This window comes from Peromyscus californicus, unplaced genomic scaffold (assembly GCF_007827085.1).
Source record: "Peromyscus californicus insignis strain IS unplaced genomic scaffold, ASM782708v3 Scaffold_3__1_contigs__length_106647218, whole genome shotgun sequence".
Taxonomy (NCBI): domain Eukaryota; kingdom Metazoa; phylum Chordata; class Mammalia; order Rodentia; family Cricetidae; genus Peromyscus; species Peromyscus californicus.
The window spans coordinates 99,874,775-99,935,722 of NW_026294551.1; the positions used below are offsets into that span (position 1 = coordinate 99,874,775).

At 48.9% G+C, this 60,948-nt stretch overlaps 2 protein-coding genes across 3 annotated transcripts in view; one reads left to right on the forward strand and one right to left on the reverse strand.

The window, feature by feature from the left end:
* The window catches only part of Tmem114 (transmembrane protein 114), a 14,918-nt gene extending 7,703 nt beyond the window's left edge, over nucleotides 1-7,215 (reverse strand). The window contains exons 1-2 of the mRNA XM_052757204.1: nucleotides 6,665-7,215; nucleotides 6,298-6,378 (exon numbers count right to left, since the gene is read on the reverse strand). Coding sequence (XP_052613164.1) covers nucleotides 6,298-6,378; nucleotides 6,665-6,881 — 298 coding nt within the window. The 5' untranslated portion in view covers nucleotides 6,882-7,215. The remainder of the gene's footprint in view (nucleotides 1-6,297; nucleotides 6,379-6,664) is intronic.
* A 34,244-nt stretch (nucleotides 7,216-41,459) lies between these two features.
* Nucleotides 41,460-60,346, forward strand: Mettl22 (methyltransferase 22, Kin17 lysine). Of its 2 annotated transcripts, XM_052759413.1 has the most exons (11): nucleotides 41,460-41,571; nucleotides 43,434-43,568; nucleotides 46,462-46,824; nucleotides 51,038-51,078; nucleotides 51,166-51,310; nucleotides 53,331-53,402; nucleotides 53,864-53,917; nucleotides 54,906-54,986; nucleotides 56,441-56,543; nucleotides 58,459-58,627; nucleotides 60,237-60,346. In XM_052759413.1, exons 2-11 carry the CDS (start codon nucleotides 43,463-43,465, stop codon nucleotides 60,270-60,272), a joined length of 1,170 nt encoding a protein of 389 aa, XP_052615373.1. In that variant the 5' UTR covers nucleotides 41,460-41,571; nucleotides 43,434-43,462; the 3' UTR covers nucleotides 60,273-60,346. The 2 variants fall into 2 exon arrangements, with proteins under 2 accessions (XP_052615373.1, XP_052615375.1); XM_052759415.1 differs by lacking the exon at nucleotides 60,237-60,346 and having other exon boundaries at nucleotides 56,441-56,542; nucleotides 58,457-58,606.
* Nucleotides 60,347-60,948: the final 602 nt, after the last annotated feature.

The window sequence follows — 60,948 nt, forward strand, 5'->3', positions numbered from 1 at the left end:
ACCAACGGCGCCAGCTCCCAGGTCCTCCGGTCTTCTTGTACACACATTGCACTGAAATGTGACTCAGCACAGCATCATTCCAAGAGAGTAGAAGTAAACTGCCAGGGTTCAAGTCTCAGATTGGCCAGCTGCTGTGCAAACTTACGTAACTCGCCTACCCTCTCTGTGCCATACGCTTCCTCCCCTACAAAGCTGGGTGTGATAACATGTATGATATTGGCCCCTCGTGGGCTGTGGTGGAGATTTAAAAAGTTGATAATTGTGAAGACATTAGAGCAGTGTTTGGCCCACAGCGTCTGTCTCATGGTCTTCAATGCCAGACAGACAGACAAACACTAGGAAGGAAGTAAATGTACGCTAAATACATCAGGAGGTCAGGCAGGGAGATGGCCCAGGGGTGAAATGCCTGCTACACAAGTGTGAGGACCCCAAGTTCAAAACCCAGCGTCCACGCCAAGGCGGGGGTGGCAGCGCCCATTTGTAACCCTACAGGTTGGGCAAGGGGGGCAATCTGGTCATGGGAACTCACTGCTAGATGTCTGGCTGAAACAGGAAGCTCCAGGTTCAGCGAGGGACCCTGTCTCAAAAAACAGGGTGTAAAATGATACAGAAAGACACAACATTAACCTCTGACCTACACATGTATATGCCTGGCATGTACACCTCACACACAACACACACACACACACACACACACACACACACACACACACATGCACATACAAAAATCTTCTTTTTAGAAACTTTATTATGTGTGCATTTGTGTGTAGATGTGTGCATGTATGTTGGAGAGATGATGTGTGTCGTTTCATGCATGTAGAGCTCAGAGGACAACTTTATGGAGTCAATTCTCTCTTATCATGTTTTCATGGGTTCCGAGGACAAAACCCAGATCCTCAGACTTGCACGGCACATCTTCACCCACTGAGCCATCTTGCCATCCCTCAGAAATCTCTACAAATAAATAAGTTTCCAAGTGGGAAGCTGGAGGCTCAGGGATGTAATAAAGATGTAAGCATTCATTGAACTCCTACTGTATACAGATCCTGTCCCTGGATCTTTGCACATGGAATCTCATTTCTTCCCAGAAGGGCCCACTTACGGTCACAGGTGACTGCTAAGAATTTACACAGGTGGGTAAGTTGCAGTCACGAAACCCTATTCCCTGTCCGTTGTCTTTAAGGGGCTGATGCCATTTCTGCCCCTTTAATAAGAGTGTCTGTAAGGGCCAGAGTGGTAGCACATGCCATTAATCCCTGTGCCCAGGAGGCAGAGGCAGAATTCGAGGCAAGCCTAGTCAACAGACTGAGTTCCAGCACAGCCTGGGAGAGGGGAAAAAAATAAAGAAAAGAAAAGGAATAGTTACATGGTCCAACCTGGTCAATCAGCACATGGTGTCTTTTAGCTTCAGTCAGTTGGCGCAACACAAAGGCCTATGATCGGATCTGGTCCAATGGGATAGCCCCTCCCTTCTGGACTGCAAGATTCAGCCCAAACACACCCCCATCCAAAGCAAAGCTCACAGAGGGAGGAAAAGGGATGGAGCCCAGGGGTCCCAACACATTAGACCTTCTCAAAACATGGGCCAGCCATTCCTCCTCCTCTTTAAGTTGGCATAATTGGTATTTTTGGCATTTGCCACCAAAAGATTCCTGACTGACACCCCTAGCCCACTGGCTGTCCACCATAGCTCTTGAAGAATGCTAAGTGATAACTTCCTGCTGTGGGATGTTCTGTATGGCAAATGTGTTGCTGATTGGTTGGTAAATAAAGCACTGATTGGCCATTGGCTAGGCAGGAAGTGTAGGCAAGACAAGGAGAAGAATAAAGCTGGGAAGTGGAAGGCTGAGTCAGAGAGACACTGCCAGCCGCCATGATGAGAAACAGCATGTGAAGATGCCGGTAAGCCACGAACCACGTGGCAAAGTATAGATTAATGGAAATGGATTAAATTAAGCTGTAAGAACAGTTAGTAAGAAGCCTGCCACGGCCATACAGTTTGTAACCAATATAAGTCTCTGTGTTTACTTAGTCGGGTCTGAGCTGCTGTGGGACTGGTGGGTGACAGAAATTTGTCCTGACTGTGGGCCAGGCAGGAAAACTCTAGCTACAACTTCCCTGCCACAAAGAGCACTTTAATCTGGAAGCCAAATAAATACTCAAGCCAGGGTATCAAGATGGCTGCTGAGGGACGCACCCCCTGGATGCTGAACTGGTTGGTTTTCATCTAAGAAGAGAGTCTTAATGAGGAATTATCTAGACCTGGTTGGCTTGTGGGCATGTCTGGGGTGGGGGGGGGGGGGGGGAATGTTGTCTTAATTGTTGGCTGAGGTGGGAAGACCCACCCTAAATGTGGAAGGCATTATTTCATACACTGGGCCCCTGACTATATAGAACAGAGGTTCTCAACGTTCTTAACACTGCAGCCTTTTAATACAGTTCCTCGTGTTGTGGTGACCCTCAACCACAAAATTATTTTCGTTGCTGCTTCATAACTGTAATTTTGCTACTTTTATGAATCACAATGTAAATATCTGTGTTTTCCAATGGTCTTAGGCGACCCCTGTCATTCCACCCCCTCAAAGAGTCTCAACCCTCAGATTGAGAAATGCTTATATAAAAGTAGAGACCACTAGCTGAGTACTAGCAAGCAAGCAAAAATCCATCCACCCCTTTTGCTCTTGAGTGTGGACACAATGCTCTAAGTCCCTGCCTTGACTTTCTCACAACCAGGACTGTAAACTGGAATTGTGAGCCAAACAAACTCTCTCTCCCCTAAGTTGCTCTTTGTCGGGGTGTTTGCTACAGCAACAGAAATGGAGCTAGAACAGATGGCTTCCTCTGTCCCTGGCTGGAAGAGGTAAGGAGTGGGGCCATCTGCTCACCCCTCCCCAGATGGCCCAGTGGAGTCAGGAGGCCGTGGTGATGGGGCATGTCTGATCACTCTGCCTGCCGGGCTCAGAACACACTGAAGTGGTCTCTCGGCAGACTTGAGTTTTCTGTCCACCACGCGCACCGGGATCAGCTTAGGAGGCGACTCAGAACAGCTCTGTTGTCAGCCTGTCTCTCTGGCCAATACAAAGGATCTCCAAATGACTGGAACATCTTTACATCATAAAGAGCTTGGACTAAACACAAAATTCATTTATAGGAGAAAACCAGTTCTGAGAAAAAGCTCTCTCTGGAGGTGACTTGCAATGAGTGTGGAGTCCAAAGGGGCAACTTGCCCTCATTCCTGATAATACAGTGGGAATCACAGCAGCTCCGGCGCCTGGCTGTATATGCACCAAGCACCCGCCACCCTGGGCTTATTAAAGGCACCTCTCAAATTCCGTCCTCACCATGAGATTAAAAGGCCATCAAGATGGCTGGGGGGGGGGGGGGTGGTAAAGTGCTCGCCATGCAAGCCTGCTGGCCTGCGTGCAATCCCCAGAACCCACATAAAGGCAGAAAGAGAGAACCAGTTCATGAAGTTGTTCTCTGATCTACACACAGACAATAATAATAAACAATTTAAAAGCACTCTGTGTAAGAAGGAGGTTAAACAAAAAAAGATTAGAAAGAAAATGGTTGGTGCCATCAGCACGAGGGAGCTGATCCCAGACAGGGGGAGGAAATGCCCAAGGTCACACTTACAGCTGGTAGTGGAGCTGTGGTTACATTGACATCAGAGGTTGAGGGCCAAGGAAGCTGCTGAGTGAGACTTCCGCCTGTTTCTCAGAGTCAGGGAACAAGTCGGGCTGTTACAGTAACAAGTTCAAAGGAATGCCAGCCCAGTGTCAACCCCACCTCTAGCTGTTGGATTCACCCAGAAGCAGGACAAGGTGACTGAACGACAGCATCCAGTTTGGCGAGGAGTCTAAAGATAGAGAGCCTGGAAGGGGCTGTGGTGGGGAAAGTGAATGACTGCTGAGAGCTTGCCATGAGCCTGTCAAGCCCTTCTTTGAGACAGCATGTTGCCCTACACTCACACAACAGCTACAGAGCAAATGAGGTCCTAAGCGATGTTCATTTTGCTCATGCAATGTCTTGGTTTATCATGATTGTTACTATTTTCTCCCTCCGAGCTGGGGATAGAACCCAGGACCTTGCACGTGCTAGGCAAGTCACTGAGCTATACCTCCAGACCTCTTTAAACTATTAATTTAGTTTAAGTCACCCAGGCTGACACTGAACTCGCACTGGAGCCCAGCGGTCTCCCGTCTTCCTGCCTCGGCCTCCTGGTGGTTCATGTATTTTTGTTCTCGTTTTATGGATCCTGACAGTGCCCTTAATGGTTTGGACAACACAGAATTCTAGGTGATTCTTGAAGCAGTACTCAGACAGCAGCCAAAGTACTGCTCAATGCCGCTGGAGTGCCTGACAGTACAGATCACCTAACCCTCCTCAGCCCCAACACAGGGGTGGCCTCAGGAAGCTAGCTGCTGGCAGTGGGAACGTACACAGAGGTGGCTGGAGCCGACTGACGGGCAGCTGACAAGAGCCAGGGAAGGCTTGGGGAATTTTGTGAGCCAGGTGATATTGTGCTGGCAATTTAAAACTGGTCACAGTGGAAATATTTACACCACAGAAATGGGCTAATACCATGAATCAAGGGCTTTTAAATTGATTTCCATGAGTTATTTGTTAAATATTTCCCAGCATGCTATGGACTTGGGAGAAACAATTCTGATCCATTCATCTATTAGTACATCCGTCCATCCACTCATCCATCCATTCACTCATTCCTTCACCCATCTAGTTGTTCACTAATTCACTCACTCACTCATTCATCGGTCTAGTCATTCACTCATCTAGTCATTCATTCAACCTTCCATCCATTCATTCACAGGCCCAGCCACTCATTCATATATATTGAATATATAACATGTAATTTTGACCCATAATGTAGTTTACATTCACTCTGTAGACTTTTGCTTCGTGGTCTGCAGTGTTCCAGGTTCTGTGCTAAGTACTGACAATTCAACAGTGGGAAGGAGAGCTATAACCCCTTGCCTTTGTGGACTTTACAGACTAATGAGAGAGTCAGATTCTACACCCAAAAGAGCATAATGACCTTTACAATGAGAAGGAAATTAGCCAAGCTAAGCTGGTAGGTGGAGGCAGAGAGACACAGGAAGAAGAAACAGCATGTGCAGAGTCCCATGGCAGGAGGAAGCCTGGGGCACAGAGGGAAGTGCTGGGGAAGAAATGAAAGGAGAGGGAGCTATTGTTACTTCCTAAGCCTCGGGCTGTGTGCCCAAGGCCCCCCACATCCAAGGCCTATGGATTTCCACCCTCAGATCTTCCTCAGATCCCCTCTATGGGACCCTTCCTCGACTCAGTTTCCAAGTGAAAGCCAAAAATGGAGGTGATGTTCAGGCCTGGTGCTACAGGCCTATAATCCCAGCTACTCAGGCTGAGGGCAGGAGAATTGCAAGTCCAAAGCCCGACAGAGCTACAGAGTGTGCTCAAGGTCAGGCTAGAAAACAGTGGGACTGTTTAAACAAAACTAAAAAGAAGGAAAGAGGGCTAGGGATAGAGTTGGGTGGTAGAGCATTTGCCGAGTGTGAGCACGGCCCTGGATTTAGTGCCCAGTACTGAAGTGGGTGGAGAGAAGATGGAAGTACCAACTTCATGGGGTGGATGTGAGAAGCAACTAAAGACAACGATGAGAAGCTCTTGGTTTGGTGTCTGCACAACTCTAAGTTCCAAAGAATGAAATTGCTCCTTTGTTTCCTGCCTTCCACAAGTGCCCTTCAGCCCTTTCCTCTCTTCTCTACAGAGGGTTAGGCCCTGTGGGAGGTGCTGGGAAAACCTGACGCCAGCAAGGCACAGCAATGACCCTTCAGACTGTTCTCCACCTCCTAAGCACCTGCCTTGAAGCACCCCACACCCTCTCTACTGACAAGCTGGCCCTCGGTCTATGAGACAAGACCTCTCATTCGGCCTTCAGCATCCAAAGATGTTCAGACACCAGTGTGGGCTCCCCTACCGTCTTTCGTGATGATTGCCACTCAAATGCAATTGCTCGGATAGTGAGGGCCTCTCTCCGCAGCGAGTCTATAAGGGCCTAGAGGGCATTGCTTAGATTTGAGTTCGTTCTCAGTCACCAAGTTGCTTGGTGCACAGGACTGTCGATTAGTTGGAAGAACTCTACACACATTCTAGGTAGAGCAAGAGTGGCCCCGCCCCGCTGACGTAGCCCCAGTCTTGTCTCAGGCCTGGTGGTCAAAGGCCACCTCCACCCACCACCATCACAACCACTGCAGTTCAGGAACCCAAGTTCCTCCATCCATCCACTATCCCCAGACTTACTGAGAAGCTGTCGGCTTGAGTCGCTGACCGTCACATTTTCCTGCCAGAAGGGGTTCATCAGCGGCGTGCAGGAGCTCTGGACTGATGGAAGGGAGGAGTTCACTGGCAGGACCCTGGCATTTTTCCCCACAAAGCCTCCCTAGATGTCTCCCACCCAAGAAAGCAAACGGAGCGTTGTGCACTTGTGAGCCGCATTGTGCACTTGTGAGCCTAGCTGGGCCCTGCCGGGAGCACTTGTGCAGGCCATCCTCTCTGTCCACCCTCCCCGCATCCCTAAGTGAGAGAGGAGTGTGAGCCAAGCAACAGGTCCCAGGCTTGCAGGTACAGCACCATGGTGCGAACGCAGACACCTGGGGAGGACCCTTACCCCGGCAAGTGCGCCAGAGACCGGAGTGGGAGCTCAGAGGCTCTAGCTGGCTGTGGTTGGCGGGTCCCCGGTCCTGCGCCCCCGAGCTGTTCCTCTCCAGCCTCTCGGTGTCGATGATGTACCAGAAGTCGGTGCCGATGGCGACCGCCAGCAGCACGAAACTGATGGCCCCACTCAGTGCCGCCGCGCCCGCCAGAGCGCCCAGGCGCACCCGCATCTCCCAGCGTAGGGCCCCTGGGCGCAGGCTCCTGCCCACGCTCCCCGTCTGTTCGCTGCACCCCAGATTCTCCAGCGTGGATCTGGAGCGCGGCTCAAACTCTGGCTCCACCACCCTCACCTGAGCGATCACACTCGCACGTGCTCCAGCTCGGACCCACGATCTCAGGGCTCCCTGTCCTCTCTGACCTCCTCCCTGGTGCCTTCCGACCCTCCCGGAGCACCGGTCCCAGCCCGGCACCGTCGCTGCCTCCTCACTCAGCTCCACCCTGTGCCCGGTGCACAGTCCCAGCGCCTTCCTCCTTCTAGCTCGGCACTTTTCTCCCCAGACCCCACTACTGCCCCCACTTCCTAGCCTCACTCTCCATGAACTCCCCAGCAGCTCCCCGCCACTTTCGGCCTCAGCCCTCCTTGCTCTCCCCACACCTCTGCTTTGACCCCCCCGCTGCAGCCTGGGTCTACCTTCACTTCCCACAGCTCTGGTTCAGGGCCAGTGCCCTAAAACCTCAGGAAGACTGGCTCCCAAGGCAAGCAGGCTGGACTGAGGGAGGGGCCGAGGGGGCGGTGCTGGAGAGAGGGCGGACTTCAGACACTGGAGTCAGAGGGGGGGCGACAGTCTCTAGTCTGAGGGTACAGATTCTCCCGCAAAGCCTCCTCCTGAAACGATTTTGATTTCAAAATCCACCTTCAAGTAATTTTTATGGACTGGCTACAAAGGAAAAAGTCGGATTTGGGTTTTTTTTGTAAAAAAAAAAAAAAAAAAAAATTCTTTGAAGTAGGGAAGGCCAGGTTCTGTGAATCTATTTTCTTTGTCACCAAAGTCTTCATCATCACAGCCACCACCTCCCTCACCCCTGCTACCACCACCTCCCTCACCCCCACCCCACCACCTCCCTCACCCCCACCCCACCACCTCCCTCACCCCCACCCCACTATCTCCACCTCCCTCACCCCCACCCCACCACCTCCCTCACCCCCACCCCACCACCTCCCTCACCCCCACCCCACCACCTCCCTCACCCCCACCCCACCACCTCCACCTCCCTCACCCCCACCCCACCACCTCCCTCACCCCCACCCCACCACCTCCCTCACCCCCACCCCACTACCTCCCTCACCCCCACCCCATCACCTCCCTCACCCCCACCCCACCACCTCCCTCACCCCCACCCCATCACCTCCCTCACCCCCACCCCACCACCTCCCTCACCCCCACCCCACCACCTCCCTCACCCCCACCCCATCACCTCCCTCACCCCCACCCCACCACCTCCCTCACCCCCACCCCACCACCTCCCTCACCATCTCTACCATTGCTCTCACCCCATAATCATTATCTCTACCATCTCCACCCTCACCCCCCACCACCACCAACAACAACCATCCCCACCCTTCCCCTCCACCACCACCAACAACCATCCCCACCCTCACCCCACCATCACCAACAACCATCCCCACCCTCACCCCACCATCCCAATAACCATCCCCACCCTCACCCCACCATCACCAACAACCATCCCCACCCTCACCCCACCATCCCAATAACCATCCCCACCCTCACCCCACCATCCCCAACAACCATCCCCACCCTCACCCCACCATCCCAATAACCATCCCCACCCTCACCCCACCATCCCAATAACCATCCCCACCCTCACCCCACCATCACCAACAGCCATCCCCACCCTCACCCCACCATCACCAACAGCCATCCCCACCCTCACCCCACCATCACCAACAGCCATCCCCACCCTCAACCCCCACCACCATCACCAACAACAAGCATCCCCACCCTCACCCCACCATCACCAACAACCATCCCCACCCTCAACCCCCACCACCATCACCAACAACAACCATCCCCACCCTCAACCCCCACCACCATCACCAACAACAGCCATCCCCACCCTCACCCCACCATCACCAACAGCCATCCCCATCCTCACCCCACCATCACCAACAACCATCCCCACCCTCAACCCCCACCACCATCACCAACAACAAGCATCCCCACCCTCACCCCACCATCACCAACAACCATCCCCACCCTCAACCCCCACCACCATCACCAACAACAACCATCCCCACCCTCAACCCCCACCACCATCACCAACAACAAGCATCCCCACCCTAACCTTACCCCACCATACCAACAACAACCATCCTCACACCCCACCATCACCAACAACAAGCCTCATCATCACTGTTACCCGGCAGCAGCACAAACCTCATTACCATTCTCTTTACCATCATCAGCATTCTTATCAACCCTACCATGTTCTTAACCAGCATAAAACCTTCCATTCCTTCAAGAAAGACCTGCAACACCAGTGTGTCTGAAACAAGGGCGCAGGCTGAGAAGGAAGGAGGCATAAGCAGCCCAAACACAACCTAGACTTCCCAGTCCTTCTCATGCAAGACACCCAGAGAAATTGTTCATGTGTGTGCGGCATATGGGAGTGAAGGAAGCAGATTCTAAGAGCCAGACATAGCCTGCCTTGGGGGCTGCAGCTATCAGCCGCCCTCGTGGCTGCCTTCATGGCTGAGGGTTAAAACCCTTGACCCTGCTGCCATACATTCTTAAAGAACTGTCTTGCTAACATCCAAAAGTGAACAGGCTATGGTCAAGTCCAAGATCATTAAAGTGTGCTTAGAACATCCCGAGGGATGGTGGTGGGGGTGAGTAACCATAGGGAGGTCTCAGTTAGTCTCTGAGGAAGTGACATTGATCCTGAGACATGGAAGAGACACCAGCCTATCATGCCTATAGAAGTGTGTCAGTTTGAGTACATTCCAGAGACGCTGAAAGAATTGGTGAAAGAGGCACAGAAGAGTGAGATGGGGGTGGAGGGCAATGGTGTACAGCTCTGCAGGCTCATGAGGGGGACTTGGGGTTTCAGAGCCCCCAGGATTGAAAGTTTAATCTCTGGACAGTTTAAAGCAAGAAACTGAAATGTTCTAACTTACATGGTGGGGGGGCCTAAACCCTCAGTCTCTGTGCTATTAGTATATAGTGCTGAATGGCAAGAAGCAGGAACAGCTGAGGAGGTGAGGGAGTGGGGGAGGTGGATCAGCAGGTGAGAGCCCCGCTGAACAAGCATGAGGATCTGAGTTCAAAACCCTGGAATGCACAAAAAAATCAGACGCAGTCACATGCACTTGTAACCCCAGCTTAGGGTGGGAAGGGCAAAGATGGAAGGATCGCCAGGATTTGCTGATTGCCAGGGCTTGCCGATCTCCAGGGCTTGCTGATCTCCAGGGCTTGCCGATCGCCAGGGCTTGCTGATCGCCAGGGCTTGCTGATCTCCAGGGCTTGCCGATCGCCAGGGCTCGCCCATCTCCAGGGCTTGCCCATCTCCAGGGCTTGCCCATCTCCAAGGCTTGCTGATCACCAGCCTAGCTCCAAATTCAGAGAGAACCCAGCCTGAAAACAACAAAGCAGTGTACACCCCCCAGTCTCCATGGCATGTATGAGATTGTGCACACACACATACATGTACACATACAACACAAAAACAAAATTTAGGAGGGGTTGGGAAGACATACTAGAAGAAGCGAGGGATCCTGTAACTTGGGCTAGGCTAGTAACATGGTGAACAAGGAAGTGTACGTAGTGTTTCACATTGAAAGGTTAGAACTGATCAAGACAGCGTTAATGTGGAGAATTATGCTGTCATTGTTTTTCTCATTCCCAAAGCCTTCATCCTTCTCACCCTCATCTTCACCCTCAGCAGCATCAGCGTGCTGAAGCCATAATTAAACCTTCAATGTCACTTGCTCTTGGTTGGCTTTGTAAAAGTCACTGACTGTGGAAGTCACACAGCTGGACACTGTATTTCTAGTCTCCCACTGACTTTGCTAAAGGACACCTCTGACTAAGGCCACCTGATGAGTCCAACACTGCTCCTCAACATACGTATCTCTCCGGTCCTCTGAGGCACGTGGCTTTTCTCCGCATTCCCTGGTCCTCCGGGGGGAAACCTCTTTCTGTCTTTTCCCATCCCCTGAATCAAAGACACCTTTTGTACTCCAAGCTATCACAGCAGAATGAACTGTCCTTGGGAGGACATCAGTCATAAGACCTTTTAATCGGTTGCTTTTCTTCAGATTTACAGAACCCAGAACACAACTTGTAGATAGCAGCATCCCACAAACCAGAAAAATAGGCCCCTCCCCTGAAATTTGTAACCACCCTGCAATTTATGATCAGACCATTGCCTGCCTATCTGACACATCTCCCCACAACTCCCTACATGAGCCTCATGCCCGCCAGCAACCCCTAGGGAAGTGGTCTTAGTTGCACAGATCTTTATTCTTGGGACAGCAGCTTGTCCTTGTGAACTTGGATACATAGTTGCAAGCTAATGGAGCTATCAATTGCAGAATGGCATCTTCTTATTCTGCAAACTATTTTTCCCCCTCTCTGTCACCACTGATGTGTGTGTGTGTTTGTGTGTGTATGTGTGTGTGTGTGTGTGTGTGTGTGTGTGTGTGTGTGCAGATATGCTCACCTATGGATGTCCGTGTGAAGCCAGAGGTCCTCATTTGTTGAGACAGGGTCTCTCAATGAATCTGAACATCACCATTTAAGCTAGACTGTCTGGCCAGTGAGTCCCAGAGACCCACCTGTCTCTGCTCCCCATCCAGCCCTGGGGTTGCAGGTGTGTTCCACCATGCCCAGGGTTTGCATGGGTGTAAAAGGGATTCAAAATAGGTCCTTACACAATAGCACTTTACACACTAAGCCATATTCCCACCCCCAGCTTTGTTTGCTTCTAAACTCTGCCACACATCATTTTCATTAGAAACATCACCAGGCAGGAGATCAGGAGTTCAAGGATAGCTTCCAACATAAAGGGAGTTCAAGGCTGGCCTGGGTTATATGAAACCCTATCTCAACACACCAATTACTCACAAAATAATATATTTGAGATATACTTTTAAAATATGTTGTGTTGGCGGGCGGTGGTGGCGCACACCTTTGATCCCTGCATTCAGGAGGCAAAGCCAGGCAGATCTCTGAGTTTGAGGCCAGCCTGGTCTACAGAGCAAGATCCAGGGCAGATCCTACCAATACTACACCAATACTACATAGAGAAACCCTGTCTCGAAAAAACCAAACCAAAAAGAAAAGTGTTGTGTTGTTTATCTGGAGTTTAAATTTAATTAGTTATTCTGCATTTTACATGATGAACCCAGCTGGCTCCAGTAAGAAAACCAAGACACATATACCAGAGGCAACAACATGGACAGTCACGGGTCAAGCCACTAGATACCCGCCCTGTCTAGCATGGGCATGTCCCCTGGTGAGTGTCCACGCTCCTCACCTGTAGGAAACACTCTTAGAGGTTTCTCTGCAAAGATAATTTTGTAGGCTTTGAAAAATCCCTTTTCCCCTGAGGATTTTAACATAATCTAGCTGAACTGTGCCCAGTCACTCTGAAAGGAACAGTCAGTGATGTTCTTAATAACGCTGAGGTGTGTGTTGGAGTGGGTCATATCAAATGCTGTATAGCATCATGACTCAGCTAGTCAGCTGCAGAGCTCTGATCAAACATGCTGACTCCTGACAAATACCAGAGCCAAGAAGGTGAACGGGTACCAGGCACCCTGCTGGTCAGGGACGGAGCGCTAGAGAGCAGCGCCCAGCATGGATTCCAGAAGCTGGTCTGTGTCTTAAATCAGCATCCAACTGGCTGTGTGAGCGCTGAGAACTTGCTTCCCTGAGCCCTGGTTTCCTCACCAACCCCAGGAGGACAACGAAGAGAGGAAATGAACTGCTGTGGGTGAAGGTCCTGTGTGGCGCTTTCTATCAGTGCCATCACAGTATGTGGGGTGCACCACTAACAATGGACCCGGGAGATGTTTTAAAAGGAAGGGGAGGATGTCAGGACAGACACTGTGATGGCTAACTGTGATTATCAACTTGTCTAGATCTGGAATCGGCTAAGAAACACTTGTGAATAGGTCTGTGAGGGCACTTAGGGGATGGTTAGCTAGGGGAATGGAGTGGGGTAGCCCTGCCCAGCTATGAGAGCAGATGTAAAAAGGAAAAGAGATCTGAGCAAAAAACAGTGCCCGTGCCTGCCTGGCTGGGCTTCCTCTGGTGAGTTTGCTGCTGCTGCTGCTGCCTCTGCTGCTGCTGCTGCTGCTGCTGCCACCGCCGCCATTACCATCATTCACTGACATCAGAACCCAGCTTCAAGGTATCTCCCAGTCCCTCAGTGCTAGATTGGGATTGTTGAGACATGCAGTTTTGTGGACTGAGCTGTTACTGGATTCTCAGTCTCTCTGGTGTAGAAGATGGGATTGTTAATCTACCCAGCCCATACCAAGTAAGATAATTTAATAAGTCCCCTCATGTGATATACATTCCTTCTGCCAGGTCTTCCTGCTAGAGAATCCTACGTCTGTCACAGGGAAGTTTGTCTTTCAGCATGAAACCTGGAGCATCACCAAAAAATCATATATGTTGAGTCAACAGGACTCACGCCTGGGTGTTCTCCTTCTTGCTTACCAGTACGTGAACTTGAGTAGATCACTTTTCTGGTAGCCTCAGTTTACCTATCTGTAAAGTTCTGGTTGGCAGCATCCCTCCAATCAGAGGGCCCTCTTCCTGGTGTCCAGCCTTTGTATGAGGTCACCTGACCCTGTGACCTCATCCGAACTCATTAGAGTCGAAAGTGTTGTTGCCATGGTTGTGTTCTGGGGTTCTGGAGCCTGTGAATTTGGGGAGAACACTAGTCAAGCAAGCACACATGCCAGACCTGATCTGCAGGGACTCCGGCCAGCTGTAGCTCTCTGGATCTAAGGAGCTGCTGAGGCAGAAATGGTCATGGCTTGTGGCTTAGTTACCCTCCCCTGCTCCCGTGAGTCTGCAGCTTGCTAACCCCCTCATCCAGAATAAGAAGGTTCCTTTGAGTTTCCTCCATCTGGAAAGTCTGCCTGTTCGTAAGGAGATGAACATGGGCGTGCCCCTCTAATGACAACTAAACCCCTGGACATGATAGACAAGGTCTCCCTGCCCAGTGCTCTCTCCTAGCATGGCCTTGGAGTGCCTTTCGCTCGGCGGGGGTGGGGGGGGTACCAGAGCCCATGGGCAACTCCAAATCCTGGCTCATTCCTCCAGCATCACACACACAATCTTTGAGTTTCCTGGACTTATGAAAGTCTTTCTCATCTATGGGCCTTTAAACCATTGACTCCTTAGACTGCAGTGTTCTTGAAATATCTGGCTCCACTACCACCTGGTGGAGCCAAACATTCCAGAGGTGGAATGATGTGGGGTCAGGGGAGCTGGCAACAAGCCAGCAAGTGAGACGATCCCTGTTCATCTTACAGCCAAGCATGGTAGTGTGTGCCCATAATCCCAGGGTTAAAGAGGAAGAAGCAAGAGGATCAGGAGGTCAAGGTAATCCTCAGCTATATAGCAAGTTGGAGACCACATAACGCTCTGCCTTAAATAAAATTTTTTTTAAAAAATGGAGATACAGTGTAGCTGGTCAAGTGCTTGCCTCGCAAGTGTGAAGGCTTGAATTCAATCCCCAGAACTGATAAGGGAAAAACAAAACAAAACAAAAAGTGGAGGTGTGTGATTGTAATCCCAGGCCTGGGGAGGCAGAGACAAGTGGATCCTGGGGCTCCATGGCCTACTCTGCCTGCTCCAGGCCAATGAGAGACCCTGTCAAAAGAAAAGATAGACTGTGCCTGAGAAAAGACATCCAAGGAAGTCCTCCAGTCACCATACATAAGTGCACATCTGTGCACATACACCCACCCACACTTGCATGTGCACACACACCTGATAGACATACACACACATACACACAGCTGCACACACACACACACCTGCACACATACCCACACATACAAATGCCCACACACACACACACACACACACACACACACACACACACACACACACCTACAAACACACAAAACACAAAGGCCCCTTGCCTTGGGTTTGCAAGTATAAGGCTCTTACAGGCATTTAGGGAACAGGGCAGACCAGATAGGCACATGCCAGGGAAGTTATTCATTCTTCATTCTGGTGGCCTGTTCTTCTGACATGGCTCCTATAAATATAAAGAAAAGTAACTAAGATCAATCTGGTGGTGCAGGCCTGTCATCCCAACTGTGCTGGAGGCTGAGCCAAGATCATAAGTTCAAGGCCAGCCTGGGCAACTTAGCAAGAGCCTATCTCAAATTTTTTTTTTTCTTAAGTAGAGGAAGTTGGGGAGTAAACATTAACCTAGCTTGTGTGGAACCTCAGGTCAACTACTAATGCTAGCAAAAAATAAAAAATAAAGAGGAAGGAAAGAAGATGAAAGTCATTAATTAGAAAACGTGTGACTCCTGAATTTTTAGTTGTTTTTTTTTTTCCAAGAACAAATGATTCTGCCCTTAATTCTTAGGAAACTGAGGCATCTTTCCCCGGAGGACAGATGATGGGAAGCACTTGCTCTTCCCTGGAGGATGGAGGAGCTGATGAAAAGAACTTGCCCTGGAGAACTGGGAAAGAGGATGTTCTGTGGAACACGGAGCAGGGAAGGGTTTGCTTTTTAGTTGTTTGGCTAACTAGTTGGTTGGATCAAAAGTTCAAGGTCATCGTCAGCTACAGAGAGCTTGAGGGGGGCCCGCCTGGTGTTCATGAGACCCTGCCTCAAAAAACATAATCAGTTAATCAATCAATCAGAAGAGGAGGCTTTTGTTTAGCTAGAATGTTAATGTAATTTCAGGAAGTACGGTGGGCATTTTGCAACCGTTAGAACAAACCATCATTCGATTGGCAAAACAGACACCACCACTGAAGAGCTGCCCCATCCTTGAACTGCCCACCCCCAAAATTCCATTAGAGCATTTAAAAAAGCCTCTTATCTTAGGGGTGTCTGGTACTTACAGCTGGATGCACCATGAATTGATCAGACAGGGATGACATTGATCTTATCCAGCTCATAACATTGGCTTTTAGGCATGTCCACAACACACTGTAGATGTTTGATAAAGATTTGTTGACTTAGGAAATGAATAAATGAACTCTCTGCCCCCCCCCCCAAAAAAGGCCTCTTACTGCAAGTATAGTGCCTACTTTGTGTGGTAAAACCCATCAGAAGCCAACTGAGGCTTCTAAGAGTTATAGCCAGGATGTCTACATGGTTATTAAGATTGCCACACTCTGTGTGCCTGAGGTCATGATGTGCTGCTGGCCAGTTGGACTCTGAAGTTCTGAACCACACATAGTTATTTCAACTTGAGCCTTCCCTGTCCATTAGGGACTCCCGAGAAGACACTGTCCATGAACCGTATGATGTAATCACCCTGGAATAAAAAGGGATCGTGGACCTACATCCCATTTTCCCATCACATGCCTGTTGTAATGCCAGGAGACAAGGCTGGAGCTACTTTCTCTCCATTTCAGAGGCTTTCCCAAATTGAATGGTCCAGAGAAAGATGCTGGCAGGTGACACAGACAGATGGGAGGAGCTCAGACTAGAGCCAGAACCAGTTGCCTCTTTGAGCCTTTGTTTACTCATCTGTAAGAAGAGCTTTAAAAAAGTCCTCTTCTAGAAATTCATGCCAGCAGCATATCTGTGTGTGTGTGTGTGTGTATGCACGCACGTGTGCACACGTGCATGCTAGTGTTCATGAGTACAGGGTAAATGTAGGTGTACATGTGTCGCAGCACATGTGAGGAGGGCACAGGACAACCTCAAACGTCAATCCACCTTGCACCTTGTTTGAGGAACTCTGGTGCTTTTGTTTGTGTGTCATGTAGCTTATCTATTGAGCATTACCTCCCCCACCACCACCCCCGCCCTGCTCCACAACAGCTAGTCAATGTGCTGGAGCATTACAGTGTGGCAGGCACCTCCAGGGAATCTCCCTTATGAGTCGTCACATCAATCTTATGAAAAAAAAAGTCCACTAACACAAGTCCATTACAGGTGAGAACACTAGGGCTCAGAGAGATTTACAAGTGGATGGACATCACACAGCGCTCAAGTAAAGGAGGCAGGATGCAGACAAGAGGCTGTCTAAACCTAGAGGCACACCTGGAATGTTGAGCTGGCTCCATGCCTTTGTATTCCAGTAGCAGGAAGTCAGACTAATACGTAAGGGCTGATCAGTCAACACAGAGTAACATGCTCTCACCGGCAAGTAGTTTAACATGGGAGATAATTAGGGAAGCGTTTGGGAATACTGGAGAACCTCCCTCACTTCAGATGTCACCCCCCGTCACATATTAGCTGAATGACACTAGAAAACTGTTCCACTCCGACCACCATGCTGCTTCTGTAAAGGGATACAATGTTTGGGGTTGTAAAGTACAAGCAACTCAAAGCCCGTTACCTGAGTGATGCATAAAGAAACTGGTCTGCCTGAGCAATGGAGCATTCTACACCTGGGAAAGCAAACAAAATGCTGACATGTGCATGGTACAGCATGGGTGACTTAAAACACCATCGTTCCAAGTGCAAGAAGACAATGTCAAAAGACATCATAGGCCCAGAGAGATGACTCGGTGGTTAACAGCACTTGCTGCTCTTGCAGAGGGCCCAGAATTAGTGCCCAGCACCCACACCATGGCTCACAACTATCTGTAACTCCAGTTCCAGAGTATCTGATGCCTTCTTCTGCCCTCCTCAGGTACCAGGCATGCACATGGTGCATGGACATACATGCAGGCAAATCACCCATGCACGTAAAATTAAAATAAGTGAATCATGTTTTTTAAAATGACCCAGAAGAGGCCAGCTAATTAACAGCTGCCTGGGGACACAGAGAAGGTGAAGAATGATGGTAAGTGAACTTGAAGGTGATCTGGAAGTAGTACAAGTGTTTTTTAAATAGATTACAGTGAGAAGGATGACAAGTCATTGAGTCATTTGAATACATGCACACTCCGGAGCCAGTGTCTGCCTTACCTGGGCCTGAATGAGGCGGAGGAAGGAGGGGGTGCTCAGGAATAACCGTAATGCTGACAATCGGGAGACAATAGTGGTTGAAGTGACAAAGATGGAGATGACTGTCACACTCGCCGTACAGTGAAAATGCCAGTGGCAGATGTTGGCTCTGTGGCTGGAGTTCTTGCTTAGCGTGCACAAAGCCTGGCTTCCATCCCCAAAATCACAGGTGAGACACACCTGTGATCCCAAAACTCAGGATGTGGAGGCAGGAGGATCAGGAGTTCAAGGTCACCCACAGCCATAGAATTGGGGGACAATTTGAACTACAGGAGACCCTACTGAAAGAAATAACAAATGAGAGGGGGGAGAGGGAGAGGGAGGGAAGGGAAGAGAAGACAGAGAAGGAGAGGGGATGGGAGGGGGCCCAAAAGAAGATGCCTGCTGTATCTCAGATACCCACTGCAGTCAGCACAGCAGTCCAGGAAGCAGCTGTGGCCGTTGTTAGGTCTGTAGCATCCATACTCACCACTGGCCTCAGGAGGCTGGCTGCCTGTCCCTGGGACCTGCTGTCGTCCTTGGCCTTGGATTTCCAGCAAGTCAGGAGCCTCATGGAGCCTCAGTTCCTCTGTCAGTATGAAGGTGCTCCTGAACTCAGGGTCGCAAGACCATGATCTAGAAAGAGTAGCAAAGAGGTGACTGAGTTCCACGTGGCCCATGGGAGCAGATGGTCAATGATTATCCAGTTATGAGCCTGGAGTGTGACCTAACAAGTTCACACAGCTACTGAAATATGAGCTGACATTCAACCCCAGGGCTGGTTCAGAGTTCAAAGCCATCGCAGGTGCCCAGGTATTAACATGAGCAATTAGGTCTGACATTGGCTCCTACCCCAGAACCTTGGACAGCAGCAGTCGGCACCATCCCCTCCTGGAAGTATTTACAATTCCAGAGGAGTCCTACGTCTCTACACACAGCTAATGCCAGAGGGCCACATCAGTACCCAGCACTGCCTCCCGCCAGCTCCCCAAGGCCCTCTTAGGCTAGGCCAAAGGAGCCCATGCCAGAAATTCACTGATCAAGATTCTGCACACCACAGGGATGGCAGGTGGAGGACTGGAATCAGAACCCAGGCGGGTTCGTTGCCTTGACGCAGCCAGCCCCCAGGGACACTGCATGCCTTCCCCAGCCAGGCTCTGCAAGGACAGATGACAAGAAATGAATTTGGCCCTTCTTCCTATGGGAGAGCTATAAGAAGTTGGGGGAGGGGCAGAGAAAGTTAACCCAGCATCTCCGCCTCTCTGCCTCCATCTCACCCTCCTCAGCATCTCCTTTCTGACCTCTGGCTCACTTTATGTCAAGCATTATATCCTCTCTGACCTCAGGTCCAGCCTTATCCAGCATCTCCTTTTGAACTGCAGTTCATCCTCACTCTGAAATTTCCTTTCTGACATCTGGTCCATCCTTACATCACTCTGACTCACTCGCCTCACTCTAATGTTCCTAGGACCACATTCAGCCCCTGATAGCATCCAATAAATCTCTCCATCTCAAAGGCCTTCATTCAGCTTTCCTTCCAAAGTCCTCTTTACCTTATCAGATAATGCTCTCACAGTTTTTAGAGGTTGAGCTATGGATATCTTTTATGTGTCATGGTTCTGTCCTCCATGAACCTTAACTGTATATGGACTTACAGTGACTCACGTGTCAGAGATGAAGGACACTCTGGACAGTACTAAGGTTGTGGATATGATGTGTCTTGATGGGTTCCTGTGTTGAAGTTTGGTCCAATGTGAATGTTCAAATGGTGAACTTTTAGGTTGGAAGACTCAGGTCCCCAAGGGTGTGCCCTTCAAAGAACTGGGTACCTTTGATGGTTTGTTTTTGTGTTGATGTGAATAGAACCCAGGACCTCACAAAACTAGGCAAGTGTTTCAGCATCGAATCGAAAACCTGGCATTCTGAGAAGGGTTTTCATACCAGGAGCACGCCCAAGAATGCTCCCCACTCTAGATTCCTGTTGGAAATGGGGCTGCTTTCTCCCATGTGTTCCTGCCACCACCACCCACCATGACACAGTGCAGCCAAGGGCCCTCTCCAGAACCCACCGCCTGCGGGCTCCATACCCTTGAGCCTCCAGACCGGCTAACTCAATAAACAGCCTTACTCGCTAAAGTTAGGCAGCCTCCAGTGAAATGAGTGACTGAGGCAAAGTCATTAAAACAACAGAGACTTCCCAGGCATAGCAGCATGGACCCGTCAATCACAACTACTTGGGAGGCAGGGGCAAGAACACGGAAAGTTCAAGGGAACTTGGGCTGCACAGTCAGATCCAAACTCAAAAGCAGAGCAGGGATTCTAACGGTGTTCATCTGATTTTCAACCATATGGTCTGATCTCCATGTATGGATGGCTGTCCTTTGTTGTCAGCGTGACTGGATCAGGAGTCAACTAAAAGGTATACCTCTGGACACACTTGGGAGGGGTTTTCTTAGTTAGGATGATTGAAATGGGAAGAGCCACCCGAATATGAGTGGGACCTTCCACTAGCAGCCCATATATGAGGAGACCAAAGAAAAAACATTCGGCTTTTTGCCTGTCTGCCTTCAAATCATGCTGTAAAGTTCATCTACTTCTGCTGATCTCCAGGAATTTCCCAGGCCTTCAGTACCAGACTAGCACTGCTGAGGCATACAGCCTCATAGACTGAGCAATTACTGGGTTCTTGGCCTCTCCAATGTGCAGATGGTATTGTTGGACTACTCAGTTAATATTGTTTAAGTCAATCAAATAAACACCCTTGGGAAAATACATTCATTCTGTGGGTTCTGTCCCTTTACTAAAATCCTAACACTGTGCTAACACAAGTCCAGAGGAATCAAAAAGCAGGTCATTGAAAGAAGGCTTTAAGGAAAGACAAATTGTGCGTGACAGATCAGGCATGCTGGGGCTGGGCTGCAGGATACCAGGCTTCTCTTTGTACCACTTCCCTCCAGAGGTATATCTGTGAATGCAAGGCCAGAGAAGAAACTTAAGCAGCCAGTCGGTGTCCTCAGGGCACCCCAGGCCACATGCAGCCACACGCCATCAAGGCTCCAAGAACTAGGCCACTTATCTCCAGCTCAGTCATGTGAACGTCTGAGGCCCCTGTGAGCCCTGGTCTCCCCACTGGACACCACTGCTGATCGCTGGTGCCAATGAGCTAGCCTCTGCCCAGTCCACCTCCGGGCTTCTCCCAGACCCTGGAATTGCTGTTGTTTTGTTTTTTGTTAGACTATCTTTACAGCCCTTTAGGGTCACAGCAAAACAGAGGGGACAGTACCATTTCCTATTCGCCCCTGTGCCATCATGCAGCCTTTCCCATTATCCACATCTCCTATCAGAGGGCCTCACTGGTTACACTGGTAAGCCCCCTTGACCCATGTCCATCACCCAGAGCCTGAAGTTTTGTGGAGAAGCACTTTCTCAGAATTTCTACAGCAAGCTAGGGTAATAAAGCGTCTAGACACAGGCCAGATGAGCCTGCCTCATCCATCCTCTGTCGAGACTCACAGTCTGCACAGAAACCCCTAGAGGACTAGCAATGAGACTCCTGGGTCACTGGGCTGCGGATGAGCAGAAAGGTGCATCATAAAAATGGTATGCCTTTTTTTTAGCTTGGGAGAAAAGGGAAATAAAAGCTAGTGTCCCACAACCAGGTGAATGCCATTAACCTGTCAAGGGCATGTCTTCTAATGTCTTCAGGCAATGGGACTTGAGAACTGGAGGCTGCTGTTGTGGCCAAGGATGCCATCCTCTTCTCCAGCCCCCTGCAGAGTGTAAGGATTATTAAAATGACAAAGTGCTCAGTAATGAGCACTTCCTGCTAGGCCCTGCCCCGTTCTTCAGCCATGCTGACTCCACTAACCCTGTGAAGACTGCAGTGGCCATGCCCGCTGTGGGGTGGGGTGTATCATGCACTTGCCTGCATATGAAGGGGGGGGGGGGACAACCTCAGGCATCATTCCTCAGGATGCTGTTGACCTGGGGGCTTTTTGGTGATGGGTCTCTCACTGACCTAGAACCCACCAATTAAGTTGAGGGGGTGGTAAGCAGGCCCCAAGGATCTTCCTGTCCCTGCCATCCCAGCACTGGGTAGGTAACACCATGCCTGGCTTAAAAAAAAGAAAACAATTTGTTGGGGGTGGGGGGCTGGAGAGATGGCTCAGTGCTTAAAGCATTTGCTGCTCTGCAGAGGACCCCAGTTTGAGTCCCAGAATTCATGAGGCTCACAACTAACTTTAACGACAGGTCCAGGGCATCTGATGGGCTTTTCTGGTCTCAACAGGCAGACACATGCATATGATGTACAGGCAAAACACTCATGCACATACAATAAAAATAAATCTTAAAAAAAATCTTTAATTTTTCCTTTATTTAATGTAACTAATAATTTCATTCATTTATTTGTTTATTTGAGTGTGTGTGCACATGCATGCATGCCACATGCGTGTTGATGTCAGACAACATGTAGTATCAGTTCTCTCCTTCCCCGGTGTGGATCCCTGGGATCAAACTCGGGTCATTTCAGCTTGGCAGCAAGCACCTTTACCTACTAAGCCATCTTGCTGGCCCACACCTAGATTTCTACATGGGCCCTGAGCCTTGAACTCAGAGCCTCATGCTTGTTCGGCAAGCACTTTTACTCACTGCCATCTCTCCAGCCCCTTTCCCATCTTATAGACAAGGAGACTGAATCCTGGAACCAGTACAAACCAGCCCACTGCAGCCCTGGGAGTTTTACTGTAGCTCCAACCCACAGACTGAGTATTATTGAGATGAAATTCCATAAGGAATTATGCTTCCAATGCCCACAGCCAGCCCTCTTCCACAGGTGAGTACTGGGTCTAATCGGTCACCACTGACGTAGAACGCATGGTTCCCAACATCTCTTGACTGTTACCTGAGTTGTTTTTATGTTGTTGTCACAGAGTCCCTGACACAGACAAGTAGAAAAGAGAGGCAAGGTTTGTCCTGGCTCACGACTCAGACCTGTCGGTTCACTGTGGTGAGGAGGGCGGCATGGAGCAGTTTACATCATAGCAGACAAGAAACAGAGAGAAACTATAAGGAGAATCCAAGCAGGAAATGGGCCCCAAGGACATGCCCCTGGAAATCTGCTTCCTCTGACCAGGCCCCACCTACCTCTCTCTCCCTCCAAATAATGCCATCCTATTACAAAGACAGCAAGAGATGAACCCATTGATCAGGTCAGAGTCCTTTCTTTCTTTCTTTCTTCCTTCCTTCCTTCCTTCCTTCCTTCCTTCCTTCCTTCCTTCCTTCCTTCCTTCCTTTCTTCTTTCTTCTTTCTTTCTTTCTTTCTTTCTTTCTTTCTTTCTTTCTTTCTAAAGAAGACCAGACAGTCACATGCAGTGCCTCATCTGGTATGCCTGGAGTCTTGGAGGCCTGACTTCCCTCTGTCCTACAAATGGACTTTGGAGGCTAATTTGGAGGTTCCAGCAAGGGACTACAGATTCTCATCTGTCCGTGACAAAGACTAGTCCTCTTCTGTCAAGGAAGGCCAACCTCTTGACAGAGCATACAGGATGGTGAGGGAGGAAGGGGACACCTGCCTAGCCAGCCAGGTAGGTCAGCAGATCGACCCTGGTAATCAGTGGAGTGACAGATGTCACAGCCAGATCGGCCCCACATCCAGAGCCCGTGTGTTCTAATCCTCTCTGGAAGACTCATGGACACCACCAGAGGCATGCACAATATGCTAGGTACTTTTTAATCCAGTAAAGTATACCGCTGAGTTTAGCCCCACTTTGGGAACCTGTCCACAAATGAGTACAGGAGAGGTATTTGTGTCTGTTGTTCATGGTTCCCTGTCCCCCTGCCCAGGGACCAACATATAACCTGGCACATGGTGCTTTATAAGCAATACTATTATTATATACATGATGTATCATATGTGCCAAGCACTGCTCTCATTGTAGAGCATTATTTAATCCCCATTGGAATCCTGTGGAATGAATTCATAGCAACAGCACCTGTGGACCAAGGTATGGTGGTATTTTATTTGTACTGAAATGTGATTTTAATTGTATGTTAATAAATAAAGTTGCCCGGGGGTCAGAGCTATTAGAGCCATAGCAAGAGCGTGGCGGTGGTGACGCACGCCTTTAATCCCAGCACTTGGTAGACAGAGTTAGGTAGATCTCTGTGTGTAAAAGGATACAGCCAGCATTGGAGACACACGCCTTTAATCTCAATCCCAACCATAGAAGACCTGGAAGTCTCTACAGACAGGCAGTGACGAAGCAGTCATGTGTTTGGGTTTACAACCAATGAGAAGGCAGAACAGAAAGACTATTTAAAGACAAACACACAGAAAGTAGGCCCTTTTCGGAGAGCTCTCTTGGCTGAAGAGGATCGCTAAAGCAGGAAGGGTGAGGCTCTGACCTCTTAGCTTTCTTCTCTGAATCGGCTCTGTGTTTCTTATTTAATAAGATGTTGGTTACATCTACACCAAGGCATGTGGCTTCAATGAGACTGTGCATGAAGGTGTTTGGCCCAGTTCCTGGTACCAGGAAACAGTAGATACCAGGGGTATATAACCCAAGCTCACTTTCTCAAACCAGGACTCATCCCATGGGCTAGTGCTGCCCACATTCAGGGCATGTCTCCCCACCTCAGTCAGTTCTTCCTGGAAAAACCCTCACAGACCCTCCCAGAAACATGTTTCCATGGTGACTCTAAATCCCATCACGTTGAGAACCAAGATGAACCATTCAGTGTGTAACACCAGAGCTTCTAACTTCACCTGGGTTCTGACTTGAAACAGAACGGTCCAGGCTGGAATCCAGTGACACTCATTTTCACAGATTCCTCTATGGGAAGAAAGGGTGATTCTTCATACAGTAGAAGCAAATAAAGTTATTTCTAAAGTCCCTTTAACAAGGTATGATTTAAACAAAAAATATTGCATAAATAACTAGGCTCTGGATTTGAAGGGGAAATCATAAAGATGTCTGGGAGCAGACTTTATGGATCTTATATGGCTGTGCTGTGCACGATAACCACTAGTCATCGGTGGCTGTCTGGCTGGCTGTTTATCGGGAGTTTTGAAAGAGACTCTGGATATGTAGCCCAGGCTGACCTTGAACCTGTGGTCCTCCTGCCTCAGTCTCCCAAATAGTAGGATTCTATAATGGTTATACCACTGTAATGGTTAATATGATTGACAACTTGTCAGGATCTAGAACCATCTAGGAGACATGCTTCGGGGCATGCCTGGGAGGGATTGTCCCACTTAGGTTCATGAAAAGGAGAAGTCTCACACTAAGTGTGGGCAGTACCATTCCTGGGATTGGGTACTGGGATGCATATGCAGGAGAAAGAGAACTGAGCACCCAAAAGCAATGGCCTGAAATGGAACCTCTAAAGCCACGAGCCAAAAGAAACCTTTTCTCCTCTTACGTTATTTTTTCTAGTATTTTCTCACTCAATGGAAAGGTGATTAACATAAACGTGTGTGCATCATAGCAACTAGAAATGAAAAAGCCTGGCCAAGCTCCAAAGTGACCTTGAGATGTTCATTTGTAAACTTAGGATGGCTCGGGTACTCTGCCTTTTTAACTCTGTGCAATGTGAATTCTTCCAGGGCTTCTGCTTGAGAATACCAGGGAAAGAAAGGAAAATACATTGAGCAAATACTGTTTGGTATCTAAAGGTCCCTGTTTCGATCCTAGGTTTCCACAGCAAAATGTAGGTGCTGGGCTGTGTGGGGATGGGGGTTTGGGTTGAATAGCAGGCTTAAGAGAGATGCAGAGATGAATCCAGATAAAAGGTCTTTAATGGCACCAGCCAACAGCTAGACAAAGAAAACTCTTTGGAGTGGGCTCCAAGTTAATACATGATCTGTGCTCTGATGATTTGGTCGCCTGCTAAGAGTTGGGGTGACACTCAATAGGGGAGTAGAGAGATTCATGTGTAACTAGAATTCGCATAGCCTTAGACCCCAGGCAAAGGGGGGGAGGGGTTGGGCTTGCTTTTCCACCCTGCCCCTGGAGCAGCAAAGATGGCGCTGGGGTTTAACTGCGTTGTTAGTTTAGGGCCTGAAGGATCGGAGCGCTCTGACAGATTGTACATTTTGGGCTACATTCTGCTACTTTGTTTTGTTTCTAAAGAGAGCCCCCCACCACACACACACACACACACACACACACACACACACACACACACACACACACAGGTGGATGCTGTTTGTCTGCTTTACGGATGAGGAAACAGAGGCTCTGAGACATTAGTAACTTGCCCAGGCCTCATGGCTTGTACTTTTAGGAAGGAATCCCAGACTCCAAAGCCCAGGACTTCATGCCTTCCAACATGCTGTCTCTCCTGGGTGGGTGAGAAGTCCATTCCTGGCGCCTCAGCTCCCCTGCAACCCCAGCACTCCAGCCTCCTTCACTTAGCCCCTTTATCTGTGGGGACAAGTCAATAATGTGAGTCCTGGTTGTCTAGGTCCCCCTTCCTGCCAGCCCCACTGCCCAAAGTGGTGTCCCTCCGTCCTCCTCCCCCACCCCTAAGTTCCTCCTCTGCTTTCCCCCATAGCACTCAGCCCTGCTGTCTGGAACACATTTTCCCAACTGAGAAAGAGGAAATCGAAAATTTTGTTTTTGCTCTAGCTACCCTTCTCACCCATGGCTAAAAGCCTCGCACAGAACGATAATACCTAAAGCCATTTGGAAACCAAGCTAGGAGCTCAGCCTCCCCCAAGTCAGTGTTTACTGAATCTGCACTGTGAGCCAGAAGCTGGCTTTGGTCTCACTAGGAGCAGCAGGGATGAGAAGGGACTAAGGTTGGGCACCTGGGGATTGGAGCTCCCTAGCACTCCTTCCCCATCCCAAGCAAGTGAACCTCAGACTCCTGATCTTCAAAACGGAGGCCTTTGGGACGTGAGGAGGACACAGCAGGGCTGAGCCTTGAGCCTAGGGCCCGTGTATCCAGGGGATGTGAGAGCCCATTCCCTAAGCAAAGCTTTGGAAGCTAACCTCGGAAGATGCGACCCTCCTGGCAAGCCTGCCACCCTGCATCGATTAGATTTGGCTTGCAAAATGTTCCCTAGATGAAAGGAGCTGCCAGGGAGCCAGATAATCAAAGCTTCTTTGTGACCTGAAGTTCCTGTCGCTGGCTGGAAAAGAGAAAAATGACAAAAGACCACAGAACAGGCTGAGCCTCAGCAACAGCACCCCTCCCACCCCTGAGTAGCGTACATGGGGAGGGGGAGGGGCAAGCCTGTCCATCCCTCCTGTACAGGGAAGCTGGCACTCAGCAAGGGTAAGGATAACTCCCGGGTCTGCCCAAAGCCAGGTCTCAGATCTCACCCTTTGCCTTCCTTCTGCTGCCCAGGGCCTTTCCTGGCCATATTTTATTCCTTTCTCCATCCTGAAGTCTGCTTTCCAACCACCAAGTCAGTCAGAGTTTCACCCCTGCCCCAACAGTGTGTCTGTGTGTTCCCTGCACAATGCAGCAGTGGAACCTAGGTACCTGGGCAACTGAAGGAGCTGCAGTTTCCTCAAGGATTCAGCCCCTGAGAGGCTACCCATGCTCTGGTAGATGGCCTAAACCCATCTGTGTACAGCCGGTTCTAAGCAGATCCAGTGGGTTGGGAGGGCTGGGGAAGGGAGAGGGAGAGAGACAGATAAAAGAGCACCGTGGAGTTGAGGGAAAATGTGTGGAGGAATAAGGGAAGAACTGGATGGGAGGGAACAGAAAACCAAAGCACACTGTGTGCACACAGGAAATTGTCAAGCAATAAAAAATATTTAAAAAGAGAAAGGAATGAGAAAACACATCTGAGGCAGTCCTTCACATCTCCACACAGTGGCCATGGATGCTTGGCCATCCATCATGCTGCCCTCTTATCAGGAGCAGGGTACACACAGAATCTCAAGGTGCCACTAAAAGGTGGGCATGGGGCTGGGATGGCTCGTGGACCGGGAAACTGGGGGGCTCAGCTGGATCAGCCTTCATGGAGCTGGGACGATGGCTCCACAGCCACAGTGCTTGCCCTGAAAGTGTCAGGACCAGAGTCCAGGTCTCCAGAATCCACATCAATGTTGGATGGGCATAGTGGCCTGTCCGGAATTCCAGCCTCAGAAGAAGACAGGGGATCCCAGAGCAAGCTGGGCAGTGAGACTAGACGTACCCAGAATATCTGGGTTTGATTGAGAGACCCTGCCTCAGTGCATAAAGAGGAAGGGTGGAGGAGAATTCCCAGCATCAACCTCAGGTTTCCACACACTCTCATCCATGTGCCCACACACATGTGGAACATTCATTTATACATATGCCCACCACACAAATGGAAACAGAAAAATAAACAAATAATGTTTTTTGTCAGGTGATTTAAATGGGAATCTATAACTCTCAGAAACAGACCTTGCAAGTAGAAAAGCCCTAAATGACAAGGGTTGCAGGCAGGGCAAGGACACACCCAGCTTCACTGCTACCCAGGTCCAGAGGCAGGAGGATGACTGACAGGCTATATAAGGTACATACTAACTAGACCCGTTGTTCTGTGGAATTTTCTACATGCCCCTTACCCAGCAAGGTTTTGGGGACTTTCCAAACACCAGCACCAGCCCAAACCACAAAGAACATCATGCCTCTTAGCCTAATTTGGTAACATCAACCAGTCTTGGACCCATGAGTCTCTCAAAACTCTGGGAATGGAACAGCTTTGTACCCTGCTTCACGGGAATGAGCTGGACAGTGGTCTATGTCACCCCCAGCTCACAGGGAGGAAGTAACAGTTATTCAAGTACGTCATCCACATTACTTTTGCTCCTTAAGAGGTCAATACAGAGGAAAGAGAAGCTCATGAAGCCTGACGACATCCCTCGGATTTGTTTTGAATAAGTGATTGCGTTATGGTCATTCTTCTAAACACCATACTGCAATGAAAAAGAATGACATTCACTAGGCACCACATAGGGATAGAATAATTTCATGAAAGTGAAACAAAAAGGTCCAAATATGAAAACATATGCTCGCTTTGATTCTTATTAAGTTTAAAATAAGCAAAGCCGCCGGGCGGTGGTGGCGCACGCCTTTAATCCCAGCACTCGGGAGGCAGAGCCAGGCGGATCTCTGTGAGTTCGAGGCCAGCCTGGTCTCCAAAGCGAGTTCCAGGAAAGGCGCAAAGCTACACAGAGAAACCCTGTCTCGAAAAAAACCAAAAAAAATAAATAAATAAATAAGCAAAGCCAAGCTATACTGTGAGGTGAATGCACACACAATAATACAATGAAAACCAGCCAGCAACTGAGGACCTTGGGAGGGAGGGTGGTGGGTTTCTATAAAGAAAGGCATGGGAATAAACAGAGGCCCCTTGGATGGGTTGTCAACTGGCTGTTTATTTTACAGCTATTATTTATTTTACATGTATGCTAGCTGTAACACTGTTGTTATTATTGTTGTTGTTGTGCTGTGCTTAACAGAGACAGAATCTTGTTGTGTAGCCCAGGTTGGCCTGGAATTTGCTGTGTAGTTTAGGATGGCCTGGGACTCACTATCTTTCATGATAGAAATGTGTTCAGACTGTCATTTAGTAACTGCAAATTAAAACATCAATGAAATAGCACTACCGACCTTTAGCGTGGCCAAAATCCAGAACACTGGGAACAGCAGATGCTAGCAAGGATAAGTGTGGTGGTACATTGTATAGTCTGATAAACTTGCCTGAGGATCAGAGGACAGAGCCAGCCACTAGATTAGACACAGAGCCAGGCAGTGGTGGTGCACACCTTTAATCCCAGCACTTGAGATTTCATGCCTTTGCTTGGGAAGCACACATACCTTTAATCCCAGGAAGTAATATGGCAGGGCAGAGAAAGGTATATAAGGTATAAGGAAATAGGAACTCACTCTCTTTGGACTGAAGGTTTCATAGAGGTAAGAACTAGTGGCTGACTGCTCTGCTTCTCTGATCTTTCAGCTTTCACCCTGATATCTGGCTCTGGATTTTTTATTAAAAGACCATCTAAGATTCGAACAACAGATGAGAGACAATGGGAACTGCCAATCTTTGCTACTGGGAAGGAGAAATGGTACAACTACTTTGGAAGATGCGTTGATTTCTTACAAAATTAAACATACTCTTTCCATGTGATCCTACAGTTGTGCTCCTTGATTGTTCACTCAAATGAACTGAATATTTATTTCCACACAAAAGTTAGCACAGTAATACTTATAGCAGCTTTTTTCATAATAACCAAAAAACTTAAAGAAGGCAAAATGTCCTGTGAATTAATAAAATAGTGGTTTTTCAAATAATGTGAAATTATTCAGCACAAAAAGGATGGGCTACAAAGCCATGAAAAGAATTGGAGGAAACTGTAACACGAATTGCTAAACAGTATTATTAATAGAAAAAACCCAGAGCCAGATATTGTAATGAAAGCTGAAAGAATAAGCCAGCCACAAGTCTTTTTTTTTTTTTTTTTTTTGAGGATTTCTCCATGTAGTTTTGGTGTCTGTCCTGGAACTCACTCTGTAGCCCAGGCTGACCTCGAACTCACAGAGATCCGCCTGGCTCTGCCTCCCCAGTGCCAGGATTAAAGGCATGCACCACCACTGCCCAGCTCAGCCACAAGTTCTTACCTCTATAAAATCCTTAGCCTCAAAAGAGTGAGTTCCTGTTTCTTCTTGTCTTATATACCTTTCTCTGCCCAGACATCACTTCCTGGGATTAAAGTCATGTGTGCTTCCCAAGCAAAGGCATGAGATCTCAAGTGTCGGGATTAAAGTTGTGTGCCACCACAGCCTGGCTCTGTTCCCAGTGTGGCCTTGAACTCACAGATCTCTGTCTCCCGAGTGATAGGATTAAGGGTGTGTGCCATCACTGTCTGGCCTCTATGTCTAATCTACTGGCTGGTTCTGTCCTCTGATCCCCAGATAAGTTTTATTGGGGTGGACAATATATCACCACAGGAAACTCAAATGCGTGTAGTGAAAGAAGCCAGCCTTCAAAGGTTACCCGTTGCGTGGTTTCTCCTACAAGGTGACATGTAAAAGGTAAAACCTTGGAGTTAAAAGTCCATGCATGGGTTTGAGGGAGGCAGAGATAACTAGGCAGAGCCAGGAGGACTTTCAGAGAAGTGACACTATTCTGTGTGATACCGTAATGGTAGACACATGTCATCACACATGTTCCAACCCCTAAGATACACATCGCCAAGAGAGAATCCTTGTGTAAACCACAGACTTCAAGTGACAACAGTGTATTGGGCAACTACATTGTATCAAAGCTGCTGTGAGCATCACTGCTGGGATAGGTGGAAGCTCAGGAGTATGGGGGAAATATCTCCCTTTTCTTCTTCTCAGTGGAACCTAAAATTGCCCTTAAAGTGAAGTTTACTAGGCTGGCTGGATACCCTAGAGTAAAGTTCTTGCTGTGAAGCATGAGGACCTGAGTCTGATCCCCAGGATCAAGATGCCCAGACGTTTGTCTCCATGGTGATTGTAGGTCCTGTCAAGTTGGCAATCGACATTAACCATCATAGGCAATGACTGTTGGATAAGCAGGAGTATTCTCCAGTCCACCACGACACTGCTGCCAGTCTCCGCATCCACCAGTGATGGGCCCCTGCCCTGAAGACTCCCCAGACTATGCAGAAATCTGACATGAAATGGGGAATTTAGAAGGAGATGACTGAAAATGATCAAAGCTACTCACAATGTTCTACCAGCATGCGTAAGCTTTCCTGGGACCTGGGGTAACCCAGGAAGGAGAGCAGAGCTGGCTGGTAACAACTGAAAGTGGATATTATTCTCCCAAAGCCAGACTCTGGAAAGAACAGGATGGCTTCTCCTTATTTCTCAAGGGAACACGTTGATCCAGTTGTCAATGAGTGGCTAAAATCTCTCCTTCCCACTAAGCTGGTCACTGCATCTTCTCAGAAGCTGTCTCTTCCCAGAAGCATCCAAGGCAGCAGCGCCCCCAGTGGTATGAGGTGGTATCTCCAAGGTCTTTTTCATCCTGCAAACCATGGTACTTGCTTTTGCAGCACATACCATAGGAACAGCATGTGTGTGTGCATATGCACATGTGGAGGCACAGGCTGACATCAGGTATCCTCCCCAATCACTCTTCACTCGTATGTGTGTGTGTGTGTGTGTGTGTGTGTGTGTGTGTGTGTGTGTGTGTGTGCCTACATGTGGTATGTGCATGTGGGTGGAGGTGCACATAGAGGCCAGAAGAGGGTGCCAGATCCTCTGGAGCTGGAGTTACAAGCAGTTGTAAGTAAACAAAATATGAGTGATGGGAACTGAACTCTGGCCTCTGAAAGATCAGTAAGTGCTATTAACTACTGAGTCATCTCTCCAGCTCCTTCACCTTGTTTTTTGAGATAGGGCCTCTTGCTGAACCTGGAACTCATTTGTTCAGTTACACCAGCTGGCCAATGAACTCCCCAGTACAGGGATCACAGACTCACCAGCACGTCTGGCTTTTTATGTTGGTGCTAAGTGTGGAACTTGGGTCCTCATACTTCACCACTGAGCATCTCCCCAGCCCCTGTCATCATTCTGTGGAAACTCTCTGTCTCTGCTCATTCTTCTAGCTACTCACTGAGTCTTCCCTCACATTTTCAAAAGTTTCCTTTTCAGTATCATGTCCCCAAGAACGCATGTGTTCTGTCTTCTAACTGAAAAAAAAAAAAAAAAAACAAAACTTGCACAGCATAACCATCAACATTGGAAAGTGGGAGCTGAACAGTGGCACTGAACACATTCACAACACAATGCAGCTGCCCCTTCCACCTTGACGACCCCCAGGAGGCTCACTCAGCCTCCACTAATCAGTCACCCATTCTTTTTCTCGACAGCCCCCCTACCCCAAATAACCACTAGCCTGCTTATCATCTGTACGAAGTTTTGCCTCCTCTGGACACTTCCTATAAATGGTATCCTATACCATGTGACTATTGAGCCTGGCTTCTTTCACTCAGCATATTGTTTTCAAGGTTATGGTAATGTGTATCAAGGCTCCATTCATTTTTACAACTTAATACTATTTGATGATATCTTATTTTGCTTTCTATTGCTGTGACAAAACACTGACCAAACCCAACTTGGGTGATGAAAGTGTTTATTTGTCTCATAGCTTATAGTCCATCACTGAAGGAAGCCAAGGCAAGAACTCAAGTCAGGAATTTAGAGGCAGAAACTGAAGCAGAGAACATGAAGGAAAGCTGCTTACTGGCTTGCTGTCTTGGCTTGCTCTGTCTGCTTGCTTGAGATGATAGATAGATAGATAGATAGATAGATAGATAGATAGATAGAGTGTATGTATGTTTTGTCTGCATGTATGTATGTGCTCACTGAGGCCAGAGAGGGCATCAGACCCCTTGGAACTGGCATCAGCACCATATAGGTGCTGGGAACTTAACTTGGGTCCTCTGCAAGAGCAGCCACTGTTCTTCACCAAGCAGCAACCTCTCCAGCTCTTCAGCCTGCTTTCTTATACAACTCAGAACTATCTTTCCAGGGGTGGCACCACCCCTGGAGAGCTGGACCCTTTCACATCAATCATTGATCAAGAAATGCCCCACAGACTTGCCTACAAGCCAATCATATAGAGACATTTTCTCAATTGTGGTTCCTTCTTCCCAGGGGACTGTAGCTTGTGTCAAGTTGACACAAAAATTACCCAGCACACGTGATAGGGATCACTGAGGGTTGTTCAGCCTTCTTCAGTTGGTGACATTTGAGTTGCTTCCACTCTGGAGAGTAGCATGGTGGTAGTGCCACAGTTTGTGCATAAGCATTTGTTCACACTTGTTCATACAGATTCTCTTTTGTGGTTCTGTCTTGTCTTTTGAGACAGAGTCTCCTGTGGCCTAGGCTAGTTTCAGACTCCTGATCCTCCTTCCTCAATCTGGCAAGTGCTGGCACACACCTGGTCTATGCGGTGCTGGGAATAGAACCCAGGGCCTCATACATGCCAAGCAAGCACTCTACCCACTGAGTACATCCCCAGTCCTGTACCTTTACTTTTTATAAGCTTTTAACTGTATAGTACTGTAAGTTGCTTTCTTGGTCAAATAACAGGACTCAGTAAAGTGAGAGAAGGTACTGCAGGTCACCCTGTGTGGTGAAGAGACGCTGTCTGTGACCTCTGTGTGTGCAATGTCATTCACTCTCAGGCAGACATCCAGGTACAAGTTGCTGTCTGTATGCAAGAAACTAGAAGATGGGACTTAAAGAAGCAACCACGCAAGTGTATTCACGTGAAAAAGTCTCTACAATCAGGCATGGAAGGAATGATGGAGTTCATGGGTGCCCAGCAGGGGATTTGAACCCATGTCTGTGCATCTGAAGGTGAACCTTCTCACTTCTCTGTGTGCAATCAGGGGCCAGGGTAACAATCCTTGTACAATTAGAGCAGCTGCAGGAAGCGACTCACAGAATTGCAACCACCTACCCTCAGTAGTCCTGGAGACAAGCTCACTTTCCTAGAGGACAGTGACTCCCTGGGCTGGCAGAAAGTGGAGGACTTCCAGAAAGGTCCCTGTGGAACAGCAAAGCTAATACCAATCCCCTGATAGCGGCAGAAACTGAAAGCTGGTTTCCACCTCTCACCCCTTTGTCTATGCCTTCCCTCTGCTGCAGGCAGGATCTGGACAGATGGTGGGAGTAAAGGGTAGTCCAGCCTCTGAGTATGTGTTTTAACCCTTGCATTGCCAAGCCTGAGGAAGCTGCTTAGAGGAAAAGAAGACCCGGGACTAAGAAAGGACCGGGTGCTCCAAGGCCTGGTCCAGGGCCTGGACATGTCAGAGCCTCGAGTCCATATCCCAGCTCTGCAGCTTGCTAGAGAAGAGTGAGCAAGATGCCACTTGAGCCTCAGAAGTTTGTGAGCACAGAATAACTTAGGGGGGGCACTGAGATGACTCCGGGGGGTAAAGGTGCTTACTGTAAAACCTGATGTCCCAGAAGCCATGTAAGAGCTGATTCAGTGATTCCCATCTGCAATCCCACCACTCCTACAGGAAATGGGAGGCGAAGGCAGGAGAATTGGCTGCAAGTTCCCTAGGCCAGCTAAGCCTGCCACCAGTACAGTGGCAGAAACAAGACAGACCCCGGCTCAATGAGGTGGAAAAAGAGAACTGAAAGGATGATGAACGACACTGGTGGCGGTGCTGGTTACCCCGTGGAAAGGTCACAAGCCACAGCCACGACTACCTAGTTACAGAGAGCTTTATTAGGAGGAAGAGGGGTGTGGGGTACAAGAGAATCAGACCTGGGAAGGAGCGTGTGCGGAGGGCAGAGAGAAAGATAGGGGGAGAGACAGAGAGAAGGTGGGGTCTACATCCGGCTTTTTTAAGGCGCAGATTGTGTGACCATACCGCACACACGTACTCACCAGTGCCCACTGATGATGTAAGACACAAGACCCTGAACTGTGCGTGTGTAGCTGGAGTAAGGGCAGAATTCTAACAAGAACTCCCCAAAGTTGCTCTCTGACCTCCACACACATGCAGTGCCATGCACGCACACACACACACATACACACACACACACAAGCGAAGAAGAAAAAGTTGGGAAGGAAATGAGGGGGTCTGAAGAGATGGCTCAGGAGTTAAGGTCACAGATCTCGTGGGCTCCTTATATCCCAGACAAATCGCTACTTTTTAAATTGAGATCTGAGGATGTCTTTGAGAGGTGAGTGCTTTCAACTGACTCTCCAGTAAATGCCTCAAGAAATCACCGGACACACAAATAACAGCACTGTGTGGTGATATTGTATTCCCCAAAATATTGTGCACCCTAATAAACTTATCTGGGGTCAGAGACAGAACAGCCACTAGATACAAAGGCTAGAAAATGGTGGCACTCACACCTTTAATCCTAGCACTCCAGAGGTAGAAATCCCTCTGGATCTCTGTGAGTTCAAGGCCGCATTGGAAACAGCCAGGCATGGTGACATACACCTTTAATCCCAGAAAGCGAGCCTTTAATCCCAGGGAGTGGTGGTAGAAAGCAGAAAGGTATATAAGGCGTGAGGACCAGGAACTGGAAGCATTTGGGTGGTTAAGCATCTGGCTAGTTAAGCTTCTAGGTTTTGAGCAGCACAGTTCAGCTGAGAGCCATTTGGATATGAGGACACAGAGACGTCTAGTCTGAGGAAACAAGACCAGCTGAGAAGTTGGCCAGGTGAGATTAGCTGTGGCTTGTTCTGTCTCTCTGATCTTCCAGTGTTCACCCCAATACTTGGCCTCAGGTTTGATTTTATTAATAAGACTCTTTAAGATTCATGCTACAGCACTGTCTGCAGAACTTTCTGTGCTGATGGAGCTGTCCTACAGATGAGCTGTACCACGTGGCAGCCACCAGCCACCAGCCACCAGCCACCAGCCACATGTGGCCACTGAGTCCTTGACGTGAGACTGGTTCACTGATAATGGAGCTGAATTCTTTGTTTCACTGTGTTTTGACTCCTTCGAGCTGAAATGTACATACAGGTCACCTATGGTTGCAGCCACCTCACTGGATCGCACATCTCTGAGGATGTCATTTCCTCCTCATGAATGGTTCCTGCAAGACGGGAACAAGTATGCTCACATAATGGGAAGCATGCCAGCATGTTGTGCTTCCAGATGTTAGAGTACAGATGTTAGCATTAGTACTGCCTGATTGCTTCATTCCGAGAATTAAGTGAATTTAAAGACATGAAACTCATTGAACTGAACGGTGTCTGGCACCTGGTAAACATCACACAGGACATGTCTTTTGTCAGCTCAGTTGAAATTCTACTCTTGCTGGGTGCAGGCACACGCCTTTAATCCCAACACTTGGGAGGCAGAGGTTTGAGGCCAGCCTGGTCTACAAAATGGGTTCCAGGATGCCCAGGGCTACATACAGAAACCCTGTCTCGAAGAGGGAAAAAAGGAATTCTGCTCTTACAAGCAGATGACTTGAACCCTAACTGCCCCACTATTGCTCCATGAGGGTAGACGTGTTGTTGGTGTTGCTCTGTGTGGCACTGCCGGCATGTAACGTGGGGTTCCAACAGAATGAGCAACCAGTCACCAGATGGATGGTGTTAACCAATCCCAGAGCTGCTCGGTCAATGAATTAGGAGTTTCTAGGGACAACAGAAGAGCTGGTTGGACTCCTCGAGTGAAAAGGACCGAATGAGTTTGCAGGGGGTGTGACTGAAAGCAACAGAAAAGCTGTAACTGTGGCCTACACACATGGACATTTACTGTCACCTTCCTTAAAGGCCGAGGCGAGAGGCTGAGTGAAGTCCTCAGACCGCCCAGCTGGCCTGCTATGCCATCCCTCAGGTGGGGCCTTTAAGGCACAAGAGAGTAGACATGATAAATTGTGGAAGGAATTATTTTTAAAATGATATCTTAAAACCAAGCCTGGTGGCACACGCCTAGAATCTTAACACTTGAGAGGTAGAAGCAGGAAGATCAGGAGTTCAAGGTCATCCTCAGCTACATAGCAAGTTCAAAGTCAACCTGGGCTATGTGAGATCCTGTCAAAAACAAAAACAAAACAAACACCTCACAGGGATAGTGGCACACACTTTTGACTCCAGCAATCAGGAGGCAGAAGCAAGGCCATCCTGGTATACACTGAGGTCCAGAATAGCCAGGACTACATGACCCTACATAAAACAAACAACTTTAAAAAAGAAAAGAAAAGACAATATTGTGTTGGGCCTGTGGAGAGTAGGGGAGTTGGCCCCACCCCTCACCTCACCAGTCAGAGAGCTGGCTCCTGTGGACGTGGGCCCAGGAAAGCTGGCAGGCTGACCAATTCAGCTACCACCCAGACCCTGATCCAGGCCTTTAAGTTGGCCCACCCCAACATCTTCCTCATCTGTGAGCTGCTGGAGGGTGTAAAAGGGCCAGTCCTGTGGATCTACAGCCAGCCGTAGGATCCCCACAACTCAGGGCAGCAGCAAATGTCTGAGAATCTCTGTGAGGGTCCAATATTGATGGTGTAACAGAAGCCAGAGACCTTGAACTAGACTAATAGTTCACTGCAATAAACATTTGAAAGAAAAGCCATTGGGGCAAAAGGTATACTCCATGGCACACTGCAGCTTCCAATGCCGCCATGACAAACAAACGTGTGATGGAGAGGTGGGAAAGACAGAGGAGGGAATGGTACATGTGCAGAAGGCTACAGTTGATAGAGGACTGTTTTTATCAGTTATTTTGTATTTTCTTTTTGTGGGGAACTTACAAGGGTGGTGGGTGATATGGAAGGACTGGGAGATGAATGGGATTGGGGTGCATGATGTGGAAATCTCAAAGAGTCAATAAAAAAATACGTTAGAGAGAAAATAGAGTTCTCAGCTGGTCTCAGCTACTTGAGAGGTTGTGGTAAGATGGCCACAAGCTCAAGACACAAGACCTTGTCTGGAAATAAAGAAACAGAAGAGCACTGGCCTAGCTTGCTTGAGGCTGGTCCAAGAACCATTACCAAAAGAAAGGAGAGGGGAGGGGGGAATAAGTCAATTCCTCCCTCCTGCCCTCCATCCTTCCCCACCTCTCAAGGCTGAGAATGGAACTCCAAGCCTCATGCATGTTAGGCAAGCATCCTACCACCAAGCTCTAATCTCAGCCATCTCCTCTTAAGGAAAAAGTCCCAGGAACTACTCCATGACACATTCACTTCCCATTATCCCTATTAGCTAGCCATTAGGAAGGCTTGGAAATGTAGTTTTAAATTCTGAAGAGGTTTTACTCAGTTACAGAAGAAAAAGAAAAGGGATGTTGTCCATGCCCTATGAAGGAAGTATAAGGGAGTGAAGCTGGAATGGTCAACAGGGCCCAGGGGGGAGTTTAAACTTGGCTCTGAAAATGATAAGAAGCATTAAAAGATATTAATCACCTCAAGGTCACAATGACAAGCTGCCCAGACCACCTAACTGTCTCTGCTCAACTACTTAACTGTTGTGGAATAATCCTTCTGTTCACTGTGAAAAGGTATTGCCATCATTGTTAATAAAGAGCTGGCTGGCCAATAGCTAGACAGGAAGAAGTTAGGATTATTCCACGACACTTAACACATCTGTGCAGTCCAGAGGTACCCATCAATGCACTTAACACATCTGGGCAGTCCAGAGGTACCCATCAATGCATTTAACACATCTGTGCAGTCCAGAGGTACCCATCAATGCACTTAACACATCTGTGCAGTCCTGAGGTACCCATCAATGCCAAGTCTGCTCTCCACTCTTTCTGCACTCTTTCTTTTCACCTGTGAACACGCTTGCCTGCCTGCGCTCCTTCCTCCCTCCCTCTGTTCCTTAATTCCTTCCCTCCATAAATCTCTGCCAAGGAGACCCTACCTGCCAGGCACTGCAAAAGGAGCAGTGACTGATGGACAGGACTCTTGCCCTGCTGGAGCCTACATCCTGATGGGTCAGACAGCCCACAAGCTCATAAGCAGGTAAAATATTTGTTCTGCTAGAGTAGACGTGCTACAGAGAACAACAAAGGTGAGGGAATGCTCAGGTGAGACGGTAGCTCTGAGGAGGATGGCCAGGGAAGGTCTCAGTGCTGAAACAAGGCCTGGAGAATGTGAGGGACCAAGCAGGCGGGTGTCAAGGGGTGCAGCTCCTCAGTTAATGCAAAGGAATCAGAGGGGACCATGGCTGGGACAGGAGAGGCAGTAAGTCCAGTGTGGCTGCATCAGGAAGACTAGATGAGATGGCAGAGGGTGGGATGGGGGGCATCTGTTGTAACTTTTGCTTTAAAAGACTCACTCCAGCCTGAGGCAGTGTTGCAGGCCTATAATCCCAGCACTCGGGAGATGGAGGCATGAGGATCAGGAGTTCAAGAGCAGCATTGGCTACACAGTGGGTTGGAGACTAGCCTGAGCTAACAAGGCTGTGTTACTAACAACAGCTAAAAATAAAATAAAACAAAATAGGATCACTCAGAGAGAACCAGGGCCCGAATTCGATCCCAGGTCACCCAACTGGATCACTACATTGGGATATTTTGTAAAGCACAGTCTGTTTTCTTTTCCTCCCTCCGCCCCGCCCCCGTTTGTGTTGCTTGGTCATCCTGTTGACTCTTGTGTTGTAGCAGCAGTAGCCATGAAATTGGTGTTGACTCACTTCTGCTCTGAAAAGACAAATCTTGGCTTAAATGCAGTTACCAAAAGGATGCCAGCTGGGGTCGGGGAGAGCAAAGGAGTGCTCACATGTGTGTGTACACATGCTCAGACAGGAGTGTGCATTTTACGCATGGCCTGGTATGAGTGTGCATGTCTATGTGTTCATTGACCCATGGTCTATAGGTGGGTTCATCTCTCTCTCTCTCTCTCTCTCTCTCTTTCTCTCAAAGCCATGGAGCCAGCAATACTGGACCTCTGAAATCATGAGTCAAAATACATAATTCCTCCATTAAGTTGTTTAATAAATTATTTAATACACAGCCTCCAACCTTAGGCACCTCCCACTTTCAACATTCTGAGCAGGAGAAAGTTTACCTAAGGTGTAATATTTGTCTCATATTTCATTTCATGCTAGACTCCAATTAGAAAGATTCTGGAATCACCCTGTTGCTGGAGACTTGATGAGTAGATGCACTAGTGCCTGCCAAATGCTAATAAGGACACTAAGTGCAGGGGTATAGATAACAATGAGAAGAAGCAAGGAGCGTGCTAGCTAACGCACAGGCTGGATCCCTTACCCTCAAATTTGAACAGAAGCCTCACTACTTAATAGCTGAATGACCCTTCCAATCTGCCTGCCTTGCAGGAATGAGAATATTCCAAAACCGTGGTTCTCAACCTTCCTAATGTTGCAACCCATTCCCATAAAATTATTTCCATTGCTACTTCATAACTGTAATTTTGCTTCTGTTATGAATCATGATGTAAATATCTGATATGCAGGATATCTGATGTACGACCCCTGTGAAAGGGTCATAAAACTCCCCCAGGAGTCCTAACCCACAGGTTGAGAAGCGCTGGTCTAAAGAGACGCCTGTGCTCCTTCCTCCCTTTGGCTATCAGATCATTGAAACCGTGGACCCCCAAAATGTTAATTTCCCCCAGAATCTCAAGCTAGGAGAAGATAAAGGCTTCTAAAGCCGGAGACCAATCACAGGAGGAACTTGTCTCCCAGAAAGAGATTTACAACTTTTCAGAACACCTTGCAGGGGAGACTGGAGCCAAAACAATGATGGAGCAGTGGTGGACAGGACCACACCTTGAGCAAGACTGCTTAGCTATGCATAACTCTAGCTCTCGACTTTAAAATAAGTGTCCTATCAGGGCCCCGAAGATGTACTTGGGTGGGTCAGTGGATGGATGTTTTTGTCCCTCTTCCTAATGTGGCCGTTATTGACTAAAGCTCCTTTTTCTGCTTTTGACTATTACTTGTTTCGTTGGCATAGTTAGGACCAGGGGCCAAACCTAGCTTATTGGAGCTCTGGTGCCTAGGCTCTGATCTTTAATGACTCTACTCTGGTAACACCGGAAGCGAATCAACTTTCTTTTTTCTTTTGTGCTAAGCTCTCTACGCCATCGACATCCTCGGCCCTATTTAAATTCTCTACAGGAGGGATTCCCGACAACCAAACGCAGATGCGATGCGTCTCCTCCTCTCTGGCAGGCCAGCAGCAGGTGTCAGCGGCCGGCAGCCGCATGCGCATGCGCGACCCAAGCCGGCGCGTGTACCACGCGTGCGCAGACTGTCTGTCATGGCGGCTTCCTGAGTTCCACGGCGAGAGATTCGCGCGGGACTCCAGCCCAGGGTCATGGCGGGTAAGCGCCCGGGAGAGGCGGCGGGACTGGGCAGGACCCAGGGAGCATCTTGGCTTTGGGAGCCAAGCTTCCACGACCTTGAAGCCCGAACCCTAATCCCTCCCTCAGCCTCAGTTTCCCCTCCTCTGTGGGACCTCTTCTCGGCTTCCGTACTGAGTGAGGCCGACCCACTTGGTGTGGGACTCGGAAGGGGAGGAGAGGCCGGGTCAGTGACGGACTCTAAGGCTAGCCCACAGGTCAGTGGCCGGCCGGGAAGGGAGGAGGTCCCTGGACCCCTGACGCCACTCTGCGCATGGCCAGCCTTTTCTCGCACCCCTGCACCCTGAGCGCTCCAGCTTCCTGGCTTTCCCTTATCCAGCTCCTAATTCTTGATTGTTCAAGTGGGAGTGCTTCTCGCCATCCCAACAGATTGGTTTGGGGAACAACACTGCAGGCCCTTAAAGAAATTGGTGGGAATCCGGCTCCGCAGTCTTCCAAGAGCCTAGAACACTTCCTAGCTTCCCTACAGGGATGAATTGGCAGCCTGCAACCTGGGGCTACTTTTTCAGTAGTCCCCAGGAGGAATCAGACACCCCTCCTCCCCCCAGCCCTGACATTCCCTAGTGGAAACTGCATCTGCTGTTTCTAAGTAGAGAAACTGGCCCAAGGTCCTTATCCGTCTTCCCAGCACCCTCTTCTATAACCATGACACTAGAGTTATATATTGTTTACTGCTGATCCCTGAAAGGGGTGCTTGTCTCATTTAATCCTCACAGAGGCCCCCAAATAGACAGGAGTGCCGCTCTATTTCCAGAATGCTGATTCCCAGGAGAGTCCCATAAAGGAGATTCTCCTGACCTGGGACTTCCATCTTAGGCCATATTTTCTGGGAAGCCTGCTTAGTTGAGACTTTCAAGCAGAAGAAATTGACTATGAATTAGCAATAAATTTCTTCTCCATCTATATGTAAGACAATTTGGTCTTTGTAATAATTCCCATTTTCAGAAAGCGCAATGAGCATTCATTCCCTAGGGTATAGTTTTTTGGTTTTTTTTATTCCAGCAAAAGTGCACCATAGCAACAGATGCAATCCTTTTATTCATGTTCAACGTTGCCAAAGACAGCAGAGAGGATTTTTTTTTTTTTTTTTTTTTTTTTTTTTTTTTTTTTTTAGCCAAAACACTCTAGGCAGGAGGCTTGTCTTTCCTTCAGAACCAAGGGAGCCAGCCTACCTCGAACCAGTCGGTTGGTTGAGGCTAGGCTGTGTTTCCTCTGCTTGCATCTTGTCTGATTTTTGTTGCCAGTGGTTTTGCTGATGGCTAAACACTTCCTCCATGTCATTCATGTGAAATCCAGTTTTAGTTTGCCTGATTCCCAGCCTCTGTTCACAACCTGCTTGCTTTGCTGGCTTATCATGTTGTGAAGGAGAGAGCAAGCTTGGAGAACAGCTTTCTGTGTTGGTATCTTTGCTATTCCCTGGCAGTCATCTGAATACAGGAGCTCCAGCTGTGGGTAGTTGGAGCATGAAGATGTCTGAATTATGATAGTAAAATTAAAATGTTTCTATCTTCCAGTTTGCAAACATGGAGGTCCCAAAAGGTTTGATAACACACAGCTAGTACATACACCAACTGGGTAGGAACTGTTCCTGTAGGCAGCAGTTAAGGTCAGGTTGAAGTCAAACATTTGAAACCAACCTCAGAGCAAAAAAGTTGCTGCTGTCTTACACCTGTTGTGATTGAAGGACTGCACAGCGCTTTACCCCCGTCTCTCCCCACCCCGACACTGCCCAGGCTTCTGAGGCTTCCTTTGGCCACCTGGTTGGATGACTCTAGTGTTCCCTCTAGGATCCAGCATCCTGAACACCTGCTCTTCCCTCTCAGGTGCATCCCAGGAGTAACATGGGCCAGCCATGGATGAGGTCACTTTCAAAAGTGACACTGTGCTATCAGATGTCCACCTGTACACCCCCAACCAGAGACACCTCATGGTGCGGCTGAATGGCATGGGACAGCCAGGTAAGGTCCAGGCCTGGGGCTCGGTGCCTGGTGGAGCCCACTTTATCTTCTCTCTCTTTCTCATACTTCTTTTGGGGGTAAAGACTGGATTGTTTTGAGCTGTTGTCTTTTTGGGGGGTGGGGGGTCACCTTTTTTTTTTATTAAAATTTTATTGCCAAGAAACTGACTAAACAAGAGTCACACACCAAATTTACCCAGACCCAAAGTCTACACATTTCAGTGAACTTTTATAGTTAGCCATTCTGTATATTTCTATACAGAATAGCCATTCTGAAGCTGTAAAGCTTCACATTGGATTTTATTATTTTACTATCAAATGATTTCTCTTTTTTCCCCTACATATCCTCCACCGAAAACAAAACAAAAACAAAAAAAATCCATGATACAGTTCAAGCTAGAACAACAACAAACTTGGTTTTCTTTAGTGAATCAGGTTCCTTATCTACATTCAGTGTGTCACCTAAGTGTGCTTCCTTCACTGAGAACCTGCTGAGTGTCACACCCTGACCTAGCACAGGAATGCACAAGTGAGTGAGCCCCCAGTCCATGCAGGGACGACGCCAGGGCTGGGTGTGACCGTAGGCCCCAGTCACCCTGGTCCTGTGCCTGGCCGCTATGTTCCCTTCCTCCTTAGCTTCCCAAGTCTTTTCCTCTACACAGCCTTGCTGGCTCCTCTTCCTCCAGCCAAGCGTAGCTTTCAAAAATGCAAACCCAGCCATAGCACTGCCCTGACTTGGATGCCCCTTGGTCCCCCATGGCTCTAAGGAACATGTGGCCCTCTACTGGGCCTAAGATCCTTAGCCAATGTGCCCAGCCTAGTCATCCTCCCCTCCTTGATCTCTGTAGCCACCTTCACCTCCATCTGTGCCTCAGTTCTGCACTACTTTCCTCCTTCTCAGCTGTGACCCCCAGGGTGTCTCTGTAGGCCTCACAGCCACCTTCCCTAGTCAGTTACTCAGCATTCATTCATTGTTGGGTGTGTTTATTAATAGCTGTCCCGATTTGGATAACATTATACCAGGCATTGGCAAACTGCAGCCTGTGTGGCCAACCAGGCCCTGCTTTGTTTTTATAACATTCTGTTGAAACACTACCAGGCCTGCTTGTTTGTGTGTTTTTATGACTACAGACAGTTGGGTAGTGCAGCAGAGATCATATGGCTCAGAGAGCTTAGGCTATTTGTTTCTTGACCTACTGAAGAGAAGATTTGCTGGCCCCAGCCGTACATGGTTGCCACTGTGTGTCACAGTCTGTAATTACCCTGTTTATTACCCTAAGATGCTGCATTCTACTTTGTATCCCCAGCACTTAAAATTGTACTCAGCAATCGACAGTCAGTGCATGTTTGTTGAGTGGGTGGGTGGGTAAATGAATAGATGGATGGGTAAGATGAATGAAAAGATAAATGGGTAGATGATAGGTGATGGGTGAGTGGATGGATGAGTACATGGATGGACAGATGGGTAAATGAGTGGGTGAAATGAATGAATGGACAGGGTGGGTAGATGAATTGATATATGGATGGGTGGCAGGTAAGTAGATGGATGGACGGTGGTAGATGATTAAGATGGGTGATGGGTGGGTGGGTAGATGACTAGATAATAGAAGGATACATGGGATAAGTGGATGGTTGGATGGACAAATGGATGGATGAATGGGTACATAAGTAAAATGGATGGAAGGGTAGATGAATAGATGATGGGTGGATGAATAGATGGGTGGTTGGGTAGGTAGGTAAATGGATGCTTAAAACTTGGTATGGGGTGTGATACTATAGGAGACTGAAGGAGGGTCAGCTGACTGAGCACTAAATGCTAGGAAGGATCTGTCTCAAAGAGCTAAGGAAGACATTTCAGAAAGAGGAAACAGCTACACAAAGGCAGCAAAAACTGTCATCAGGTCTTGCCATTGTCCCCAGCTCCTCAATGATGTTCACAGGGCAATTTTCCTAGTGAAGATGGTGAACAGTGAGCTGGACCTAATGTAAAGTCAGGTGAGGGAACAGAGGTAGAAAGGACTGGGGACACTGAGTCATCCTCTGTGGTCACTGGTGTTGGCCTTGGCTGGCTTACGGTAGATGCCCTTATTCCTGGGATGCAAGGTTGGAAACAGGCTCAGAGCAAACAGGTGCCTGACCCAGCCTAGTACTGAACATTCTGAAGTCCTCGCTTTTTTTGTCTCTGGCATACCTCCCCTGGCACATGTACTTACTGAAATCTGTCTCAATGACTTTCTGGCCACCTGGTGGTGAGGGATGGCCCGTGTTCTTGTCCTGATGTCTTTAAGAAGCTGCTGAAGCACCAGGCAGCCTGGGTTTGTAGCCTTGGCCACTTTCCCAGTTCACTCACCTCTGAGCCTCAGTGTCCATGTGTATGAAATGAGCTGGTAGACTATCTGCATGGTGACTCTGCAGTTAGTCACATGACACAGGCCAGGTGCCTGCACAGACACTCAGCAGAGGCTGCTCCATCAGGGAGCTGCTACCTCGGCCTCCCACATGGTCACTGCTGAGTCCAACAAGCCTCTGCTGCTGCTCCATCTGTACACCCCCACTAGCCTTTAAAAGTATCTCCAGTTGAGCTGGGCATGTGACGCAGTTAGTAGAGTGCTTGCCTAGCACACACACACACACAGCCCTGGGTTTGAACCCCAGCACCACATAAAACTGGGCATGGTGGTGCTTGTATATGATCCAAACACTGGGTAGTAAAATCAGGAAGATCAGAATTTGAAGGTCACCCTCAACTACATAATGAGTTTGAGGCTAACCTGGGCCACAAGGGACCCCGTCTCTGAAGAAAAATTCAGTGTCTCCAGTTAGCAGTTTGACTTCTCAGAGAGGAGACAGACAGAGCCTTGGCATTGCTCACTCTGTTTTTGTCTCGCTTACAGTCTTCCTGTCCCAGTTCAAGCTCCTGTGGAGTCAGGACTCTTGGACAGACTCGGGGGCTGAGGACAATGGTCCCAGAGATGTCTCCACACAGGAGACGCCTCTTGCTGGGTCAGGAAGTGGCCACAGTCATGAGGATTTGTCCCTCCAGGCTGGCGATGACATCACCATCCAGGAAGGGTTGAGTGTTCCCCTGGATGAGGATGGGGACCTAGATGTGGTGCGAAGACCACGGGCTGCTTCTGACCCCAACCCGGCAGAGCCTGCAAGAGACAAGGTACATCCCATGATTCTAGCACAGGAGGAAGATGACCTCATGGGAGATCGGGCACAGGAGAGCTGCCCCCATGACATCATCAAAATAGGTAAGTAAAGGTCTTGTTCTGTGGCCACCAAGGCAGTGTCACAGTGGCTAGTGGTGCACAAAACAGAGCTGTGGGTATCAGCTCTGAGTTCAGACGTGGCTCTAGTGAGCTGGGAATAGGTGATGCCCCAGCCAACAGAGTCTGTTCCAAACCTGTGGATCTTCTCTTGCTCAGGACTCGTCACTGGCTCCCCATTGCCCTGGGGATGGAATCTAGATGACTCAACTTAAAGGCTGGGTGACATAGTCCCCACTCACCTCTCACCACCATTGACCTTATGACCCCAGACTTTTACATGTTCTTCTCCCTTCTGGGTCTCTGCTGGGCTACATTTTCGTCCTTGAGTGCTTGCTACCAACCTCTACTTTCTAGAACATTCCTAAGTGGCCCAGGTCCCAGCTCAGGTACCACTTCCTCCAGAAAGCTCTCTCCTGCTTCTGGCTCCCATGTGCTCTAACCCAGTGCACAGGAGTGAGAGTCAGAACAGTTTGTGGGATGCTTGCCTGGGCTCCATGGAAACAGGAAGCCCTAGGAATGCAGCAGCCAGAGTGTGGAGTAGAGAGGGGTGTCAGTTCACAGCAACCTGGCGTGGGCCAATCAAATGGGTGGGAGCTGGCAGCAGTGGGCAATGAGAGGGAGAGGTGATACCGCCCAGTTAGGGGGTTTTGACAGACCCTCATTGACGACACTGGGACTCCTACTGCTTGGGCTCAACAGGCAGAGCAAGGGTCTAAGGACCCCAGGTGGTGTGTGACACTGTTTCTAGGAAGACGTGAACAAATGTCTGCCATCCCAGATGAAACCGATGACAGACCAAAGGGAGGATACCATCCAAGTCTACCTTAGTGAGCCAGTGGGCTGTACTGGGTTTGCTTACAAGAGTGTGGGTGAAGGGTTTCTTACAGAAGTGACTACAGACAGCTGCGTCTCTGAAACCCACCCCACCCGAAGCTGCAACCCTGGAGCTCACTGCCCAGGACGGATGTGTGCTGTTCACTCAGGAGTGACAGCTGCCCACCCCATCTACCATCTAATATTTATTGCCTCTGGTAGTCCTGGGGGCCACCAGGAATCAAGGCACACCTGCTCCGAAATGCTTGCACCATTAACAGAAGACCAATAAATCTATAATTAGCGTGGGTGCTTTCAGTCCCCTGATTTAATTTGGTTTCTTTTATTTTTTTAAAGATTTATTTATTTATTATGTATACAGTGTTCTATCTGCACATATCCCTGCAGGCCAGAAGAGGGCACCAGGTCTCATTACAGATGGTTGTGAGCCACCATGTGGGTGCTGGGAATTGAACTCAGGACCTTTGGAAGAGCAAGCAGTACTCTTAACCTCTGAGCCACCTCTCCAGCCCCTTAGTTTGGTTTCTATTGCTGTGATAAACACTATGATCAAAAGCAACTCCGGGAAGAAAGGCTTTATCCAGTTTATGTGTCTGGTCACTGTCCATCACTGAGGGAAATCAGGGCAGGAACCAGGGAGGAACACTGCTTTTTGGCTTGCTCGTAGGCTTATATTTAGCTGCCTTTCTTGATTATTGATGTAATAAAGCCCAGCCACTATGGGCAGCACTAACCATGGGCAGGTGGTCATGGACTGTCTAAGAAAGGGGAGCAAGCCAGTAAGCATCATTCCTCCAGAGCCTGCTTCAGGCACTGCCTCCAGGTTATATGCCTGCCCTGACTTCCCCTCATGACGGACTGTGATGAGAGGGTGGGTCATCCACCCTTCACGATGCAGACAGCCTTGGGCCTGCCAGATCCCTCAGCTGAGGCTTGTCCAAGGAGTCAAGAATGCAGCTCCCACAGGGTGCTAGTGATAGATTAGCCGACTTAAAAACTTTTGGTTTAAAATCCTCTTTTGTTTCCACCTGACTTTAGATGTAGAGGTATAAACAAAAGAAGTTGGCTTTGGTCAGTGTTTTATCACAGCCCTGGGAAAGTAAAGGGATGCTTCCCTCCCCTCCAGGACTAGAGTAACAGAGTGTGTGGTCCCACAGTGACTCTGGCTTCCAGTGAGCATGTGCTAGGAACACTGTCTTACAAGCTAAGGACAAATTCCTACCAGGAAGGTGGGGAATATGGCGGCCTCCCACTCTTTCCTGGGGCCTTGGGTCTTCAGAGGTGGAAGTTCTCTCTCAGTCAGGGGTCTCGCCTGCCCCAGGACAGCATTGTTTCTGAAGTGGTGATTCTTGGTTGTCAGCATCACCACCACAGTTGACATGGACTGGGCTCACGTTTTGCAGAACTGGGTCATCCACCCTTCACGATGCAGACAGCCTTGGGCCTGCCAGATCCCTCAGCTGAGGCTTGTCTAAGGAGTCAAGAATGCAGCTCCACAGGGTGCTAGTGATAGATTAGCCGACTTAAAAACTTTTGGTTTAAAATCCTCTTTTGTTTCCACCTGACTTTAGAAAAACATCACGACACATTTGGACTTAAAATGGTTTTTTCTTGAGCTATTCATTTCCCTGGCCCAGCTCCGGCCCTCAAGTGTGTGAGGGTTGGGGACATTGATGAGATCAGCAGTTTCTAACATCACTGATCCTGCTCCTTGTGAAGCCTAGGCTGGTTGTAGCCTGCGCGAGGACAGAGTTATCTGTGCTCATGCAAGGGACTGGGGCTCAGGCTCCAAGATGCTGAGTGTCAAGTCACCCTGTGGGAGGGTGACAACTCCAGCGCTTGTGAGAGGCTCTCTCACCACAGAGCCCATGTTCTCCTCAAACTCTGGGCTTGAACTTGTCTCATCTATAAAATGGGGGTGACCAGATCCAACAGAGTCTCAGGGTGTGAGCCCAGGCTGGCTCATGGGTGTCCATACACATGTTCAGTGAAGGAATGTGACATTGAGAGGTTGGTGGGTGACTTTTTGTTCTGATTCCCAGCTGGTGGCACATGTTGAGCCCCAGCATGCCTTTTACCCTTCTGAGAGGAATCTAGATTGCTCGGTCACTTCCAACCACAGCCCAAGTGGAGACAGTCACTGTTTGAGTTTTGTTCTTGTTTCATTTGTGTGTGTGTGTGTGTGTGTGTGTGTGTGTGTGTGTGTGTGTGTGTGTGTGTGTGCACGCACACACGCACACACACACACGGGGAGGTCAGAGGACAACTTTGTAGAGCTAGTTCTCTCCTCCCCCCTTCCGTAGGTTCTGGGATTGGACTCGGGTTGTCAGGCTTGCAGAACAAGCGCCTTTGCCTGAGGAGCCACCTCACAGGCCTGGTTTTGTTTGTCTCTTAGAAGGGTCTCACTGTTTAGTCCAAACTGACCCGGATCCTGCTAAGACTACAGGTGTGAATTGCCATACCCAGCTTGATCCTCAGGTTTTGTTCCGAGACTGTATTTTAGTTTGTGTGAGTATGACAGACTCTGGAAACTTCTCTGCTGTGTTTCTTTGTTTTAACCTCACACAGCCCATTTGCAAACATTTAATGCATAGTGAGCCCCAGGCCAACCTGGGCTGCACTGTGAGACTCCATCTCAAAAAAAAGGAAAGGAAAGGAAACATGAGTGAGTTCTAATGTAGTGGCAGAGACAGTGTTGTCCAGTGTTTCTTTTTCTCCTTCAGCTCCTGTTTCCATTCCTTCCAACCATCAGAATTCTGTTCTGAGATATTTTGGAAATCAGAGTGTATACCAACCACTCTGCTCATGAACTTTCCTTTTTTGGGGGTTTTGAGACAGGGTTTCTCTGTGTAGCCCTGGCTGTCCTGGAACTCACTTTGTAGACCACGCTGGCCTCCATCTCACAGAGATCCACCTGCCTCTGCCTCCCGAGTGCTGGGATTAAAGGTGTGCACCACCACACCCAGCTTCTGAACTTAAGAAAAAAAAAGATATAAATTGAAACTTACTGTGTTAGCTTCTGGTGCAATTGTAAGCATAAGAAAATATTTTGGAAGTAGCTATAATTATTATTAGCATGTAAATATATTTCAGTTTTAAGGTGGCAGTTCACATAGTATGATACATGTGTGTACTTTAGCTGGGTTCAGACCTGATGTGCCCCCCTGGTTCCTGGGCCACACACCTGGCCTCCGTGATGCTCCATCTGGCAGCATAGTCCAAGCCTCTGCTTCTCTTTTGGTCATTTACTCTGCCGCCCAGCCAGCCAGGCTGGCAGACTGTCACACTGCCCCTCCCTCTTGTCTTCTGCCTGCCTCTGTTTCACCATGGACCTTTCTCTCTTGGTTTCTGTCCTGTCCAGAGCATACCATGGCCACGCCCCTGGAGGATGTTGGCAAGCAGGTGGGTAGGCCCTGTTCACTTCTTGTGGCCCCTGAGGGTCTCTCAGAGCCTCAAGTCACCTGTGGCTCTATGTCCTCTCTCTTGCAGGTGTGGCGGGGCGCCCTTTTCCTGGCAGACTATATCCTGTTCCGAAGGGACCTCTTCCAGGGACGCACCGTGCTGGAGCTTGGGGCAGGCACAGGGCTTGCCAGCATTGTGGCAGCCACCATGGCACACACCGTTTACTGTACAGGTAACAACTCTGTGGCTCAGATGAGGGCTTGGTGGGCTCCATGATGTCTACCATCTGTCAAAATGAACACGGTCACCAGGAGCTGGACACTGGCAGCTCCTGATTTCCCCAGCTTCCCCAGCTTCCGTCCACCCTCCATTTTTTGTCCAAATGGCCCTCAACACCCAGCCACCAGTGTCACCCTGTAGCCACAAGCCCACTGGGCATGAGGTGTCCGGTGCCCTTTCCTGGCTCACCCTCCAAGGAAGAGCAAACATCCCAAGAAGCCCAAGCTCTTCTCTTCATAGGGGTCACACTGGTTTATCGTTTGTATCTGATGATAGAAACAGGACTTCTTCTTAGGATAAAGTGTAAAACATAAAATGAAAATTACTCTTAATGTTACAGTCCCCAGAGTGATTCACCAGTATGCAATGTATTAGACACTGCTGTGGGCCAAGAGCAGATCCAGAGCACAAGGAGTCCTGACACCAGGGACTCACCAGGAAACCTACTTCTAACCATTCGTATGTGAATGTGTGCACATTTGTGTGTGTGTGTGTGTGTGTGTGTGTGTGTGTGTGTGTGTGTGTTAGAGTCTACAGTCTTTTTGTAATTTACCTTTTTTTTTTTTAGTTTTTTGGTTTTTTTCAAGATAGGGTTTCTCTGTGTAGCCTTGGCTGTCTGGAACTCACTCTGTAGACCAGGCTGGCCTCAAACTCACAGAGATCTGCCTGCTTCTGTCTCCTAATTGCTGGGATTAAAGGCGTGTGCCACCACCGCCAAGCATAATTTATCATCTTTTTCCCCTTATATGTTCTCCTTTTTTTTAAGTTTTGTTTTTGTTTGTTTATTTATTTGTGTTTTACATTTTTTTTTTCTTTTGAGACAGTTTCTCCGTGTAGTTTTGGTGCCTGTCCTGGATCTTGCTCTGTAGCCCAGGCTGGCCTCGAACTCAAAGAGATCTGCCCAGCTCTGCCTCCTGAGGATTAAAGGCGTGCACCGCCGCCACCTGGCTTTTATTTGTGTTTTAAATTTGAGATAGTCTCACTATGTTTCCCAGTTGACCTGGAACTCACCTGCCTCTGCCTTCCAAAGTGCTAGGATAAAGGTGTACTCCACCATGCCCAACTTATTTTTAAATTATATATATTGAAGTATGTGCATATGAGGACAGGTGCCCTCAGAGGGCATCAGATCCCCTGGAGCTGGAATTACAATTGATTGTGAGCCATCTGATATAGGTGCTGGGAACCAAACTTGGGTCCTCTGCAGGAACAGTGTGGTGAGCCAGAGAGATGGCTCAGAGATTGAGAGCACTGACTGCTCTTCCAGAGGACCCAGATTCAATTCCCAGCGCCCACATGACAGGTTACAACTTCTGTAATTCTAAGATCTGACACCCTCACACAGACATATATGCAGGCAAAACACCAACACACATATAAAAATAAATAAAAAAACCAATGTGGCATCTCAACCTCAGAGTCATCTTTCCATCACCCTTTAGTACATACTCTTAAGGAATAACTGAAATGTCTATAAATAGTTACTATATACTATGTGAGTACACATACACACATACACAAAGCCAAAAATCTTGAGAAGTATTTCTTCAAGAGCATGTTCCTGTGTCCTTAAAAATTATTCTAAGTGTGACTTTTAATAACTAGATCATTTTTATCATTTTGTCATCCCTTGCCAGGCATTCTAATTATCCTGTGCTTTCTTACATTTTTCAGTTGCAGCAGTGAACACCTTTGTACCTCATCTGATAATCCTTACAGTGATGAGCTGACCCTCTGTGTGTCAAACTGATTACTGTTTTAATATTTAAATTTGAAATTACATCAGACTCACTCAGTAGTTCCTAAGATAATCCAGAATGTGTCATGTACCCTTCATCCAGCTTCCAGAGATGCTAACACCTTAAATGCCCGTAGCCCAGCAGTCTGGCTACTGGTGGTGGCTCTCCATGAAAAACGATGGAGACAGTGTCTTAACAGACGGTGTGTCAAGGTGCACCCTTCTGTCATTCCAGATGTCGGCACAGACCTCCTGGCCATGTGCCAACGAAACGTTGCCCTCAACAGCCACCTGGCTGCCACTAGAGGTGAGGGCCAGTCGGGGGGTGGGTAGCTTGGTGGGAGGCAACACTGTCACCCAGTGGGCACAGTGTTGGGGTGGCTTCCCTTTGCATCAGATGTTTCCTTGGAACATAGATGACCTGGTCTTGGGCACAGTGAAGCCCTGCTGACGTCCCTGGGCTGACAGACAAGTTCGTCCCCTCCTCCATGCATTTGCTCATTCTGTTAGTGTTATCCTAGTCACAGTCTCAAGTCATCTGCTAACCTGCCAGCCCCCTGAAGGTGGCCAGTTTCCGGGGATGGGGACCAGGACTGACAGATGTTTGTATTCCCTGTGTCTGCAGAGTCACTGACACTGAGCACTGAAGACATATGGGCAGAGGGGGGGGGGGGGAGATAGCCGCTGGTTTGATGGCGAGGACGGGTGGGGAGTCGGGTGCTTTGCCCACTGGTGTGCAGTTTGGGAGTTCTGCCTGCTTTTTTGCAGATGGTGTGATAAAGGTCAAGGAACTGGACTGGCTGAAAGACGACCTCTGCACAGGTGTGTGCTTCCTGCAGTGGTGCTGGTTCAGTGGCTCCTCTGTGGTACCCACAGTCCTGGCTGCCTCCACAGCCCCACATCTTGTGGGGTCCCCTCCACAGCCCCACATCTTGTGGGGTCCCCTCCACAGGCTTCTGAGCCACAGCCATTCCCTTCCTCTTGCCACATGCTGGCCCTTAACCGCGTGCTGCTGTTCACACCTCCCAGTGTCACTGTGGGGAACAGTTCTCAAGGAGCAGAGATCAGTGCTCAGAGATGCCAGGCTGTGATCCAGGTCTGTGGCCTCTGGGTTCTAACAGCTTCCCAGAAAGCCCAGGCAGTGGCTGGTAGAGTTTAAATTCTTCCACAAACGTGTTAGACCTGATGCTTGCTACTTATACAGCAGCTTCTTTCTTCTTCCCTGTCAGTAAGGAAATTCTGACTGTTGCCTTCCAAGCACTCTGCTGTGACCTTGACCCAAGACTTCCCAGCCATCTTCTGAGAGGGGTTTTAGTAGGCCTTTCTGTAAACGCAGAGTGATGTAACTCGTTTCATGGTGTCACACAGTGAGTAAATTTGGGTGCTGGTAGACAGATAATGTTCTCACAGGGCTCCTGGCCAAGTGGCAAGGAAGGATGGAACCCACTTGCCCCTCACTGGTGGGAAGAGTGCCCCTTAACTGTATCCCTAAGGTGTAGGGCATCCTGTCTCCAGCCGCCCCCCCCCCCCCCCGCCCTTCTCATCTTTCCTTCCTTCCTTCCTTCTCTTTTTTTTTTTTTTTAAAGCCTCCTTAGGTAGCTGCGGCTGGCCTGAAACTCAATATATAGATCAGACTGGTCTCGAACTCACAAAGATCTGCCTGCCTCCTGATTGCTGGAATTACCAGAGTGTACCACCACACCTAGCTCAGCCTTGTCTCTTTTCCTGAAGCTTCCTTTGGTCAGTTTGCAATAAGAGCTGGTGGCCAACAAAGGAAGGGATGGCCACTCAGTCTTCTCCTCTTTGGTAGATCCCAAAGTCCCCTTCAGCTGGTCCGAGGAAGACATCAGTGACCTGTATGATCACACCACTGTGCTGTTTGCAGCTGAAGGTGAGTGGTTCTTCGTCACCCTGTGTCCTTGTCATTACCTGTGTCTTACAGGATCCCCTCGTGCAGAGAGCACACGCTCCTTGTGCTCACAAATAAGCAGTAGGGAAACCAGGAATGTTAAACACACGGGGTTTTCTCCTCAGCAGAGGAGCTGTATACCTGGTTTCTGCCCAGAAACCTGGGAGTGGATGTGGTTAACAGCCTGCTGATCTGTGTGTCTGTCGAGCCAGAACACACCCAGTCCCCCAGACTGTGCTGTTTATCCCTGGCTCTTCCTCCCTAGACCTTTACCTTGAGCACTGTGTCTCAGTCAGTAGCACCCTCCCCAGGGTGATGTCCCATGTCCAGATCTTCCCCTAGGCCCGTAAGCTATAGAACCGTTCTTTTTTTTTTTTTAAAGATTTATTTATTTATTATGTATACAGCATATATGACTGCAGGCCAGAAGAGGGCACCAGATCTCATTACAGGTGGTTGTGAGCCACCATGTGGTTGCTGGGAATTGAACTCAGGACCTCTGGAAGAGCAGTCAGTGCTGCTCTTAACCTCTGAGCCATCTCTCCAGCCCTAGAACCGTTCTTATGGACGAGTGCTTTGTCACGTGTACTTGGCAGAAGAGTTTCGATGTATTCTCTCCTTAAGCTTTATGTGGTAATTGTCACCAGGGAACCTTTTTCCAAAGTTATGCTGGACTTAAATATGTCTAAAATAAACTGCCCGGGGTCAGACTCTGGAAGTTTGAACCAACACCGGCTACTGAGTCATGCTGAACCGGATTTCCTTCTCGCCTCACACGGATGTTACTTTGCCAGTCCTAGTGTTTGCAGAGACCCCAGATCCTCACCTGCTCTGATTGATTTCTTCAGAGATGTCAGATTAGCACCTGGAAGGCACCAGCAGCCCTAAGAAAGGCTCGTTCAACTTCATCTTGATGAGTAAGATGGGAGCTGCTGTGGACAGACAGTGGGCAGCTGTGCTTCCCCAAAGTCACTCCCTCCTTACCAAGCTCCTGTTTCGTGTGGCTGTTGGTCCACAGCAGAATTGCAGAGACCTGGCTTCAGATCATTGCCAGTGTCCAAGCCGTGGAGGTGACTATAGGCTGAGACACACACACACACTTACTTCTGGGAAAGTCAAATACTCATTGGTGCTCCGTCCTTGTCCTTGTGAAGGTCTTAGCAAACACTGTCCAACCGTGAGGAGGCTGGCTCTGAAATGCCGTGGTCTGCCATGTGGAACATCTAACAGTGTTTGCTGTGAGAGTCTCTAGCTGGGACTTAGAGAACTGTCTCACTACACCCTTAGAGACATCCTAGAAGCTCCCTTCCAGAACATTCCTCCTCAGCTGCTACTGTCTGTGATGATAAGGATCCGCTCCGTGGTGTTTCTGTGGGTCCCTCTGAGTAGGTCTCTCCCGAAGGTACACCTTTTCCCCAATACCACTCTCTCCCCAGTGTTCTACGATGATGACTTAACCGACGCCCTGTTTAACACGCTCTCCCGACTCGTCCACAGACTGAAAAATGCCTGCACCGCCATCCTGTCGGTGGAAAAAAGGTGAGCCCTGCTGCCCGGTAGCCACACCCTCACTGTGGTATCACCTCATTCACTGTGTCTGTCATGCCCTGCTGTGTGCTGGGCTGGGACTCACCCCTCCTATCCATCCCTTCGTTTAGTCTGTGTTAAACTCTTACCAGGCACAGCCAGCCCGGCCCTATTTTCATATGGAGCAGACAAGGCTGAGGGACACTAGAGTGCTGGTCTCCAAGCCACAGTGAGGTAGTGCCAGATGAGGACCTGCTGAGACCACACCCCTCGCCGCTGGCCCACTTCCTGTCATCTTCCACATGCTAAGGCCATCATCATCAAGGCCTGCCATTAGTATCACTTATACTTTGTTTTTCCATGAAAAGGAAGTTTTCTTGTTCCTTTGTCTTCTTTTTTTTTTGGAGCTGAGGACTGTACCCAGGGCCTTGTGCTTGCTAGGCAAGCGCTCTACCACTGAGCTAAATCCCCAACCCCGTTCCTATGTCTTCACTGAAACTTAAAAATGAAAAAAAAAGAAATGGTTAGTAAAAATAGGCGTGAAGGAATTCCTTTGTGGAAGCCACATATCCCTCCTCTTGTCTTTGTGCCCTCCGCTAGGACCCCTGCAGAATGTCTGCTTCAGCTTTGCCTCTTCCACACCAGATTTGGGTTCCGAGCTAAATATCCTTGGATCTTGTCACAGTATTGTTTGTCCCAGTAACACCCCGTTCCTCCTTCAGACACAGTGTCCAGTGGAAGCAGGGCCCTCATTTTGATCCTCACTCCATGGACTGTAAACAGGAGACTTAGAGCAGATGGGAAAAGCTGAATTCTGTTAAGGACGTGACAAGAGCTGTCGTTTGGCTGGGCATAGTGGCTCACAGCTGTTGTCCGAGCACTTGGGAGATTGAAACAGGAGAATCAGAAGCTCAAGGCCAGCCTGGGCTACATTGTGAATTCAGACCCTATCTCAAAAAAACAAGCGACAACAACAAAAACACAAGAACCAAACGAAAGGTTGTTCATTTCATTTTGAGGAAAGAATCGTTATCTTTTCCAGACGTGTACAGACGTATTTGCTGAAGAAATGCTGGGATGTCTGGTATTTGCTTGTTGATGAGTGAGATAGGAGGGACTCTGGAAACACACGGGGACAGAGTGGCTGAGAGTCAGGGGTGGTGGAAGCTGCCAATGGCTTCATGGCAATTTGCTGTACAGTTCTTGCTTACTTGGATGTTAGAGGTTTTTTTACAATAAAAGGTTTGTAAAGAAAAAGAAGGGGCTGTGGAGATGGTTTAACAGGTAGAGCACTTGCTAGACGATGAGCATCCCCAGCACCCAGGAAAATGCCAAGTAGGTGTGGTGGCCTCCAGATTACAAACCCGGGTTCAAGTGAGAGAGACCTTGTCTTAGCATATAAAGAAGAAGAAAATGTCAGCCTCTGGCCTCCACACTTAGACATGCACACACATACCTTATAAATGCATGAACACACACAAACATAAGAACACACATGTATGCTGCACACACATGCAAAAAGAAAAAGACAGATGAACAGTCTGAATTCAAGGTAATTCATTTTACAGATTCCCTTTTCCTCAGCCCCTCATTCCCCCTTCCCATAGATAGTACCCACAGCACCCAGCCAGCAAGTCTACCCTGGAATCCATTTGCAGCAACTCTTGAGATGGGCATCTGCCTTTCCGGAGTGTCATCTTGGCAGGTGACCTCAGCTCCCTAAAGCTACATCTGTGAGTAGAGCTAATAGCTATTCTGGAAACAGACTTCTGTGCAGGCTCTGGAAGGAATTTGCTCACAGGCTGGGTGCAGAGGAGACACTTAAATCCAGACTCAAGGGCACTAAGTAGGAAGCAGGCTGTGAGGATGGATGCAGCAGAACCAGCCCTTCCTGGTCACGATGAGTGTGTTGCTGCTCAATCCACAGGTTCAACTTCACACTCAGACACTTGGACGTCACATGTGAAGCCTACGACCACTTCCGTGCCTCCCTGGACTCCCTGGAGAAGCTGGCTGATGGCAGGTTGCGCTTCACGGTGGAGCCTGTGGAGGCCTCCTTCCCGCAGCTGCTCCTCTACGAGCGCATCCGACAGCTGGTAGATGCAGCCCCATGAGGGTGGTGGGAAACACAGCGATGGGCAGCCTTACCGTCCCATCCATAGTCTGCCCAGGAGAGGCTGCAGATTTGTCCCTGGGATCCCTGGGGGTTCGACCCGTTCTCAGTAGTCACCTGACCAGAACAGCTCTGTGCCTGTCTCCTGTTCTTTCTCTGTGGGCAGTTAAGACTCCAGAGGAAGCTAGAGGGGCAGGCACCAATTCCTTCCCCCTTGCTAAGACAAAGTGTATGACCCAAGCAACATCAGGAGGAAGGCTTATTCTGGTTCACATTTTAAGAAGGCATAGTCATGTTGGGGAAGATGAGGCCACAGGAGCAGATGGCAGCTGGTCACATTGTGCCCACCTTAGGAAGCAGTGAACAGGAAGTGGGTCCAGCCTTCACACAGTGACCGACTTCCTCTTCCTCCTGCAAGGCTCCACCTGCTCAAGGTTTCACACCCTTCCTAACCAGTGTATCCAGGTGGGGACCAAGTGTTCAGACACAGGATCCTATAGGAGGCATTCCAAATTCAAGCCACAACAACGTGTGTCATCTGGGGAGCAGTAGGTCAGTGGGAAGGATCCAGGAGTTGTAAGGCAGGCCTGGATGATGTCTGATGAAAGCATCAGACGGAAGGAGGTTTGTTTGGGCTCACAGTTTGAGGGCACCGTCCATCTCAATGGGGAGGTCACAGCAGCAGGAGTGGGAGGTGGCTGGTCACATGCATCCAGTCAGGAAGCACAGAGATGAATGCTTTTCCACAGCTGGCTTTCTCCCTTTTAAGTCAAGGGACCCAGCCCACGGTATAATGCCACCCCCATTTAGGATGGGACTTATCACCTTAATTAACCCAATCTAGAAAGTCCATCACAGACATGTGCAGAGGTTTGTCTTCTGAGTGACTGTAAGTCCTATCAATTGACAGTGTTAACCGTCATGCTAATGGCTACATCTGCTCTGTGGAGACGCTGCTGCTTCTCTGGCCAAGAACGAAGGCTCGCACCAGGCCCTTGATAATCCTACAGGTGTAACCAGCATGTGCTCAGTGCCACACCTTTTGTCCGCTGTCTTAGCTAATGCACCCAGCCATCTTAGAGCCAAGGCACCTGCTATTACAGCTTTTAAACCCAGCACTCAGAGTAAACTTGAAAACTCAAAATTACCTTGAAAATTACCAGGAGCTGGAGTCACAGAAGTCCATCTGGCATCTCTTGTTCTCTCTGCCTTTTGGCTGTGGAGATCAGGCCTCATTCTCAGGAGAAGGGGAGACGGTGGCAGAGGGAGGGACCCAGCTTTCTCACGCTCCTTTGTCCCTTCTTAGGAAATGGAGTAGCTGCAGACCACAGTGGCTAAGGTCCCCAAAATGGCAAGACTGAGGCCACTTGCTGCCATTCCTTCAGTCCCTCGTGGCCATGTGACATACCACTATCCCTTTGGCTAGTGTCAGACTTAGTCTACACAGCCACTGTGCCACTGTGTAATGGCCAGAGCCTCGAAGACAGGAAGGAGCCCCCCCCCCCCCCCCCCCCCCCCCCCCCCCCCCCCGTCCCTGCCCTGGTGTCTCTGCTCTGTGAATCCTCAGACCCTTTCATTTCTGTGTGTTGCAGGAGCTCTGGAAGATCGTCGTGGAACCAGCAGCATGAGTCACCTCTGAAAGGTGTGACCTCTTGACGGTTGTCGGTGTGTTTCAAATAAAAACAAACCCTCTGTGCACTGAGACACTGTCATCTTAAACACAGGGAGTGGCCTTGAGGAGCCAAGCTGATCTCCTGGGATCCATCACTACCTGCAGCAAGAGCCCAAAAATACTGTTGCTCGCAGTGTGGTGGCTTGGCTGTCTCGGACTTGTCACAGCTCCCAGGCACTCCCGAGCCACTTGGTCAAAGTCGGCAAATGTTCTGTGTGGCTGCACTCTGGTTGTTTCTGTGGTGAACTTTCCTGTGGGGTGGGACCAGCACTCTGCTTGTTTCTGTGGTGAACTTCCTGTGGGGATGGGACCAGCACTCTGGTTGTTTCTATGGTGAACTTCCTGTGGGGATGGGACCAGCACTCTGGTTGTTTCTATGGTGAACTTTCCTATGGGGATGGGACCAGCACTCTGGTTGTTTCTATGGTGAACTTCCTGTGGGGATGGGACCAGCACTCTGGTTGTTTCTATGGTGAACTTTCCTATGGGGATGGGACCAGCACTCTGGTTGTTTCTGTGGTGAACTTCCTGTGAGGTGGGACCAGCACTCTGGTTGTTTCTATGGTGAACTTCCTGTGGGGTGGGACCATAACTGTGTCATCACTTTTCACACTTCCTCTGCTAGTAGGACT

What these genes read in the sequence shown, in the direction of transcription:
- Mettl22 (XM_052759413.1), top strand. Translation starts at nt 43,463, where the DNA reads ATGGATGAGGTCACTTTCAAAAGTGACACTGTGCTATCAGATGTCCAC. An exon ending in TGGAGGATGTTGGCAAGCAG is followed by an intron (nt 51,079 to 51,165) that starts GTGGGTAGGCCC and finishes TCTCTCTTGCAG; the next exon opens with GTGTGGCGGGGCGCCCTTTT. An exon ending in CCACCTGGCTGCCACTAGAG is followed by an intron (nt 53,403 to 53,863) that starts GTGAGGGCCAGT and finishes GCTTTTTTGCAG; the next exon opens with ATGGTGTGATAAAGGTCAAG.